Raw genomic sequence first — 63,428 nt, forward strand, 5'->3', positions numbered from 1 at the left:
AGCCGGACTCGTAAGTAACCCTGGAGGTAACGTTAGAGGTGAAATAAAAAACACGACAATGATTCGATGATGTGCAGACGATGAGGTTGATATTGAAGTACTGGGGTTTACACCAGCAGGGCATGATGTTTGTAAACCATTTACTATACATTTAATAATTATCTTCATGAACTGAAAACTGATGGCCATGCACAGGTTTATGTCATTTGAACGTCTTTAAACAACGATGTGTAGACTCAAACATCAATTTTTTACCCACTGAAGAGCTATCAAAACTTTAAAACTCTTTTTTTTTTAAATTAGGCGTCTACTTCATAAATTTTTTTCTATACGCCATCTGAAAATTTTTGTATCGGGAAAACAAAATTTATTAGAATGCAGTTCTTTAAGTCTTCTACAAGTGCCATTTATACAAAAAATTTGTTGAAATTTTTCATATTTTGCTTAATATTTGGTAAATAAGCATTTAGAAAGTTTACAAGAGACTAGATGTTATACACATTTTAAAATCACGATTTGCTGTCAGTTGTGTGCAGGAACTGAGTCAAAGCACTTTTAGAACTATGTCCCATGGTCCAGTTTAATTGTTTAAGTTGAGAGAAGCAGAACAGAAAATCCTCTTTTTCAAGTAGCTCACTCCAAAGACGCCTTTCAGAATGTTGCAGTACTTCTACATCAATGAGTCAGGGGCAGTAATTCTACAAACATTGTCAACCTTAGAGACGATGGACCTGCTGGTCAAGGCTTCAGATGGTGGTTCGCCATCGTTGTCCGGCTTCTACACACTCAGGGTAAGTGAACTGTCCTACACAGCTCCTGTACAGCAACTGTTTGTACTCCTTTGTAAACTGTTGCCTCGGCAGCCTGGTCACTAAATTGATGATGGATGATTGATTGATTGATTGATGATGATGATGATTTATGACACATAACTAATAACTTCAGATAACTATCCCAGCAGTCAACAGAAACGTTGTCATTTTTGCACCAGTGACGAGCGACAAACTAGCCGGAGAGAGAAAGATAATTGAGAGGTATGGACGTCACAAATAATTATTTTTTTGATGTTTTTTTATTCCTTTATTTTACTACCTTTACTGGGTAAAAAGCTTGAGCAATATCATGTAAAGTTAGTCCAGCCTCGTAAAGCTGTGCAAGAGACATTTCACGTTCAAAATATTCACGATCATCGTCAAATTCTTTAGTGTATCCTTAGCATGTCCTTCCTCTGACCGACCAATCTAAAACGAGTTCATGCTCAAGTAGTCAGTGGAAGTAGCGCCTTGTGTGGCCAAGTTAATGAGATCCATCTAAACTATCAAAAGAAGAAAACCACCATACCCTGTTCTTGATAACAATATCAGGATTATAATACTTCATGAAGAGAGATTTCGAGAACTTTCGAGGTAAGACTTCTCTTGACTTGTATTTTATTTATATATGCTTATAATGCCTGCTAGAATCGTACCGACAATTTCTTTATAGAAATTTAAGTTTGAAATCTCATTTCATTTGCTATGCAATGTTTGATTAACTGCGTTGATACAGACACTTATTTTGTGTGTCCATATTTTTTCAGTGAACTTATGCGAATCCTAGGTGCAAATGTCACCGTTGAAACCGTTCGACAACATTCAGCTGACAGGTAAAGACATTTTTAGCTATAGTTACAATATCTATTCTACATGTACACTACAGAAGCGTTAAAAAATATTGTGAGTGGACATTTTAGAAAAGATACCGATTTTCTTATCATGAAGAAGGAGACGAAGTAGACGAAGACCTTAATCAGCTTATTTGTACGAATAAACGTTTCATAACCTGTTTTCTCCTTTCTGAATTTTTAAAAGAAATTTTAAATAATTTTTATCCCGATTTCAATATTCTTTTAGCTAATATTGCATTGTTCTTTCATTGGTTGGTTACACACTGCGTGGTAGTCAAATTATCTCTGGTTTTATGACTTTGGTTTATCCGAACCCAATATTTAATAAAACCTTTTGTACAAAATGTTCTCATTTCTAATGCTGTGCAGCTCAGCAATATACATCACTGCACGGGGCATGAGCACAGGTCAGCCACTAAAAGTTGAAGAACTTCAAAAGTAAGTCACCTGGACTGACGTCTGCTCACTGTTGTCAGATAATGAGCAGGACTGCTTAGCAATGCTTGCTCTTATTTAAAAAAATTAATGCATTTTAAAATTATAAAGAAAGTAAAGGAAAATACTAACACGATTAACAGTATTTTCAATGCCTTGATCGTGTCGGTTTTCTTTTTTAGAAGCCACGATACAGAAAAATTAAAAATCATCTTGTAAAGTCTTCTTAGTAACAATGGGTTAAGTGGGATAAACGGAAAATGACTGTATTACAAATCTCACTGAAAATATTTACTTACAGATAATTAAGTTCGAAACTTCAGATTTTAATATTATCAGCTGATTGCCTTTTTTATTTCACATATATATATATATGTAATATTAATATAGATATACGTAACATAAATGCACGCAGATAGAAAGTAGAAAGATATTGTAGATTTTTATCAGGCATCATGTATCCATAGCTAAGCGTTCAATCTATTTTTAATTTATAATTTATTTTAAATTTTTTAATTTATTATAATTCTGCTTTGACTGTTTGCCGTATTTTTTGTGTCCGTTCCCAGGCTTGTAGACTCAAAGCCTGTAGAAATCGCTGACCTGTTTCGTCAGAACTTCCCTGATGACACCAGTAAGACAACTGCTGCAGACGACTTCACCACTCCAGTCACCATCGTCCTCATCTTGATTTCCGCCGTCCTCCTCGTTGTTCTTATCATTGCTGCGGTTGTCATGTCAAGGTCTCACAAGGCGTGCTGTTGAGACAGGCTCTGTTCCACTTTTAATGAAAACTACTGTTTTTAAAACTTACAATTACATTTTTGTGAATGAATCTTAAGCAGTTACGGCCGCTTCTATTTGTTGAAATTGTGAGATATGTTCATTTTTGATATTGCTTAGTACTTTTTAAAAACATAGCTATTCCGTTTTATACACCAAATTTGTCCTCATCATTCGTCTTCCAGTCATTATATGTGTCCTGCACAGCTGTGTGTATGTGTTTGTGTGTGAGTTTGTGTTCGTGCTCTATGTAAAACTGGATGTGTGTTTTTACTCTCTAATTTAAGAGCAAAGAAAAGAGCTGTGTTCATGGAGGTGACACCTGTGTTTCTGAGCTCTGTGAATGTTCTTGTATTTTATATAATTACTGTACTCGTGTTGCATAATTGTGAATCTACATTTCCTTGATGGGATTTGATATTCTGATTTACTGGATGTAATTTTTATGTCTTTTTGTGTGAAAATAGTCTTGGATTATCTAGTTTTTTTGCTGAACCCTCGACCTCGATCTCAGTGCACTGCAAGACTGCGCTGACCGCCTCCTCCCCTTCTACCCCTCCCCCGCTGTGTCAGAGGTGTGCTTTAGCACCTGCTATAATCTTCTATTTGTTTTGACTTTTTTCCATCCTTACCATGACCCATTTAGTAATCTTGTGTTCTTTCTAAGATTTTTCTGAATGATACAGCTCTCGTTATTCCTTACAAATAAAAATAAATTTGACCTTCGTCTACTTGCTTGCATTTTTCTTATAATGATGATGCATAAGTTTTTTAAGGTCTGTTGTTAAATGAAACTCTTTACATTTCTTGTAACTTTATTAATTACAGGGGACATTAAATAGATCATTAAGTTGAACAAGTCAGAGGACACTTTATTTATGACCAGCAGATGAAGACGCTCTGACAGTGCTCGTGACGGTGCCAGATGAGAGGTCAAGGCCGGCTGTCAAAACCATTAACCTATCAGTCGCTGCTAATTAATTAACACTAGAGGTTAGCAATGAATGGCTCTGCACAAGATGTAGTTTATAGCTGTTAACGACTTTCAGTCTAAAGCCATCAACGCTGGTGATTATTATCCGACTCTCCAATTTTATCTTCATTCTTACCCTGCCTTTAAGCTCCCAAAAGAACATTCAGTAATATAAACACATTAACGGTGTTCGACCATTCAAACTCAGTTTTTAATCAAATTCACAGATGGTTCTTCTTGCAGAGAACGTGGACACCTGTCAACGCTTTTGGATTATTATTTCAAGATATAACACTCTAATCTGTGCAACAAAGGTACATTAATACCATTAAAAAGAGTCGTTAATGATATTAGTCCATTTCTTCTACCCTTACCATCAACGCGGTATAAACTGGAGTTTCTAGGGCAGTATTACCGACACATTGCACAGGAAGGGACATGCTGATGACTTCCGATCTACAAGACATCAAACCACCACACCACTCTTTTCATAAAAATATTATCAAAAAGTTAAAAGTCGTTCCCCTGCTTTTCGCGTCCCATGTTGTTTGACCAGTCTGTCCCCAGTAAGACAAAGTTTTTGCTCTCATGTGGAGAACGTGTGCCGGAACTTACAAATTAAATTTACCTGATTATTTGCATGGGAGGGTAGAGAGGGGAGATGTTCAACTGTGATTCTTGGAGTACTGGGACATTGTTCACCAGATCGTTCATTCCCAACAAGGAAGCTAAGACGACAGTAAAGAGACAGTAAAGAAGATAATCAACAATAGCAGTGAGCTATTTCGGGTGTGGGTCGCCGTGACGTACCAGGAACAAGTAGATAATCGTGATCGACACCAGAGACAGACAATACACTCGTTGTGCTATGCTGTAGGCTGGCGACGACAGGATGAGCCACTCATCCAGCTTTTCTGGACGGTTACAAGTAGAGAAGAAGAAACTATCTTAGCGTGATTTCAGGTGTGACGTTCGGTTTGTCTTAACGGACGTGTTTCGGGTGTGAAAACAGGTAAAACCTTTCATACTTTCCTCGCAGATGTCGGGGGTAGATAGAGGTCGGCTATACTTGAGAGGTAAGTATAGTTTTATAGCTAAGCACACACAATTAACAGTTGAAGATTGGGCAATGGCCGATGATCCAGAGTTTGTGCAAGGCGATGTTCAAATGCTCGCTGTTTCTACATAAGCAAAATGTAAATTAATTTTAAAACGCTTGTTAGTGCATTCAGTTTTACTATTTATGTCAAGTGTATGTAATTTTTTTCAATAAAAACGTTTGGGTCAATAATATCAAATCAGTTCTGTGGACATTAAAGTCGCATTTTTTGTTTCTGTTCACTGCTGCTAAGTAAGTATATGCTGTCTGTTTTGAGATTTCCAATCGTCTGTCCATTATCTAATAAAGTCTTCATTTTTGAGTTAAGGTTTCTAAGAAAAGAACAAACACAAAACATCACAAGATAAAGGTGAAAGGTTACTTCTTGCTAAAGTTGTATGCTATTTATTAATGCCACAATTTGTTAGCGAGAACCTTTATGGCCATTTATGGTCAATGAGAACATTTTGCTTATGTAATGGAGGAAAATTATATGTGTGTATGTTGTGTGTATGTATTTGTGTGTGTGTGGGGGGGGGGATGTACAGTAGTAAAAGAGTTTTGGTTTACTAGTTCGCTTTATTCATAGAATAGCTGATACCTATGGTACACAAAGACAATGGCTACTACCTGCCTAAACGCAAACTTACAGTGAGCTATTATGGGTTTAGTAAAGTGCTGCAAAAGAGTGCCCTGTATAAGTGATTTATTTCTGATCTGAAGTACTAGTCGCACTGTTGAAACAGACCTTAAAACCTTATCAGTAGACATGCAGAAATACAGCAGTCAGGCTGCTTTATTGATGGTGCACAAAAGTGAAGAGCTAAGCCACTGTCACATTTGATATTATCTTAGGAACACATCAAGTACACATTATTTTACCTGTTTGATTATTTGTAATGATTGCGTCTCATCGCTGCTTTAACTTTATTACTTTCCTCTGTCTTGAACTTTGACTTTCCAGCCACTCTCCATAAAAGTAAAGGCCGAAATATGTTAACCCACATACGTCACTGTGTCACAAGATATTACATTATCAAGAAACAGGGATGGTTGGCTGGTTCGACCAGCGCATCCTAGCGGATAATTAATTAACGGATGGCTTTGGAGGCTGAAATTTACAGGTTTATGTCGCCTATAAAAAACAAAAATAATTCACGAAGTCTTTAAGATACATAAACAGCGTCTTATATTTACTTCTGTACGCACACCGCAAAGAATATAAACTGAACTAGAACTTGTACACGTCAGATAACTAGCTTTTCAAAAACTTTTCATGGCAAGGCCAAAAGCAGCAAAACGGAGATCGTTTAATTTAAGTGCTAGACTTTATTTGGCATTGGCACAATGCAAGATGTTTTCCAAAGTAAGGGAACAGAACTTTTTAAAAAGAGACATAACAAATAGTTCGTCTATTTACTCTCATTAGAAACCTCCACCCTTCTGTCTTCCCACAGAACATTATCGAAGTCTGAGATAAACATAGAATAGAAACATTTTCCGCCCAGCTTTGATTCTGTTTTATTTATTCATGTTCTCCTTTGCTTTTGCTTTTATTGTTTCAGGGGGACTAAGTATTAAAATGGTGTGCATATGACAAAGGAAAAAATGAAGATTCTCGTTTTCATTTTAGGTAAAACGCGTTCCCACTATTTATTTTTTACTTTCAACATCATCGTTATTATTTTAAGAAAAAAATTTTACTTCACCCCCACCACCACCACAATCGTCATTGTCATTATAATCAAGTCCAAACTTCTTTCATGCACTCACAAACATTCACTTTATTGTACTAATGCGTACACATAAACCAGTATATATGTACATCATATTGTATAAAGGTACTTTTGGGATTAGTTCAATTTTTTAAACTTTCAGTATAAAATATTCATGAAAAAATTCAAGAAAAATAGAAAACGTGTGTATTGTAAAAACAGCTGTCATGCATTTTATTTCAGCTGCATTGTGTAGGCAGGTCAGCTCCCAACATGGCTGCTTTCACGACTACAATAAACCAAATGAAGAGCATTACATACCCGAAAGGATTCAAGCTGGTGAGTGGGCAGCTAAATCTTGTTAATAATATATTTCTTAAACTCTCTACTCTTATAAGAATAGAAGTTGTCACACAACCACTTTAAATGTTTTGATGATTAATAACTGCGTTTTTCTTCACAAAAATTCATCATAATGTAACGTGGTAATGTAAGCATCAGGATTTGAAAACACGATTCTACATGTCACAAAGAGTTCATGGAGAATAAAGAAGAGAAACACAAAACAAGGATAAGACACACAATATTCGAGAGTGGGCTAATCAGTCATTCAGTTGGTTTCAGAATGGTAAGAGATGTAGGTAACATCATCAAATGCCCCTACTACCGAAGTTCAGAGTATAACGATTGAGGCATTGATTCTGTTCTATTACGTTCTCTTGTTCCTTTATTTTAAGACAAGCCTTTATTTTCCAAACATGATTGTCCATATCATCATCATCATTTAGCAGTATGTCTATGTTTTTATTCTGTATCGCTTGGAAGGATTGTTACATTTACTATAAAAAGTACATTTAGTGCGCACCAGTGTTCATCATACCATGTGCAGCCGCCCTGAAGTAGATAAATTTCCATAAATGGCCAATAATCACTCATAGATTTTTGTAGACATTTATCATTTGTAACATAATGTTAAAAATAACCTATCTTAAATAAACTAAGTATTAAACTCGTTTACAAATATGACACACCTCCATGGCTTTTCAGAATTGTTCATACGTGGATCTGTGGTTATTTTGCTTTTTTTATTTTACAGGAAGCACTTTGCTAACAGTTTTCTCTCGCGAAAACATAACTTTAAAAGAATCCCGTTACTTCACAATACCATTTTTCATTGAGCTCCATGCTGTGGCCCTGGTGGAACAGTTACATACTTTTTCCTTGGAAGCAGTGACTGATGTGACACTTGATGGCAATGAGGTGAGTTTTGACTATAGTTGCTACAAACACAACTGAATTTGCGGAGTGCCATGTTTAAAGTTGTAAATTTAGAAGTCAGTTATTGAAACTTTTATTTTCTATTGTTCATCATAAGACCGGATTGACAGAATATTAAATATAAAATAAGACATATACATTAGTTAACAAGTTTACAAACTAATTTAAAGATTAAATTCAGTAACATTACGTTTTTCTTTGTAAATTCCAACCAAGCATAGAAATAAAATACTGAGCGCTATAAATGCAAGGGGTAATAGCTATAAATTTAATAAATTTTCAAAGCTTTTATAAAGATTCATTTGGAAAATTTAGGGTTGTGATTTATTTAACAGAAAGTTACTTTAAGACCAAACTGGCATAAACTTATAGTACTATCTTCTGGGGGATATAGAGTGATCTAGATGAATTCTCACTTTGACTTGATCCCAGCTTAAGCATAAACATAATTTGTTCTCCTCTGTTCCTAGAGTTATTACTTTTTATATGCGTATTTATAGCTGTAAGTTAATTTTTTAATTAAAAACCAAGAACAATATTTCAGACCATGTGCAACGCTTCTAGATTTTGGGGCTTCATACTGGTCTGCCAGTCACAATCTGAGGTACGTGTTTCAAAATACTAAAGCTGTACACTCAGCTACTTTTTAGATGCAAAGTGAAAATAAAATTGATGATGAGGCTGCTATGTCTTAGTGTCATAAAATTTTATTTACAACTTAAAACTACAATTAACATTTTATTTTAGTATCACTTCACTGAAGAGTATACGGACGAGAAGAATTTATGCTCTCTAAAACACTCTCCATTAAATTATATTTAATATGAGCATCGTATTTCTACGAGATACAAATATCTAGGCAATATATACAGAAATGCATAGGAGGAGATGGACTGGTAGATCATTATCTGGAAGTTGAGTGAGTGCTGCAAAAGGAAAGTACGAAGCTAAACTTATTATAACGTGTTGCCAAAGGCTTAATAACTTTATAAGAACAAATACCACTAGATAATTTACAATTTCACCAGCATTTACCCCGTGTCATTGTTTTCTCGTACCAGCTTGAAATCCAGTTAAAGATAAACTACACTGATGACTACGATCCCGTCCTGCGTACTAACCTCTCTTTTCAGACACTAGAGGTAAGTAGAGTGATCTGGTGTAAAAAGATAAGTTTATGTTTCTGTGTGTGTGTGTGTGTGTGTTACACATAATTCTCTCGATATGTTGAACTGTAATGATGTAACCCTGATGTTTCAGAAAGATAATATATTTTGAACAAAATAAGACTTCTGCCTATGTATTATTACTATTAGGGAAATCGTTTGCGTTTCTGATGTAATCCTTGAAATTCTCGAAAATAAAGCATTTAAAACGAGTGTTTGAGTGCATAGAAAATCTCTAAATTCTGAATATTTTCCATTTTGGTTTTTTCCCATCATCGATAAATAATAAAGACCCCATAGAGAACGTTTTTCATGTAAAGTAAAATAGATAAAAAAAAAAAAACAATACAAGCAAATGAAAAGTCTATACAAAGAAAAAAATACAGTATCATGTAATTTTTGTCTGCATGTATTAGAAAAATGGATGTGAAAATATTTCCTTCACGTAAAATAAAAAAAATCAAGTTCTGCCCTCCTACTCCTGTTTTCAGCTGGCACCAGTGAAGAATTTTGTCGCAGACCTGACAAACGTTTCAGGTGGATTTTACACAGACAGAGATTGTGCACCGACTGGAACACAAGCTTTCTATTTTATTCAGGTTTCTGGTCTCCATTTCCTTTGCGTTTAGATTATTTCTCATCTTTTCATGTAGAATTAAATTTACATTTAATCACTTGTTAATTTACAGATTTACCATGCCATAACAATTTAAACTGCATTCAGATGTTCCGATATTATTTCATATTATTAACACAGTATTGTTTAATTTCAAATAACAGGGTTAGTGAAATGCATGACTTGAAACATCGAAATCCCTCTTATGTTTCCTCCATTCTGTTTACATAAAGATGTGAACATTTCCTTTTGTTTATTACATGGATACTTCTAATTAAGAGCCACATGTAGTGCATTTCAATGTTTAAAAGCGCGTATCAATTAATATTATGTGTGCATTTTCTGATTTTTCAAAAATATCTTTTAATTAATAAAACCCAGTCATTTAAAATACATTATAAACGGATTAACCTCTCAATGTGTTGAAATTGAGCAGTTGTGTGTAGTTTCCTTTGCTGGGTAATTTGCTTTTACTTTAATTTGTTTACTGATGAAACCATCTGGCATCAAAACTGAGAACCGATATATGGGACACTTTATGAAGAAATTCACAAAACTGTTTGCATTTGTGTATTAATACTGATGCATAATCTTTTCTAACACGAAGTAAGGTAATGCCCGCTTTCCCTAGCATATTTTAAGATTGTATTTCTGAATTGTCATAATTTTTGAGAACATGTAAAATGCATTTCTTACATATGTGATTGTTACTTATTGGAATACATGATTTTAGAAAGAACTGGTACATTAAATACAAATATGTTTAGGGAGGAAATACAGATTCAGCATTTCAGATATCATTGGGCATCATCTCGGTGGGCAGATTCATTTCCTACCGACAGGAAACCAAATTTGAACTGAATGTGTCTGTTACAACGGTAAGATTGCGTCCACTACAACTCCTCATAAACACAGCTGTTTTCATGATGCTGGTCTCTCCATAATTCATCTGATATACATACTTTTTCGTGTTTAATTTCATATTTCCCTCATTTCTGTAGAAATGAGAAAAGTCATAAATCGTGTAAGGTAATTAAAAAATTAAGAATGCACGGACAAGTTAGAAAGAAGTTATCCAATTGTAGATATAGGTCTTATTTTAATCTTACCGTTTTGTAGACAGACAAAAAAGTCCTATACTCTGGAAATTTTTCAGAGCGAAATTTTTGACAAAAGAATGACCAGTATACATCCTCAGTAATTTCAACCAACAGTATTCCTTTCAACTGATCAAAACTTTGATAAGATCTCACTAGTAAATATATTAAACTAATTTATTACTAATTGAATTATTATTTATTTAATACTATCGTGACTGTGCTAAACTTTTTAAATGATCTTGTTCTTGCATAAAATTTGTATATAATGGCTTTAGAAGCAATAGTTATTTAGTAAAATGGCTTTTTTAAAGAGACTTTACTTTATAAACATGTATCTATGAAAAATAAGGTGTTATTTAAAATATCAATGTGTTGGAATAATATGACTTCGTTGATGTGAAATAGTTTGGTGTGGAATAATATTTTTATGTTTTGACAGTATAGTGTAAACAGTGTAGACTCCCCTGGAAGACAGGGATCTACAATAGTTGTAGTCAACATCCTCGATATCGACGACAGTGACCCAGTTTTTGACAACCTAGAGTACACATTACACGTGCAAGAGGAGGTAAGCAGGCTGAAACAGAAAGTAGAGATGAACGTTTATGTCCTAATTATTTCGCATTTGTTTAGTATCTTGACTGGCTAGTTCGTGGAGGAGGGGAAAAGGAACTAACAAAGCAACCGTAAGGACTATTCATCGCGAAGTGTCCTTCCACAGACTCAGATACATTGTTATATTTTATTTTCTTTATTTATTAATGTGTGCTGTGTACCACCTTTAAGAGTTTTTCATCAAGTCCACAATCATTTTCTTGCATTTTATTATATTACTCTCGTTGGTGTTAAGTACTATAAAAAGTCATCAAGGCTACAATGACTTAGAAATCATGTGCTTCATGGCTGTTTGGTTTTAAAAAGTACACTTCCTACAGAACTCTACTGCAATCAATGTGACACACCTCACCATTCCTCCAGTGTTCGCCTTCGACCAAGACACTGGGATCAACGATAACATCACATACTCCATCAACGGTAAGGCTTCCTGTTACTGTTTTCATTGATGGGCTAGAATCATTCAAGAGGTATTTACTGATGTTTGTTTATGATGTTTCTTGTGGGAGGGATGGGGTTGTACGTGACCTTGTGCACTATTTCGTGTTTTCGTGATAATATGTAGAAAAATGGATTCACGCAAGTAGATATTTCTACAGTGAAGCCTCATTTATTTACGACGTGCCACATTATAATTATAAATTATAAACCACTTAATTGTTATCGCTAGGTTCAAACTAGCCAGTTTCATGGTTACTCTTACTTTTTTTATTGCGTCAGGCCCTAGCGACGTTGTAGATATTCACAACGAAACCGGGCAGGTGTGGGTAACATGTGTACTGGACAGAGAAGTGAATCCCTATGTAAAAGTGGGTATTAAGGTAAGACTTCCAGAATACAGAAGCTTTTACTACAGTTGTTTTCTTTATCCGTTTACTGAAATTTTGCTTCAGTGGACAGCAAATCGAATATCGTATTATAAGGGAAGACAACCATGGGCATCAATTTTATGAGAGTTGGTTTGTTTTATTTGGTCTTACTATCCCGTACGGGTATGGTAGGTTCAAATAGTCCCAGTATTACATTTATGTAACAAATATGAACTGTTAATGATGAAGACAAAGTCTGTCCACATAAAAAATCGCCTTTTAAAACAGGACAATGCTTGTATGTGTTAGGGGAAATTAAAGAGAACTTTTTAGTCAAGTGAAGATGGCAAGCAGAGTAAATTTATAACATAAAATTATAATTTCATTATCACAAACCTACAGTCATTTTTGTGCTCCAGATCACTTTTATCATCCTCAGGCTAACCAGGTGCACAACTCTTGGAGGTCGGCGGTGGCCACTCTCCTAGTGGTGGTAGACGACATCAACGACAACCGCCCAAAGTTTCAGCCAGACAATCCCACTCTCGTCAGAATTCCAGAACATTCTGCTTTCGGCTCGTCCGTTGTTCGAGTTTTAGCCCTTGATGAAGACGTGGTGAGATTACACATCGTTTATCACCTTTCTGTCTAAGGGTTGTCTTTTCTTTGAAGCTGCTGACATTAAAAATAAATCACTACACCTAATCTCTCACAATATTCGAAGCTGTAGAATAGTGAAAAAGATGAAAACATTTTCAGGGAGTTAAAAATGTTTGCTTTGAATTCTAATCCTGCTCTCTTCCTCGATGTTCGCTTTTATTGACCAAACCATTCATCCACTTGTCAATTTAGATAATAACTAAGCTATTGACTCAATTAGAGATATTAGCTTTAGTAATCTTTTATCCACATTTCGCATCATCATCATCATCATCATCATCATCATCATCATCATCATCATCATCATCATCATCATCATCATCATCATCATCATCATCATCATCATCATCAGTTCCTTTGGTTCTCAGAAATAATCGTTGACACCTTTATCTATGAGAATAAAACAAAAATAACAAATATAAATAGATTTTTTTACAATTTTCTCTTTAACTCTTTTCTTTCTTTAATATTCTAAATGTCAAATGATTTTAGCCCAGAGTGACTCGTCATTTTCAGGGAGAAAATGCTCTTTTTAATTACACCGTGGATGCTCCAGAAGGTACCTTCTACATCGAAACAGATAATCTGGACAAACCGCGGTATGGCACCGTGATCGTAACCAATTCTTCTGCTCTGGACAGAGAAACGATTTCTTCTCTGACTATTACGGTTAGTATTGTCATCTCTGGAAATTTGCTGTTGAGAGTGGATGCTGATAGGCAAAGGATTTGTTTCAGTCGCATAGCAAAAATACATATCATGATGGTCAATACAATGACTTTATTAATGTTATTTTAGGTGGGCACAGTCGAGTACACACCCGCACAAGGAGGCGACTGCAGCACTGGGATGTGTAACATCACCATCACCATACAACTGACTGACATCAACGACAACAGTCCTGTCTTCCAAAACGTCACCTACAGTCTGACGGTGACTAACAACAACAGGAACGCATTTGTAGGGATGGTGAGCTTTGGTTTGCTTCTAAAGGTGTTGTTAGTCCTTGAGTGCTTTATATTAACTCTACCGTATAATCTTTCTGTTGTTTTACAAATTACGTGTGATTTGCTACATCATTAAAAACTTTTGGCCATTTTCTTTTGATTTTTTGAAACTGTAGACCTTTTCTTTGTCGCAAAATTGTCATCTTTCTCATTTTCTTTCATTTTCTGCTATTATAGTATCATCTTGACATTGACGTTTCCGAGAAAGCAAAAATAAAATGTTCACCCAAAATACTATGCCATAGTCTAAAGATAAAATTCTTGGTCTACTGCTTAAAAAACATAAAAATACACTGCATGATCTTTTTAAGATGCAATATTCTCGTATTTAACAAACTATCTTGTTTCCAATATGTATGACAATAAAATTCCACCATAAAATTGACGAACATAATATTCGGTCTCTTCTATGATTCAGATTAACGCCAGTGATGCTGACGAAGGTGAGAATGCAGACCTCAGGTACAGGTGTGTATCTTCAAGTTTACTTGGTGCTGATGCCTGCGCTGTAATGTCAGTCGACGACAAAACGGGGGAGATAACCCTGAACGAACCTCTTGAAAAATTACAAAAGTATTATGCTTTGTTGGAAGCCTGTGACAGCCCTGAGGATTTTTCACAAAGGTGAGTGAAGGACTGAAGGTGCATGAAGTCTGTAAATTCTTAATGATCTCTGTGATAATGGGTGTTGTAGAAAGTTGGATTCTTTCGTTACAGGCGTTGCACCACAGTTCCCGTTACAGTTGCTCTCGACTTAGAGGTCCACGTGACGTCATACAACTTCACGGTTCACGAGAATTTGCCGGCGGGGACGTACGTTGGCGACATCTTGGTTCGTGTCTACGATATGTCAATATTCTTACTTTATATTCAATCCTTCACAGCAGTCTGTAAAAAACTTTATTGATTCTCCATTAAAACCTGAAATGAATGTGTTATAATAATAATAATAAGAGACTTTCCAAAACTGAATTGACGGTGGCAATAGTTTACTCTTCTTACTTATCTCCACATACTGATGCTTGACATAGAAGACATTTTCTGCTTTGTGCCGAGAGTTTCCGAGAACAACATTGGCTAAAACTTCAGTAACATGTTTCTCATTGTTGTCAATGTAGCTTCTCTCTTATGCTGGTAATAGTTAGATGATCCTGTCATAGTCCACACATCGCATTATTTCTTACTTTCTTTCATACTTCCCTTCATGTATACATTTTCTTATGATATACTTTGGTTTATTGCAAAGCTTTGTTAATTGTTTTTATTTCAGATATACAACAGTCTCTTTACGCTTCAACACGACGAATTTGAGCTTGATGAAAAGTAATGAGTTTTCTTGCATTTATTTTAATTTACTAGAAATTTGGATGATTAAGATAATGGACAGTAGTGGCAATCTTTCAGTGTAAAATAAGCAAGTAAATAATGAAGTTTTTGCAATTACTTTCGGTATAAAAATGAGCTGGTTGCTAAAAACAGGGGAAAAGTTTGATTTTGTTCTAGTATTTAAAGTTTTGAAATACCGCTCCATTTAATAATATTTTTAATATTGATTCACAAAAACACTTTGTTTAGAACTCTCCTCACGACAAAGCCTTTGGATCGAGAAACAGATAACCAGTTCATGCTCATCATCAACACCAACAATCAGGTATCAAATCTCTCTCTTTCTCCCTGTGCCTTTTCTCGAGCTATGCCCTTAATTAACACGTTAAAGATTCAATCAATCAATTAATCAATCAATCAATCTCTTTGTCTCTCTCTTTAGAACAACACAAACATCTCCGTGCTGGTCACTGTCCTGGACGTCAATGACAACAGTCCTGTCTTCATCAACTCCAGCTACGTGCTGGTTGTGATGGACAACAGTATGGACGCCTTCCTAGAGACGGTGAGTTCTTCTCACTGCTCTTAGTGTGAGCGATGTTCTTCATAGCAGGTCTGTCTTACTTTATTGTGAACGTAGGCGTCCTTTTTACATTCGTTTGTATCTGTAGTGTTTGCTTTAGTTTTCTTGAGAAAATAATGTCTACCTACATACTGCAATGTTACTGACCAGATGGTTTTATTTTAAAAACATTCGGTTTCATGTGTTTCAGGTCAATGCTAGCGATGCGGATGAAGGTGAGAATGCAGACCTCCACTACAAATGCGTGTCCTACCTCGCACCTGTCAGTGATGGTTGTAGTGTTGTTACTGTCAGCAACACAACTGGTGACGTCAGGTTACAACGGTCTCTGGTCAGTTCACAAATGTATTTTGCGCTGGTGGAGGCGCGTGACAGTCCTGCTGATATTTCACAAAGGTGATTTGAAAGGTCTTATGTCTGTTTGCCATGGTTAGTTACTAGATATCTCTGTAATAATTTTCAGTTGTCTGTAAGCAAGATGTCTGTCGGCTGTATGGTAAAGGGACGGCGATCTGTTCAAAGTTGAAATTCATAATTGCTTTTACTATTATCAAATTATATTAACGTAATTTTAGTCAACATCTCGTTTATATTCTTAAACAATATTATATTATTTAGGGACTTACTGTATTGTTTTACTTTTGAAGTCGCTGCACTACAGTTCCTGTTGTAATCAGTCTTCATCCCGACCTTCAACTCAACGTGACGTCATACAATTTCTCTGTTTACGAGAATCTGCCGGCGGGGACACACGTTGGCGACATCTTGGTTCGTGTGAACAGTATACAAATACAAAGTAGTGTTCATAAATAAAATACGTTCATTCTGCAAACCTTTTATCATAATGTTACTTCTTTTTCACTGTTAAAAATAAAAGTAAGCGTGTGTTCATTAAATAAAGCAGGTTTGTTACATGTTATTCATTCAGTTGATTTATTTTTTTCTGGTAAGTACAGTTTATTTAACTTCATTCTTGAATCTCAATAAGAGACCAGTGCAGGATAGCAAAGAGAAAAAAGAATGTCCACAAAAAACTTTACCTCATTACCTAGGAATTTGTTAATGCAAAGTAATTATTATAATATCTGCCTATTAGTCTGCCTGATACAGACTTATGGTACACTAGCACACAACTGATCTTGGTTACATCATTCAAACACATGTTAAAAACAATTAAACCTTATTAGCCTTTCCATCAGTTCAATGAAATAACATTTAGGAGAAGCCGCGAAGTATATACCACGTGGGGAAAAAAAAGAATTTATTCAGTTGATATTTTTGCACTGATATTTATTTATTTTCCCAGTACCTTCCAAACCGTGACAATGTCGCTTAATTCATTCACTCAAAAAGATGTAAATTTTTGATGTGACATTTGTTCGTTTCATGAATAAGACTTTAAATTCAGTGATTAACTGTCAGCATGGTCTTGTTTCGTTCAGAGTTACAATGATCCCTACACGTTTCAAGATGACAACTTTGAACTCAATCAAAGGTATTGAAACTATAATTATTTCATTTCTTTGATGAAATATAAATGTCGTGAATTCAGTGGCCAAACTTTCTCGTGCAGAAAACAAAAGCATGCGCGTTTTGCCAGTGTGTGAAAAATGAAGAGTGTCTACCTCACACTGTCTGCATGCATTTCTGCTAGAGTCAAGGAGTTAGATGTCGGTATTATATTAACTTTGATTTATTGTGTTTAATTTTAAGGCGCCTACTTTTACCATTGCTTTATAAATACGCTCTGTTTAGAACTCTCCGAACAACGATACCACTAGACCGAGAGGACCGAGACAAATACACTCTTGCAATCAACACCAACAACAAGGTAGGAAAACCTCTAAAACACTCTTTTTCTCGACTAATGTTTTATAACAGGTATAAAACTCAATTGCACTTGAATAAATAAATCCCCCCCCCCATAAAGTATCAATTTGCTTTCTCTTTTTGCAGAATAACACAAACATCTCAGTGTTGGTCACTGTTCTAGATGTCAACGACAACAGCCCCGTCTTCAACAACACCAGCTACAGATTGACTGTGATAGACAACTGGAGGGATGCTTTCGTAGAGACAGTAAGTTCTTGTCTAATATTAATTTATAGTTTTTCGATTATGCAGGATATTTTTCTTGTAAATGTGAGTAAATCATTGATCCTATATTCACAAAAGAAATGTAGTCGCACTGCTGTATATCTATTACCATTCCAGACCTTATGATTTTCCAGATCCCTACAATCTCTAAATGTGAAGTGAATTGTGAACGCTGCTCCTCAGTGCATGGTCTCAACAAGTTTCTTGAAAAACACCTTAAGACCGTTTAGTCTTTAGTTGAATATAGTCTTAGTTTGCTGCTTTGATGTGTCGTTAAACTTCCATTTCCAGCAGTTACAAAACATCCACCTAGTTTTTATTAATGAACTGTGATAATTAATAACCATAATTTTAGTCTCATCTATATTTCAGATTAATGCTAGTGATGCTGACGAAGGTGAGAATGCAGTGCTCAGGTACAGGTGTGTGGTGTCCTCAGTAACAAGCAATGATGCCTGCGGTGTCATGACAGTCAATGACACAACTGGGGAAACAAGGCTTCTGCAGTCTCTGGTCAGTTCACAAACCTATTTCGCGCTGGTTGAAGCGTGTGACAGTCCCACTGACAACTCACAGAGGTGAGCGGAAGTGCGTCACGTTTGTGTTTCGTTCCTAGTTGCTGTTGGTTGCTTGAATTTTTACGATTCTATGAAAAGATGAATATTATTGTAAGCCAGTTACACAGAGATTAACACCACCACCAACAACAACACCAACAACACCACAACCACCACCAACGCCACCAACACCAACACCACCAACATCACCAACACCAACACCAACCCCACCAACAACAACACCAACACCACCAACACCAACATCACCAACACCAACCCCACCAACAACAACACCACCAACACCAACACCACCACCAATGCCAAAGAGAAGATATGAAGCTCGCGTATTCACACATATATATATATACTGTATTGCGTATTGTATTACATTATTTTTATAGGCGCTGTACAACAGTTCCTGTTGGAATCCATCTTCCTTCCTCCTTCAACGCCACGTCATACAACTTTACGGTTCACGAGAATTTGCCCCCAGGGACCTACGTTGGCGACATCTTGGTTTGTGTCAACAGCATGCTGCGACGTTTAGTCTGAAGACGATGATCTATATGTTTGTTTACATTCGGAATAATTACTTTTGACGAGGAGTTTCAAATCTGACATTAATTTGACTCCAAAAATTGACAAAATACACTTAGCGTATGACTTCCTACTAGAAAGTAGATGTTTTCTGGAAGTTTTTACCTCTTCAATACTGTTATTTGCATCATCAAAAATTTTGGTTTCAATGTATCAATAACCAGTCACTATCTTACTGTGATTTTTCCTGCGCTTGTTCAATGTGCCTTTGTTAATCAGAATGTTGTTCGGTAATTGTGTTTACTTTAAACTTAAAAGGAGACTTGCCATTAACGTTGCTGATTCTTTTGATTCTGTTGCAAAAGCCAATAATAAATAACAAGATGTGTTTTTTTCAAAAAAAAACTTTCACTTTAGTGGTTGTTACCTACATCAGGTTCTTTTGTTTCAGAATCGTGAAGATCACTTTGTGCTTCAACATGACAAGTTTGAACTTAATGAAGGGTATTATTTCGATGTATATTTACTCTGATTATAAATTTAGTTCATAGTAGTAGTAATGGCAATATTCCAATGCATGGAGAGGAAATGATCATGGACATTTTCAGCTATCACCGTGCTAGTAATCAAGGACATAACCAAGACAGTGTGCCCTAGTTTGAGGTGCTCGTAGGAAAATATCTTTTCTCTTAATTTGCTTACTTTCTATGTCTGTTGAGACATTAATGGACACTGCCAGGCAATCGGACAATAAGGTAGTATTACAGTTTGATAAAGGTTAAAATACACACACACACTTAAATTACTTCTTAAAAACATATAATGATATAATATTGGATGTCTACTAAATGGTTTATCATTACTTTATGTGTTTGTAAGAACTCTTCGCACAAAGGAGCCGCTGGACAGAGAGAAAGAGGATCGTCACACGCTTGTCATCACCACCAACAACCAGGTACCAATCATAACTCTTCTGCACTTTCTTATAGTTTTGTAGAAAATGGTACGGCATGATACATAATTAAGTATTCTATCCTAATTTAGATATTCTACTGATGAACAACTGCCGTTGATCCACAGTAACATAGAGGCGTGAAAGTGGCATACAATTATTTAAGAAATAAATGCTCACGGTAATCAAGTGTAAAATGAAAGTAAATCTCCTCTCGTTGCAGAACAACACGAATATCTCCGTCCTCGTTATTGTCCTGGACGTCAATGACAACAACCCCATCTTCAACCCGCACAACGGATCGGTGATGTTGAGCGGGAAAGAGACGACTGGTCACGTGATCACAGTTGTCAACGTGGGTTACGTCCAGCAGATTTGTTTGTTGTTATGTGTATGAATGCAAAAGTCTTCACTAGAAATTTTTAGTCATCTTACACTGTATGACTAATGTGTCCTGTGACAACTTTTCTCGGGATTGACAACACAAAATGCCGTCCTGTATCATCTAGTCACCACATCACTCCTTCTCCTGAATGGCAGGAGAAACTGCTCGCGCTCCAATATCAGCTGATTATTTGTTGCAGGCCTCGGACGACGACGAAGGAGTCAATGCTGAAATGACCTACAGCTTACAGCCGGACTCGTAAGTAGCCCTGGAGGTAATGTGAGGGATGAAATGAAAAACACGACAATGACTCGATGAGGTGCAGATATGAGGTTGAAATTGAAGTTTTACACCTGCATGGCATGATGTTCGTAAAACACACATATCTGTCACAGACTGCTGGGCGTGCACATTCATGTCATGTCAATGTCTTTGAACAACGATAATTAAACAAAAATATTGATCATTGCTTTTATCATTCCATGAAGAGTTATCACATCTTCAAAACTTTTTTTTAATTAATGGTCTTTATTTCTTTCCTCCACGCTATCGATAACAGTGTGTACAGGGGAAACAACTCTAAATGCAAAATTTATTTGATGCTTTTTTTCCCTCTATTCTTCATGTTGTTGTACTAAGCTTTATGTCTGGATAGCTTTCATTTATAAACAACACAACTTCTAATATTTTGCTTAATATTTGGTTAAAAAAAAAAAGCATTTAGAGAGATTAAAAGAGACTGTCATGCACATTTTCTGTTAGTTCTGTGCGATAACTGTAGCCAGTCAACCAGCGATGACACTTTCAGGATTGTGGTCTTGTCCTATGGTTCAGCTTAATTGTTAAAGATGAGAGAAGGTGAGTTTTGCTCATCTGTGTACCAGGAACAGTAAATCCTCTTTTTCAAGCAGCTCACTCCAAAGACGCCTTTCAGAATGTTGCAGTACTTCTACATCAATGATTCAGGGGCGGTAATTCTACAAACATTGTCAACCTTGGAGACGATGGACCTGCTGGTCAAGGCTTCAGATGGGGGTTCGCCATCGTTGTCCGGCTTCTACACACTCAGGGTAAGTGAGCTGATCTATACAGCTCCTGTACAGCAAATGTTTTGTACTCTTTTGTTGTTTACAGCCTCGTCAGCCTGATTACTTAATTCCTACCCTGCTCACAGTCGAAGTCGACACTTTGTTAAAGACATAAAGACTGACAAGCTAGAAGTAACACAATGGATTTTCTCTTCACTTACAATCTGCCTAAAATAAATAATTTGTTGTCCTGTTTTCCCTATTAAATAAAACATCCCGTTGCTTAATTAAGAGTTTATTAAATAGTCTGACTGGTTATGGACAATGTCATGACATGGTGACGACGACGACGACGACGACGACGACGATGATGATGATGATTTGAAACACGTTTCTAATAAGTTTTATGTCTTTTTCAGATAACTATCCCAGCAGTCAACGGAAGTGTTGTCATTTTTGCACCAGTGACTAGCGACATAATAGCCGGGAAAAAGAAGAGCGTTGAGGGGTATGGGCGTGAGAAATAATTATATAAAATTATATGAAATTATATAAAATAATTATATTATTTACTCCTTGCACAAATTATTTGATTTCAAACTTGATTTCATTTGGGCAACATTTTATTTACTTTGCTGTCATACAATCTTCTATTTCGTGTGTCCATATTTTTTCAGAGAACTCATGTTAATCCTAGGCGTCAATGTTACCATTGAAACCATTCGACAACATTCAGTTGACAGGTAAAGCATTTTAGTCATTTGTACAATACTTGCATTACAAGTACACTACAAAAGCGTTTAAAACGAAATTACTGCTATGTGACATTTCAACTAAGTTTGTCTGTTTTCTCCTTATTCAGATATTTTGCATAAATTGACGTTTGATAACCTTTTTGTATCTTTTCTGAACTTTTAAAAGAAATCATTTTATTCCTAGTTAAATACTTCTTTTTAGCAACTATGATATTGTTATTTTATTGGTTGGTTACATATTGAGTGGGAACGTTACTCACAGCATGACCAATATTGTGACTTTGGTTTATCCCAGCCCACAAGCGGAACAATATCTAATAAAACCCTCTGTACAAAGTGTTCTCATTTTGAATGTTTTACAGCTCAGCAATATACATCACTGCACGGGGTATGAGCACAGGTCAGCCACTGAAAGTTGAAGAACTTCAAAAGTAAGTCACCTGGACTGACGTCTGCTCACTGCTGTCAGATAATGAGCAGGACTTCTTAACACTCCTTGCTTATTTTACAAATAAATGCATTTAAAAATAATGAAGAAGGTAAAATGAGAGCAATAACACAATTCTCCAATGTTCAGTTCCTATATTTTGCGGATCTTCTTTCCTCGAAGCCATGATACCAGAATCGTCTTGAACAGTCTTCTTAGTAATGATTGGCTGTGTGACAAACGTAAAACAAATAAACTGTCTTACAAACCTCATGGAAAATATTTTTATATAGATGAGAAAGTTTTAAAGATGATATTTTGTTTATTATATTATCAGCTGATTGTTTTTTTTTTCATTTCGTGTATATATCATATTAGTATTAGTATTAGTATTAGTATTAGTATTAGTATTAGTATTAGTATACTTAGCATAGACGCACGCAGGCAGGAAGTAGAAAGATGCTTTAGATTTATATCATGCATCAAATACGCCTTCTAATCATCCAACCTATTTTTATACTTTAACTTTCATAAAGTGTTTATTGTAACTTTTCGTTGTTTTGACTGTTTGCCGTATGGTTATGTCCCTTACCCAGGCTTGTGGACTCAAAACCTGCAGAAATTGCTGACTTGTTTCGTCAGACCGTCCCTGATGGCACCTATGAGAAGGCAACTGCTGCAGACGACTTTAACACCCCAGTTATCGTCCTCATCGTCATTGCCGCAGTTCTTCTTATTGCTCTTATCATCGCTACAGTTCTCATTGCAAGGGTTTACAAGAGGTACTCTCAAGACAGTCTGTTCCGCAATTTATCAAAACTTCTATTCCCAAAGCTAATTACGGCTGCTTCTATTTGTTGAAATTGGAACACGAGGCTTAGTTTTGTTTGAAAAATATATCTTTTTGTTTTCGTACACTAATAACGTTTTTGAAAATCACCTTCCACTAGTTAAAGGATAAATGCTGTGTATACCTGTGTGTGGGTGTCAACAAATTAATATTTGCAACGCATGTGTATTTGTGCGTGCGCGATAGCGTTTGTGTGAAACTGAATGTATGTTTTTAATCTCTGACCTAAGACCAAGAAAAAGAGCATATTTTATTTCAAGTTTAAGTTCTTATTTTCATCCGACATTTGCAACAGAAAACGTAACAAGCGCTTGTTTAAGAGGCTGTCCACCACATCCACCGTTTTCAACTCTGCCATCGAAGACGGCAACAAACAAGACGAGGTCAACGAAGCCATCAACCCTGATTTCGCTCAGGAGGAGAAGGAGGAAGAAGATTCCCAGAACGTCACGCTAATCAACGAAGCTGAAGTGACGTCAGCTGCCGACATGCAGACATGTCACAATGCCGACAATGACGACGATGTCTCCGAGAACGAAGCGACGGAGCGGCCGCCAGACGCAGACAGCGGGGTTCCCAGCGACCGAGAAAATGGACAAGGAGATGATGACGACATTGACAACAGTTCCGATGATGGCAGTTCATCTCCGCAGACTCCGCGCAGCTCCGGTAACCTCGCGGCTTTGCTGGACGAACCCTTGCTGAACTCCGCTGACCCCGGACATGACGTGACGTCACCCGGAATGTATTCTGACGCGCTAGAAGCTTTGCTGCTTCCGGTTGATTCCCTCGAGAGCGGTCCTCCTGCCGAGCCCCCGGTGGACTTCGATGATCAGGATAATTATCCGACATTCGCTGAAGAAGAGTTTCCGAAGGAGATCACGGAAGAAGAGCCTCCTGTCCTCCAGGCCGAGTTTGAAAGCGACCTTGACCCAGTGACCCCTGACGACGAGGTTGAGGACACCGGCTCGCTGAATGGCTTCCTTGGCTTTCGGCTCCCGACTAGGTCCTTCACGCCCCCCATGGTCCGCAAGTCGCAGGAGCAGAGGGAAAAGGAGTTAGAGCCCATGCCGGAAGAACCCATGCCAGACTACGGCAAGAGAGTTCGCTTCAACTTCCAGGTCACGGAGCACGAGATAACGGACTACAATGACAACGACGGAGATCTCGAAAACGATGGCAATGACGCCGATGATCCAGCAGACGATGAGGAAGAATTTCCTACGCCGACACCACTACTGCCACCTCCATCAACTTCATCTACGGACGATAACGAGCCCGGCGATGACTTGAGAAGAAGCGATGAGCATGATCCTAACACAAATGAAGAAGAGGAGATAACGTCTTTCTAACGCAAGATCTGGTTCTTTCTTCAAGAAAGGACAACTTTAGGAAAAGACATGCTGGTGATAAAGACTTTGCCACCTTCTGTAAGGAAACAGTTGTAGAAACTCGAACAGATATTGTCCATGAATATTGAGTCACGAAAGCTTTAACTGCTGTTTGCAATTCCAAAGTCCTCACTCTGCATTGACACTGTATTCGATGAAAACGTGTCCTATATGAAGTTGATGGATCACAACAACTTTATCTAAACAAATTCTTGGCATTACTTTAACTTAGCATAACAAATGTCTCATTAAATTTGTGAAGACTTCCATCAGTTCAATTCAAAACATCATTCGCTACCATACCAATGCCTTCAGGAGCAGGTAATGAAATACCTTCGTTATTAACATCCCCGAAAGTCACTAGTTTGGGCGAACTTGTACCTCGCTTAGCCTCATTAACCAGATTTTAAATAATTGTTCATCACGAGGACAAAACAGATTTGATATTTTTGCTCTTTTTAAATCTCCACTCCAGTTCTTTCTTTGTACAGATGTATAAAAGTGCTGATAACTGCACAAGATGCAATTTGTTTAAAATGCATATATTTTAAATTATAAAGAATGTGCCCTAAAATTTAACAAATGAATATATTTTAATTATTAAAGACTATGTCAAAAATTATTAATAAATCTGATGCATCAGACACCGTCGCATGAAAACGGAAAAATATGTATACGGGTTTTTTGTCTTCACTCTTTCCTTTTACACATACATCATGCAAACATGTTCATTGGTGTGCATCTTGAGGCAGTCTTGAAGTGCAAATATCCTTCGTTCTATCTTCAAGCTCAATTAAAGTCCCAATCTGATCCTTTTTCTGTATCTTGAAGCAAAAGTGCAAACATACTTTTTATGTATTGTGAAGCAGAACTGAAGTACAAACATAGTTTCTTTCAGTTGCTGACAACGTAAATTTTGTATGCATGATGAAGGAAATATTTTACGGGCGTGGGCACTAAGCCTATATTGTAAATAAAGAGTAGTTAACAGAAGGAAATATTCACAATCTTAGTCTTTTTCATATTTTTCTGTTGTTTCTATTCAATTGCTTCAGTGTTTGCACGTGGCAGTATTGTAGATTAGCATATTAGTATATATTAATATTGCGGCAGTATTGTAGATTAACATATATCCAAGAGCCTCTGTAAACTACTTTCTGATTTTTTTTTTTTTTGGTACCATATTCTAAAACTGTCTCAAAAATTGTACATTGATCGCACTTGTAAATTACAATGCAAAATAACTAATTTAAGAAAATATTTTATTTATATAATGTAATTACAATAGTGAATGATATATGTCAAATAAAAGTTACCAAACGCATTTTGTAAAGCGTGGGTTTCTGAAAAGTTCTGATCGCGAGTTTTAATTGAGTTCTGTACTCTAACATCTGACTTCATATGTCATCAACCAATGGATCGTCGAGGCCGTTCTGGTCGCATTGTAAAGACGCAGGGGGAGGGCCGGAGGGACGCAAAAGAAGAGGATGAAGAAAACGAAAAACGAAAGAAGAGTGAACAAAGATACAAGAAAAAATGAGAACAAGGCGGAATAACATTTGTTTTATACAACACTAAGCAAACATAAATAATATTGCAGGTTGAACTACATTGGGCACTTCCGTCAAATCTCACTTCACTGTCAGCAGAACTGAATTCATACCGCATGTTGTTTAAAACAGAACTGTGAAATCCAAATAAACAAATTCTCATGACACAAGGTACGAAAGACTATAAAGCTATTTATGTTTGCCATTAAACTGACATTTCAGACTTGTTATACGTTATATTTAAACATATTTTCTTAGGCTTCTCTGACATTTTCTACATCAGCAGGACACGATAGTTTGTACCGCTCAGCCACTATCTTTTAAGAGAACACCGCCATCTATATCGCTTGTATCAACACATAACACGTGCTAAGCTTCAAAAGTAGTCTCAAGGGAGATCATACAGCTAAACTGAAAGACTCAACACAGCAAAAGGTCACGCCTATGACTTGTCATTCCGATGTCAAGGTCGCGTGTGTAGCCTTGACCTCATTCTTCGTACATCCCTTCCACCAGGTACTCTACTCTGGAGTAGTGCCGCTTCTTCCAGCCGTCATGGCATCGTTTGACGATCAGCACAATAGCCGCCACGAAAAAGAGGCAGCCGACGACGAGGGAGGTGATGAGCACGGAGAAGGATGTGAAGCGTGTGCCCTGGTCAGCAACCTCTTGCCAGTTGGTCCCCTCGGCCACGTCATCTGCAGGTGACGTCTGCGCAGTCTGTGGTTGGTTGGTAGTGACGTCTGGATTTGGTCCTGGAATCAGATTCAAGTTGGCAGGTGAATTGTGTGGCTCACTGCTGTCCACGTTTATGTCCTACACGTTAGAGATCACGATCCACTCATCTTTCACAGGACATCAACATTCTACCATCCCTTGAAATAGTGGAGTGGGATCTGTGGCTAATGAAAACATATTGGTTCAGAATTGTTTTTGGTATGTGTACTTTGCAATTCAGAAAATCCAGCGAGGGTCATAGAGACAAGCGCAGGGAGAGACAGAGGGTGAAAGTGGGAATGGTGTAATTCCTTGCCGAGACACGGTATGTTACAAAATAACTCTACAAACAACTTGAGGAATTTATATTTTCAACTGGTGATTCATGTCGACATAAACTTATTGTCAGAAAAGTAGCTCGTTTTCAGCCCTTTCTCGGCGTGTGGTTCAGACTTGACCCACCCCGCTAAACATAATACATTACGAGAAGCCCAATGACAGGTCGTTGTTATTTGTTGAGCGAAAGAACAAGCCCGGACGCAGTATTTGCACTTAGTGTCCTTGACATTATTTACTCAAACAAATTGTAAACAGGACGTGTCTACTACACGAGCATTGTTATAGTTTTCTTACTTTTTGGATCATTTAATTTTTTTAAATGCTTCAAGGTGTATGAGCCCACTTACCTGTGGTTGTGAGCTGTTCCCGGGTACTCCCAGTTCTTTCTTCGGTACTGGACGTTGAAATAGCTCCACCGTCTGTCCAGTGTGGGTCTGTATGAGGCGAGGTCAGATCTTGTGATGACGCGGTGGTGTCCGTCCGGTTCACGCCTGGCTGCCAACGGCGGTCGACGCTGTCAGGTTCTGAGTTGAAGTCACATTACCTTCTGAGACCAAACTGACTTCAGTCTTATTGAAAGTATCTGACGGCTGCGTCACATTAGCGACTGATGGTGTCTGGCTGACAGACTTTACTGTTGTGCCAGTTACATTCTGTGTGGTGGCGCCCTCTGTGTCTGTGGAATTATCGCCAGGTTTCGCAGCTCCAGCATTTGGAGAGACTGTCGTGTTGTACACCTCACGGTCCTCAGGCTCTGTGACTTCATGTGCACCCTGGGAAGTTGTATTCTCTGCGGGTGCATGCGTACTCTTTGCACCATCGACCTCGCCTTCCCGTGCGGATTCAACATCCGCGAAGACCTCTAATCCGTCAAATGTATAAAAACTACAAGCAGCAACTGGTTGGCACCGATACAGACGACAGTTGGGGGTAGTTTGTACTTCTTCGATGTTTACTTTATACAGAACCACGTTGCACAAACCTGAAGTAAAGACAAAGTTCATACCATCATCAGCGATTTTCAAAAGAGACAATTTTCATCCAGCAACCTTTCCGTCCATTAGGAGTGAGGTATTAGAAAATGAACCTTTTTCGGGGTCAGCTTTTGTAAGGACACTGCTCGTCTACTCTCTCTCTCTATCCCCAACTCCTTTGGGAGTCAGAAAGCTATTCTCGACTGTCGGAAATTCCATGCAGGTATATATATCTATGTTTAGCTGTTATCTTTATACAATAGTGACGTCACGAGATAGACCTCACGTAGCGGGTTACTGCGTATCTGTTATAGGATGCAATTAGACTATAATCTTATAAAAGTCTATGATGGAAATCAGTCTAAAACATCACCTTCTGTGTTATTACAGCACTGAACGATGCAGTTTTCATAGCCGTCTGCAGTGATCTCCCCTAGCAACTGCTGACTACCTGGGGCGCCCACAAACAACTGGTCTGGCTGAGTGACAGGTAACAAGCAGACACCTGGCTGTAACCCTTTTGTCCGTGCAAAGCGTTCAGTGACCAGACGACGAAAAGAGGCAACGCATAGGAAATCATTCTGAAAAAGGAAAAAAAATGTGATCAAATTAGTTTTTCCTGACTTGTGAGCAACACTTCGATCGGTCGTGGAGCACCAGGTGCATAGATGCTATGGTCGATACTAATTAATGTGTGTGAGCTATCGGCGTCTTTATCACGTAAGCCTCACGTGTGATTCCCCTTGATTAGTTTTTGGAAGAGAAATTGATCATAAGTGCAAAGGCTTAATAGACGGTGTGGCTTACACATTTGGCCTTGGCCCTCCATGTACATTATATACACGTGGGAAGATCCATAAGTTTGAAGACCTTCTACATCAGAATTTTTGTGTGGACTTATTTTGTACGTGTAAGTACGCTGTTTAATTGAGAAATTCCTTGCACTTCATTCTAAATAGAATGGTTATGCCTATAGACGGGAAATAAAAATGTGAGGGACGGGGATTTTTCCCCATGTTTCCAAAAAATGACGGTCAGGTTTCTGGAGACTTCTGGCATCAACATAACCGAGGCTTTAACGTATTTCACCCAACCTGGCACCTTGCATTATCCGGCTCGATATCTTTCGAAAACCAACCAGTCAAGGATTGAAGTCCTATCGAGCTCAAAAGGTTAGGCAAAGAGCAAAGAGATGTACATCCCCTATTTTCTCTTCTATTTCCAGATAAATATGAATAAGTATATGTAAGCAGGCACACAGTTCACTTGTGCATAAGCATAATCATATTGCTAAGTATATTTTGGAACAAAGTTTGAAAAAACATACACATTCTTTGCAGGCTCTCTCTCACACTAATACACAAAGATTCACACTCTACCAGTCTACCTGGTCATGCCCTACCTTTGCAGCTCAGTTCGCCGTTCTAGCCTACAGTCATCTCTATAAAAGTCACAGCCACGGTTCACACAATTTCCCATCGAATGCTGTCGGGCTGCAGAGAAAAAAATATTCCCTTCATCGCTATCGCCATCTCGACTACAGGTGATCGTCATCCTGCCCTCGCCGACATCACGTTCTGTTCTCTGATCGACATCGACATCGACTGGTGCACACCAGGTGTTCTGCACACTGGGCCTCACGTGGCCGCCTTGTTGCTGTGTGCAGCCGCCGATACACCGCCTCACGCACTAATCAAAAGGTGATCTTTCCTTCCCTCCCTCTCTCATCCCCCTACCTGCCAGGTAAAGCAAGTCCGACAACCGCGCAATATGTGTGCTGCATCTTTAATACGATGCATGTTCCTAGAACTGAAATTATCTTTGATTTTCTTCCTGCTATTTCGTCAACTGTTGCAGAAAATCGTGATTCATCTTAAAGTCGCACTATTCAAGCTGGTTGTAAACATTTCTGTTCTGAATATTCTAATGTAGAATTTTCTTTTATGATTTACTATTGTGTAATTTATGTGACTGTTAATGACTTTTTTGCAAACTATAATTTAAAATATGATATAAAAAATCTTTCTTTTATTTATACTGAAAATAATGATCTGAACGTGAGTATTATCAGTTGCGATTTAATAGTTTTGGAATCTCGCGCACGCATACACACTGAGCGTTGCACTTGAAGATCTCAAGCGGACTTAAAAAAGTATGTTCAGATTAGTATGATCTCAAGTTATCAAATAACATTTTAGAATAACACAACAATAGCTTAGCCACAATATATATTCCATGAACTTTAAAATATTCACCTCTGTATAAAGCAGTCTAGTCGAAGGTGTAACTCCCCGCCGACCCCGAGACAGTAAAACTTCAATCGCCGCCAAGCAATAAACAGGATGTGAGAGAATTCCTTTTCGTATGACGACCGACCCCTCCCCTCCCCAAACCCTACCGGACAGGTAAAGATTGGGTCACGTGAGGTGAAAATCGACAACAGGTAACACGTCAGGTAACACGTGTTGGCACTTGGAGAACTCTAGATCAATATTCTTCCCCTCGTCTTGGCGAGTAAACTTTCTAAGGTCGAAACTTGGACACACCGGCAATGTGTGTTTGTGTGCGTGCCGAGAGATTAAGTCAGCTTTCAGACCCCGTCTTATCGCTGAAGAACAAATACACCAGCTACCACTCATTGCCTCCGGCTGACGGACTGTCGATTGAAACAGGCGTTTTTATTTTCACCTCAGCTCTTTCATTCCGATTGGTGTCTTTCAAGAAACGGATCATGTTTGATGAAAAAAAAAAAGAAACAAACAAAACGACAGTTTTGCTAGCCTAAAACAAAGCAGGGAACGGATAGGTCTCATCTACCTTACCCGAGCTGAGTGCAGCTCATTTTAAAGGATTTTCAAGCAGAGCGCATGAGCTTTCTGACAGAGGCATGTTGGTTATAAAACGTATGCAACATTAATAATACCCCATTTATGTTCAGCAAACCTATTTATTTGTGCACAGATCATCAAGACTTGAACGCCTTCATATTTCATGAGCGAATAGCACCAGGTGTCGAAAACGATATTTAATTACTTTTTATCCATCATCTCTAAGGAACAGAATGACAAGAAATAAGTGAGAGGGAAGGACAATAAACAGATGAAGATGATGATAAGGGGGAAGAGATTTTAAATTTTTTACCTACCCAAAGGATTTCAAGCCAAGCACAATTACATTCCAGACAGCACTTAAACATTTTGTAAACATTTACAAATGGTCGAGAACCCTTTGCAAACGTTTATAAAATCAGGGATTTAGTCAATCATAAATCTGCATATAGATGCTACTAGAGCAGTCATTACCACCATCATTATTAGCACGCTATATAGGCTAATATAGCAAATCATGTTGATAATTATCTGTCAATGGCAAAGAATTAAAGCAAGAAAGAACTGCTACGTGACAGAAGCATCACGAAGCAAGAATCTTAATTGGCAGAGATGGCATCTGCACTGTCAAGCAGAAACTGTTATCTACGGGTCAGCAGCTTACATCAGGGAAAACAAGGCAATTCTTCATACTTAGCCCGTCTTTCTTCTCTCTCTGTTCTGTGTAATTGAGGTCAGTGTGAGTGGACTGGGCAATGTCGTTCTGCTGGCTTGAAATAGTGGGATGTTGTTTTCCTGCAGTGATCCAAATCTTTTAATGAGTGGAGGGGACACATATCACCACCATTCTTCATTTATTAATATTTTTGTGAGAAGTTTGTACTGTACCTGTATATGACTGCAACACACCCAACTACCTACAATATGTACGCATGCACAGGCATACACACACACATGAACTTCATAATTGGTAAAGTCAAACTTAAAAATCATTACAGTTAATCATGCAAGACTTCAAGAGATTTTTTTTTAATTAAAAAAGCTGAATCATGTTGATAATAGACATCCTAGTATCTAACACACCTGACATCACCTATTAGTCTGAAACAACAATTAAAAACAGGCTTATAATTGTAAAACTGCTGACATCATACTCCCTTTTGTTCATCATGAACAAAAACACTCTTAGAGCAAAAAAGCATCAACTGTAATAAAAGAAACTGCTTGTCTTTTAAAACCTGAAGTGAAATTGCAGCTTAACCAGCATTTCAGCAATTTCCAGAGATATCACAAAAATTTATATATTACATATTTTAATGTATAAAAACATTGAATTAAAGAAACTAACATTTATGTACAAACACACAAGTAATACTAATTAATGCATATTTGCATATTAATTATATATATATTATTATACATATTAATTACATTTAACTGAATAATATACAACCTCAATATTTTTATATAATTTTGCATAATTTTTTAATATTCTCTCTCTATTCACCTACTCCTCCACCCAACTCTATGTATGTATAAGCATTTTAGTAAGATAAAAGGTAAAGAATTCCATAAGCCTGTTGCAAGGGCACATAGTGATGCTCAACTCTTTCCTCCAGCTACCTCTAATTCCCTGATGAATCTAAGATCCGTTTCCGCCAGACCACTGCTAGTTTGGCAGGGAGAGTTTTTCAATCTCAGGCTTGAGCAAGCCCTGGCCCTGACATCTACAGAGCAAAATAACTGCCAGGCTTCATAGCCCTCTACTATGCCTACATCTGTTTCATTGACTGATTATGATGCTGTTCTAATGACAGTGTGGCTACAATTTCTCCATCAATAACAAGTTGTAAAATATGATTTACTGAGACATGCATATGTCAGCGTGCAGAATCTGTTAATATGTAACCCACAAAATTTTAGATTTAGTATCAGTCAAGGTACGGCAACATTTGATCTACTGTAGTCTATCCGTAGATAAAATACATTGACATCTATACACATAAGGCAGACATCGTTTTTGTTTTTTTTTTAAATTATGAGATCCAGCTTATGCTTTTACTTCTAAAATAAATAAATATGACAAAATGTACATCAAAAACACAGCCTCTTCATACTTCTCCTTTCGTCTTAACTCATTCAGAAGGCTGTTTCATTCCAAGTTTACACATTAGGAGAGTGATAGTGGAACTATATAGCCTGACAATCTCTTATGCATTTCAGTCACGAGATCCTGGTCTGTGAGAGAAATCCACTGGAAATTCGAGTCATTGACCTTAGGGAGCTCAGTATCAGCTGGTACAGAATAACTGATAAGTGATGTGAGACAAAGGCCATCATGTTTGCTGTCCACGATTCCACAGTGCTCCACACTAAGTAGTCCACAGACTGTCCATGATGGAGTGTTTGACAAGTCTTTCTATATGCACAAATACAGAAAAGAGAAAGAGTTTATATTCTAACAAAAAAAAAACCATCAATCTCTGGGATTGTATTCATGAAGCATATTCACCAAATCTGCTACACAACACTGCTGGGTAAATTGGCTACCCACAGGTACTATATTTATGGACTCGGGGTAGATCTACCCAAACTGTTTTAGCAGCTGCTTATTTAGGAGAAGAAATGCCCCCTTCTAATCACTTTTTCCCATGAAGATTAAATAAGGTGGAGATCGTGATTTAGTTCAGCAGAACTGGACACTGATTTTTTTTTTCCTAGACCTATCAAATGAAATGAACAGACATAATAATTGTTATAACAGTTTAGAACATATCATATTTTTTTAAATGCACAATGTAAGTTTAGCAGATGTCATAAAAGACTGAAACTTAACATCACAATAATGCATTCATCATATCACCCTTTTCTGGAGTTTCTGTTCTGCTAAGCTAGTCATTTAGATAACTTTAAGTACTCAATGAGTCATGAATTAGGAGTTACTATGCCTGTTAGGTTCATTTAATTAGGTTAATGTGCTAACACATATAAATATGGTTTTCAAAACAAGGTTTTGAAGTTTTCCTTGAAAACACAAAATGTTTAAAATGCTGAAAAACAGCAAAGAAAAATTGAACTTATACCTTCAGAATATGGAAGATACTGACAAGAAGAGAAACTTCTTCTAATGAAACAGCAATCACAGGTATATGTACAGCTCCTGTAAAACTTGCCAAAATGTATAATCTGAAACAAAGAAACGGCATTAGTGATATTTCAATAAAAGTGTTTACAACAGACAGCAATATTTTTCTTGTGTTTTGAGAGTGCTTCCATAGCAGGACTCAAGTAAATTGTAAGAAAGCAGAAAGAAAAAATGAAATGAAAGATTAACAAACTCATTATGAAATGTCACAATTGTGCTTCTGAGACAAAAAAATGGGGATCAAATGTGAAAAAGAAAGAAATACATTGACATGAGACCATGTGTGCATCACCAAGCATTATATGATGCATTTTTGTCTAGACATGTTATGATAAATGATGATAAAATGATGAGAGAAGGGAGGCAAATCAAATTAAGCCAGCCTTTCACAAATGAAAACAAAAACCCATGATAGCTTGTTACCTTTTATCACCAGCTCTCTCTGCAACAATGACTGGGCGTTGCAGCACATGTGAATGTGGAGCAATGGTTGGCAGCAGAGATGGATGAAGTGGCACAGAGCTTGCAGCCCCTCTGTATTTTTCAGCCTGATGGAGCAATGGGATGATATCTGTAGCCCTATCAATGCATGATGATTACGAGAGTTGTTAGTTCCAAAACATGAATTAATTACATTGTGTAACTGTACAGTAGCTGAAGACTTTGACTTTCTTAAAAGAGGAACAAAAATTGTAAACATGAATTTCTTCAAATCTAGCAATATATACTTATGATACGAATAATTCTGGCAAACTTTAAATTGACAGTTATCATTCCAAAGCCATTAGTGATACACGTACTTAGAATAAAAATTGGAAAGTGTCTCAAAAAATATTTCCTGCATTTTCAACTGAGCAACCATTACCTTAACACTGTCACATAATATATGTATGTATTTATGGTCTATTAATTACAGAATTAATACAGAATCCCTCCCATCTCCTTTGATAAGAAGAGACCATAATATTGCTGAAGGTACGTGTGTCAAAGTCTACTTGCACATAGTAAACTCAAAAATACCTCAGTTTAACATTCCTGCTGTAAATGTCTTGCAGATCATAAAACTGAGCTTGAAGAGACTCTTTGTCTGCTTGTGCTGTTGTCTTTAAATTTCCACCTAGAAAAAAAAAAACATGTCTCTCAAGTAATTCGGACATAAGTTAATAACCCAAAATGCACTCATCAAAGTGTAAGCCACTGTCTCCTTTTCTATCTCTCTGTGCAAAAATTATACATCAATCACTACTATGTTTACTTGTTTGATTAATCTGTATTTGCCTAACACAGGGGTGGCCAACCTACGGCCCACTCATTTTAACCACACACAACATAATTTCATTTTTAACGTCATGATTCTGGCAAAACTGTTGTGTCCTGGCCCACGAGATTTTATATCACATCCAGTGCGGCCTTCAGACTAGAAAAGGTTGGGCAATACTGGTTGTAGTTACATTCTCTATTAAAGGTGCAGAAAGATTGTGCAAACTGTGTTATCTTATTCCCTAATCTGCTCATTTTATCTGGATTTTCTTTTCTCATATAACTGTGACGTAAGTTGAAGAAATATATTAAGAAATAATATTTTTAACAAATCTCTCCCTCTTCTTCGACACACACACATAGGCACACACACATACTTATTATCTTGCCTCACACCAACATCACCTTTTACCTCTAGCCACACTTTGTGCAGCACAGATTTCCCTTTTACCCTTTCTGATAGATCATATATACCTATCTTAGGTTGCCACCCCTACCTCTTATCCACCATCTGTGCTGGACACATGGTGGTAAGATAATAATCACATTTGGACTGTGAATATGAAGATATTCATATTAAAGAACTTAGGGAAAACAGTCTGAGAAAGGTCACCTGTGATTTCACCAGTGAAAGTGAATCTCATCCAGGTAGCTTTTATGCAAAGGACTGAGATTAGTGAAGTCACCTCACACTCAAGACCAGCTTCTTCTTTTACTTCTCGTTTTGCTCCATCCTGTTGTCATGAAAAGTGGAGGAGAAAAAGCATAGGATGTTATTAATCTTAATGATAAGCTAATGCTTCTAAAGAATAATTTTTAAATCGAAGCCTTGTAATTTATTAAAAAGTATATTAGCTTCGCATTCAAATATCCTTTTATCCATATTCATGTACCTAATATTTCTTCTTTTTTCATTGCTTCAAAATCGTCAGAGACTATCTGGTATCTCAATAGAACACTACCCATAGGCTGCAAGTTAAAATCACAACCTAGCAGAATCATCTAATCTAAACACACAAAAAAAAACCAATTTTGGAGATTCCTGTTTCTTCAACTGTCGGGATTAAACAGACCAGCCACACACTTACCACAAAGTTTTCATTGCGCTCCAGTCTACCAGCTGGTAAATACCACATGCCATAGCACTGACGCTTGGCCTCTTGAACCAAGAGCACTTGTCCAGCGTCATTGAACAATATGACGGCGACGATATAACATATAGATTCTTTGGTCACAGGAATGATGCTCACTGAAGACATGTATAATGTGGTCTACATCAACATGCCTCAGTGCAGTCATTCTTGGGTTTCAACAATAATTCTGATGGATTATACATCAGTATTTAATGTTGCTGTCATATTACTATGTAAAAAAAAATCTAATGTGTTCTGATTGGCTTATTAAATAAGCAAATATACATTTTGAGAATCAACTACTTCCATGCCAAAGCAAACATCTATCATAGGATAGGAACAGGATAGATGAATATGCACTGAATAAAGCAACAAAGAAATAAAATAAAAGATCCAGCTTTGCTTTGAGTTTGTTAACTGGCTAAGTTTCCTCCACCATAATAAATTAACATTTATTCTGCATGTAAAAAAATATAAATTGCACAAAATACACTGACCAGTTTGCTGCACATTCAGCCTAAGGCTGATTCAATGCAAATTATGGCCTTCTTCCATCAAGATTTAGATGTAATCTATATTTTCATCATGTTTTTGCATCTTAAATTATCCAAGTTTGTCATTTTATGTAATATACTGAGTTAATGATGGTTATACTCCTATTTTGTTCTTAGTTTTAGTTTCAGTAATTAATTTTTTGTATACTTACACAGCACATAAACTTACTTTCTTCATTTCTTTGACAGTCTATAACATCAATAGGGACTGGTTGAGAGGCTAAGATCTTTCTCAGGTCTGCCTCCAATGCCTCTGTCATTGTGTCATATGCCTGGAACCTTCAATGAAAAACCAAAATTTCTTTTACAATAGATTAAAAAATGTACAAGTAAAAATTTACTTTTGGAAGGCCCGCGTCGCCATATAGCACTTTATACAAACCAAATGGGATAAAATATATTAGGGTTATTGATCGATGAATTAATAGTTGGGTTTGGGTTAGAATATTTGATTAAGAGTTAGGGTAATCAGATGCCGATACTTAGTGGACCCTGCTAGAATTGTTTTAAAGAAAATAACAAAAGGTCATTTTAGTAATAATTAGAAGGAAATTGCTATGACATATATATATATGATTTGGCCCCTGACGAAAGGAATGCAGAAACAGTCATAGAAATGATTACCTTGTACTGTCGCAAGTTTACAGAGGAATTTTCTTTTATTTGTTCATGTCCTGCTGTATATTAACTGTTCTACAGCAATTATATAATCCTCAGAAATTTGATATCTGCTACACTAGTCGTCTGCAACTTCACGTTTCTGGCTTTGTATGTGTAGCTATGGGTCTCAGCTGTGGTGGTGCGTGACCTTTTAACTTGTGAAAATGCCGAGCAACAGCACGGTCACTTTTGTTTTAGCGAGTCGTTAAACTGTTAGCCGCTATCGCCTGCACTGCCACCGCACACTGCTACTATTATTGCTACACCCTGTCCCTGGCAACTAAACATACACAACGCTTTAGTCTGTTTTAAGAAAAAGCCGGAAGTCTTTTCCATATTTTTAAGTCGACATGTTTACAATGTCCACTCTGAAAGTTCACAGGGAGGGTCTTCACGGCATGTCAATTTGTTACGCTAATACATGCTCCACAAAGCCCAGAAACAATCACTAAGACATAATTTGTGCTGCGTCTCATTCTATACTTCATACCTGTAGGCCTGTAGTCGGAGAACTGTCGAGGAATCGGGAAATAATGTGGTGCAAGAACTCCCCCCTGTAACCTTGACCTACTCATCAACCAAGCACGAACAGGCGTCGAACGCAAATGTAGCGCGACGATCTCGAGTTTGTAAGTAGATGTCAAATACTGTTGTGAATAGGGGATTCCAGTGTAATTGGCTATTTGCACATTTTTCTCTAAGTGTTGGTGCTTTTCTTTCACGAGCGTAGACCTGTATGTTTCAATGATGAAAGCAGGTAGACCAACTCTAATGTCGAGCAGCCCAGCCTAGTTCAGCCCGAAAGGGTTTGGAGATGTTTCTAGAGGCTGGACTAGTGTTGACAAATACAGCAGCAGACGTGTTATACCAACATTATATTTATTAAAGTGATGATGCCATTATTTTTCTGCTGTTATTTTATTCTTATTATGCTTAGGGTTATTTAATTAATTGTTCATACCTAGTGAGAGATAACCAGCTTGTAGTGATCAGAAAGGTTGAGAAGGCTGAGACCTCAAACACCATTGGCTAAGAGCCAAATAAAGAATGTTTAAAAACAAACAAAACAAAAAGAAATTTAAAAATTAGTACAAATATAGGGTTAAATTATTGATATCTTAGGAGGTGCAAAATGCCCAAATATAAAGGCTGCTCCTTTACCACTTCCTCTGGGGCCATAGTTATGAATAGGAAGTCATTTCCCCAGGAGAAAATAAGAAACGAGGAGAAGTGTCTTGTTTCCAAAGTTGTAGAGGGGTGTGCAGATGCCTGCAGACACTGCTTCATGTTTCTTTACCCTAGAACATCTTTGCCATCACTTTATAACTGCAGTTACAGAGGGAAACATATTCAGGGTCTGGACACTTCTTTGTTACTTCAGAAACAAGACTCTTTCCCGTGTTTTCCTGAGGCAGTGACACCCTAACTTCATAACTACAGCCTCTGTTGGGTAGACTTTTAACAAAAAATAGTCCCTTTAAAAAGGATAATTTGTATTCACAAGAAAATGCTACAGTTTGCGATACTTTTAAACAGATGTAATGCACTTGCCTACGAATGTGTTTCATTGTTGTGATATAAATCAGTGAGAATAGCACCACATTGGTTGGGTCCAAAAAATGTTAAAAACTGCTAGTGGAATTCAGGAACAACAACTCTCCTCCTTCTCCCACCTTAACGCCTGTCATCCCCCAAACCCCATTCCTCCAGAGGGAAATTTTTAAGTGGAAACAATGACAGCAACAGTCAAAATGGGCTGACACTTTGAAAACAACCATTAAAAGTTAGCACAAGCAGCCTAATGTCATAAAGGACATTTCTACGAAAACTTTCTATAAAGAGTTGAGTATTTTATCATACTTTAAACAAATTTTAACATGAATTTCTACTTGTAACAGCATGGGAAGAGCAGTAAAAATGGATGTGCAAGCTGTCTGGAAGTCGCAGCTACGGCAAATGGTAAACAGTGATGATCTGCCAAGCCTTAAAGAAGCCTTTAGGAATGGTCAAAACCTTGGCATGGTAATAGATGATTCTGGAAGCACAGCCCTGACCCTGGCCATCAGCCTTGCCCATGAGGATGTGGTGGACTTCTTGTTGCAGGCTCTGAAGCCCGTGTTGGAGCAGGAGGATGTGCTGTCTGCCTGCCTGACAGCCTTACACAGTTTAGCACGCACGCGCAACACACACTACCTGCAGCTGCTGAACACTCTTATGACGTGCCATCCCCACTTGCACATCCCATATGTTGTCGTGCTGCAGGCTGCATTTAAAATCCTTCAGGCACCACCTAAAGATATGCTTGTTCTCTTCTGTGAAATGGCTTTGAAGCTGTCACCTGATTTGTGCAGAGACATCTCACTCAATTTGGTTTTATATGAGGAGACAGAATGCTATTGGCAGCTGCTGAGTCGTGGGGTCTCCCTAAATGACCTGTGGCCTGTCAACTGCAGTGAACTTGGATCCAAGGATTACATGGCACACAACCTGTTTGACATTTACTTCACATATGGCTGTCTTTTCACTGTTCACACAAGCAGCCGAAACAAAATCACCAAGATGACCATACAGGCTGCAAATGGGGAAGCTTCACGAGCTGTGTTGCATGTCATCCAGAACTTTCCAACAGACCTCTATGATGATGTCTTCAAATTTCTAACACTGGCTGGGTTCACAATGAGCCAGGCTGCAGTGCAGCGCATGGCTAATGTGGAGATTGACAAAGCTGCTGAGCTTATCCGTTGGTACAAAGACTTTCACTGCCGGCCGCACAGCTTGAAGCACCTCTGTCGTCTTTGTGTCCGACAGCACCTGCGATTTAATGTTGTGCATGCTGTGCAACAGATCCTTCTGCCAGAGGACCTCAAACGCTATCTGCTCATTACTGATCCTAACAGCTTTTGAAACGTGTTAATCTCTGCAACAACCAGATGATGGTGAGTTTGTGCTATTCAAGTACTTCAGGTCTGCCAAACCTTTTACACACCTGTTTGGTTGCTCTCACACATTCTTATTCAGAATCGAAATGGTGTAATAATGCAGTTTGATTGGAATACTTATTGACAAATGTCACTCTACTTTTATTGTGTACCTAAGTGATGTTAATATTAAATGAACTCATTATTTGCATGAGGAAAATTTTTATTTTGCAACTCATTAATACTTTTTATTGATGTGTGATGGTTTTTGATGCTGTAATCATGACTAAATATAAACCAGCATGAGCACAGTTTGGTGGTGGAGGGTGATGCTGTTTTCTAAAGTTGTTGATAGTGGTGATGTCTAACATTCTTAGCATGTGAAGGTATTGGAAATCACAATATCTCTGCCCCTACTGCAGTTTATTGCTAAAATAATTAATGATTATTCCAAGGTTTTCCTTGTGTGCTGAGTGCACGTAAACACAAAGTATTAGATGCTTAAAAAGGTTATTCAGTCCACACAGCTTGATGCAAAAGGAAATAGTCTAATGTCTTGCATTGATTTGTCGTGCTGACTTTTGATGTGGTCAGATTTGTTCTGGTGTGTATATATGTATATGTATATAAATGCATATTGATCTGTCAGTAATCTCTGCTGGCAATGAATATTTTATTTAAGTTAGACTGACAAAACTGAAATTAAATGTTGAAATATCCTTTGAAAATGTTTTGGTTTGCTTAAAATGCCTAATTGACAGCCAGTGTATATTAAAATAAAAAAAATATTGCATTAGCTACAGAACTAACAAGAACAATTTGTTTTATCATTAATGGTTATCATGACTTTGTCCTCATCTGTGATGGATTATGGCTGGCATTCTCCAGGTTTGAGAATTACGGTAAAAACGTTGTTTAGAAAACATGTTTTCTTTGTTTAAGGTGATGCTTATTTTAAGGTTTGTGTTGAAGGTATTCTCTGGCTGTACTGAATGTACACATATGCTGTGGAACAGTTTGGATTAGAAAATAGAACAAGGACAGAAGGGCTTATAAAGCAAAGACAAAAATAGCAGTTTGCTATTTCCTCATCTGCATGGTTTTGTGGACATGACAGATTTTGAGGAAGGTGAGTGAAATAATCAAGTGAAGCAGCATGAGGAAGTTGAATAAAAATACAGTCTTTAAAATAAGTATAATATTGAAAGGGACACAACACATTTTCTCAGATTTCAAGTATGAATGCACCAAAGTGTGTTGCTGTGGAGCAGCTTAGGTGAGAAATGGAACAGACACAAGTGTGCTAGTCAAAAGCTGGACAAAGCATATGCTATTTTCTTGTCAAAATTGTTGTTCTGGACAAACAGCTGAATGATTCACTTCTAAGAAAAGTTGATGATATAATCATAGAGGCAAAGACTAAAGATGTGTCATGCACAGGAAGAGCTGAAAAATGCTGCAGCGTGTGAATTATAGAATGTTGTTATACTGTACTTTTTAAGCCAAGATAACAAGTGATCCGAGCATTTGAATCTCGTTATGAGCACAGTGAACTTGCTGAAAGTGCAGTGGATTAACCTACAGGTCATGTTAAATATGCTTGTACGAAACTGTATTAGCTTAACAGTGAATATATATGCTGGTTTTGCTGCCTGTACTGATATTGTCTGTGATTGTTTTTTTCCATAAGAGCAGAAATAGTTGTATCATGCCTGTGTATGTGTGTGTATATGCCTATGACTGAGTACACATGTATATATGCAACTCTGTATATATGAATAAATGGGAACACATGTATATATGTGTGTGTGTACGCACATGAGAAAGAGTGTGTACACATGCATACATGAAGAAATAGTGAAAGTTGGAACAAATCTTTATGTATAAACATCTGTCTGTATCATTTATGCTTGAAAACATTGAAATTCTCTGATTTGGACTTGGCAATGTTTGGAAATTACTGAAAGCATTGCATTTACTTTTGAACTTGAAAAGACAATCAACTGTCACTCACTATCAATGAAAATGATGTTCAGAACAGTAAAATTGTGGACTAATATCTGTGGAAATTTAGATGTGGAAGTCTATTCCGAGTGGAAAATTCCTTATTTTTTACACCCCATGAACCACTTATGTTTTGCCAGCTCATTTTTGTTTATTAATCCAGATTTCAAAAACTGTGCTCCCTTGTGTGTTTAAGAAGAAACATGCATTAATTTTTTTAAATATAGAAATACACTGTAATTGTGAGGAAGATTAAGCTATGTAACTGTGTATTTTAGCCCTGTAATTTATGGCAGTAAAGTCATGCATTTTTTAGTCTTATGTCGAAGTATTTTGAATCATATTATTAATAATTTTAAACGTGGACAACTCAAGGGTTTTCTGTGCAAAAGTTTGCCAGAACAGTTCTTTTGGAAAAATTTTCTGTTTTCTTAAGTGGATATGAATGTTTCATTGATGTTATTCTTGATGAAGAAATATCTGCATGTTGCACCCTTCCATCACTTTCCGTCCCCATGCCAATGCATGTTTTGTGGAGCAGGGCAAATCATTTGTCTAAAGACCATATTTGTAATAACAAAACTGGCATTCAATGAATCCATTTTGATTGTGATCATTTTTTTCTGGTCAGCCTGATAAGAACATTTCAGATTAAATGGAAATGAGTAAGATTGTGATTGTTAGTGCTGCAGTCAGTATGTTCCCTGTGTTTACTAGACTTGGTAGCAGTGCAGTTCATCATTTTAGGTATGAGATAATTATAAAGGATAAGAACAAACAGTATCGACTATAGATTAGTTTGTCGAAGTGATGTATATTGAAGAACTTGAAGTGAATCATTCATATTGAAATTGTGCTACAAACTGTGGTTTTTACCAGCTGTAGCAGTCACTAGTGCTTGATATTAGCATTTTGGCTGCCTTACCATTGGGCACATATTTGTATGATGTGTACAGAACAGCTTGCGCATGTAGGTCTCTCCATCAATCATTTTTTAACTATTTGCATACATAGCAACATAACATGATTTTTACCAACTTTTTCCCCCCAGTGTGGTTTATAATACAGCAAAAGCGGCTAAATGACTGTAAACAATAGTAACATTAACAGTGTAAAGGATGCTCTTTGTCTTTGATTCACAGCTGTTTAACAACAATGGTGCCATAGATGGTTGAAACTTTTACTTTCGCTGTCACAGGATAAATAATAAAAAAACAAGAAAAAGCTTCAATGTGATCGCCTGCATTTGTATTTGAGCGTGTCATCGTTTTTGGTAGTCTACTTTAAAATTATCTGACCTAGAACAGAATTCATGGGAGACCTCAGTTTTCAAGAGGCAACAAGATCACTTTCCAATTTAAGGTTGAGCTCCCTTGCCCGTCACCCATGAATACGCAATCCATGGACAGGTTCTTATGACAGGTATGATGGAAACCTTATTCCTGTAACTGCGAAACATTCTAATGCAAAATTCCTTAATACCCTTGGCTGGCAGAGGTCCAGAACTCGGCAGCAATCCCGTCTCATGTCCATGACCTGTGTTCAGAGGTTGCTGTATGATTGATTAGTAAGGGTGTAAACAAGACTCCTACTTGACTGTTGGGGTTTCAACTCCCAATTCGATTTTAAAGGAAACAAAACTAGAACTACTTGTGTCCTTGGAAAAGACCTGGTTCTGTCCTCCCTCAGCCTGCTTCATTAATTGTTTAGAACGTTCAGGCTAAAAGATTTGTGCTGCTGGCCACCGGCAGAGCTAGGGTGAGCAAAACTATCATAGAGAACCGGCATATTTGTCTCCACAGCACCACCCGATACACTTATTATTGGTAGAATTGTGTGCATTGACAGTCGATTCTTCCTAGAAGATAGAACTGTAAATATGTACCGGAGAGTCCGGTCGAGGATTATGCTGAGCGTAGTGGTGAAAACTTGAAGTGGCCGCTCTCTCACGCTTTCGCTGACGCTGGGCCCTAAAACAAACGCCACATTTTCACAGGGTAGACAGGACGATAAACAGTTCAGAGAATAGTAGTTTCTGATATCGTTCTAAAGGAGACACTCAAGATCGTGAATAGAACGTGAGCTTGTTATGCAACTATCTCTGAACCACAACAGAGGTTTCTAAATACCAATACACGAGATCGAGTGCTCAAATCACGTTTAAACGATTTATGTTTTGTTGTGGGGTGTTATTTTTTTTTTTTAAAGAACGAAAGGACTGCAAGGTTGAGACAGTACCTTTTGTGATTTTTTGCAATAGCCACCATTGCGACAACCAGCACAAGAAGAAGGATACCGGCAACGACGATGAGGACGATGACAGGCAGACTGAATTCGTCTACGGCAGTCTTCTTTTCATCATCGTCACTCTGGCGGAACAGGGATGCGATCTCGGCAGAGCTTGCGTCAACCAGCCTAGGGATTGGATGCAATAACACCGCAAGTCAAAACCATGAAAAATACAATAGGTAGGAGAGGCTAGTGTATTGCTGTTTTTACAATGTGTTCTCACATAATCAGAAACAGTGATGACAACCACAAATGTATGTTTATAGCAGAAGAATTTTAGCAATAGCAAGAATCGCTGAGTCTGTTTCGATGGGCGTGCAATAAAAAGATGTGACCAACGTCTTACTTTTGAAGTTCTTCACTTGTTAATAGATGATCTGTACCCGTGTGCTGGGCCCTGATGTATATAACTGAGCTGAAAAATAGTTTAAATGAGGCTGACATCCCAGAGAAAAAACTCTATTAATCACAAACATACATTTTTGGATCGAGTTGATTACTTCATCAAAAACGTGAATATAATACCAAGTAATTTCGAAAATAATAACAAAGAACACGATGAAATAAAGTTCATGCTCTGTACTTTGATGAAAGGGCATCTACAATGCGCCATAAGTAGTTTCAATTGTGAAGAAATAACTTTACCTATCGGGTGACAGATGTCGAACGCTTGAAATGGTAACCGTGACACCCATGATTTTTCTAAGAACACTGAAGAAAAATAATTAGATCAAGGAATTTGTACCAACAAACGGACTACAAGCTTCTAAAAATTAAAAAAAAAACTGAAATTAAACTGAGATTTTATTATTTTCATGCTGTAGGTCGTTCAGACAAAAGTTCAAATCTATTGAGAGCCAAGACTTGTCTGAAGCGGAAGTGTGACTGTCGATTGCTCGCCGAGACTGGCAGCAAGAGGCCGAGCGTTGGTCTCGGCATACAATTAGCCATCTACCTATACACGTTCGTGATGTCTTGACTGACATAATTACATATTAACACCGTACCTTTCAATGTTATCGATGTCTTCTACTATAGCGTCTGTCTTCGCTGGTGCATATACAGTAGCCATTCCAATCCCTTCTTCAAAAATAATCTGGTCAACAGAAAACAGAGTAGCATGCGCTCTCAGCCACCATCGTCTTCTTGGTCATCATCGTTATGCCCCCAAAGGTTTACAACAACAGAAATGTAAACAGCTGGCATATCGTAAGTACATAAAACAGCTGAGATACCCGTGTGACAACTTACCCGAAGTGTATAAAATGCAGACAATGAGGGAGAGCCTCCGTCTGTTGCTTTGACCAGCAGTTCCATTGCATCCACTCCGAAGGGCTGAACCTCACGTATGCTTATCGCTCCTGAAGTGGAATTTATGCTGAAGTACTGTAAAACTCTGAAACAAGCGGTGTTCTGCAGTGTCTCAAAAAGTCAAGTCATAATTTCTAATAATCCACAACCAGACTGCTTTAACCATATCTCTAAATGCGGTAGTACTCTTCATGGATCCAACCAACTAACCAACTGTTAGGCTACTTTAAAAACAAAAAAGACAAACACTTTGAAATCTTGGATGGTGTCGAAGAAGCAACGAGACAGGTCTGGAGGAAAAGGTAATAAACGAATCTTACAACCTCGCCTTCTGTACATCAGATCTTAAGTCATTATTTTATCTCACAGCGTGCAGTTTACTTACGAATCCGGCTGTAAGCTGTAGGTAATTTCAGCATTGACTCCTTCATCATCATCTGAGGCCTGGAACAGATGATCAGATCGTTTTGAAGAGTGTCAGCAGTCTATGTCCATCTCTAGCAAAATGCGGAGACTGCGACTATATTGTCAATATAACTTGTGTCATCACGAGAAATGTTGATGCTCGAAAATGGCGTGGGATGTGTGGTGGTGATCTATAGGTAAAAGTTAAAGAAAAGGTAGAAACTAATAGGCATGAGTGGTAGAGACAAGTGATTCACTGGGTCCCTCAATCTTACAGCTTTTCACTTCTCTGATAAATGAAGTGCTCATTTCCTACAACAAATAAACTACTTTCGGTTAGAAGGGTAGGAAGGTTTTCCAGTCACAGGCTGGAGAAAGAGGCAGCAATTTAAGTCTTCTAGCATTTAGTAATAAAACACGCATGTGCCCATACTTATTTACCCGCAATAAAACATTGAAAAAACAAGCGGAAGACAGAAAGGTCTGCTGGAGGCAACTCACGCGGACAACTGCGATCACGTGACCGGCCGTCTCATTGGCATGTAAGACCACTGATCCATTTTTCGGAGTGAAAACTGGGGCATTGTCGTTGATGTCGGTTAGCTGTATACTGATGGTGATGTTACACATCCCAGTGCTGCAGTCTCCTCCTTGTGGAGGCCTGAATTCTTCAGTGTACACCTTCAATATGCAAGGATGGTGCCAAAACAACTGATACTCTCAACTGTACAAAAGTGCTATACGATGTTGTGACAGCGAAGAAAAAAAAAAGTAATGTCTTATGACCGAAAGGAGCAATGGCAGTAAATGACTTAATGTGTCTAGAAAACTGCCAAACCCTCTCCATCAACTTCCGTTAACTTCCCTGATAAATCTGAAAATCATTTCTTCAATAAACCTGTTGTAATGGGGACTACAAAGGTGTCTTCTAGCCACAGGCCCGAGCAAGTTTTGAACTAGCTCCCTCTGTTCCACATTCCACTAACCACCCGCATACAGACAACCACTTCCCATCCCCGTTTGACAGCTGCGCGATCGACACGTTTGAAAATTGTATTCAGTACTTTCATCTTTTGAATATTTATCGATGTGAATGCTTGAAAAATATTTTTCCCAGCTACAATCTTACACAATATTCTACGTTATGCTAACACCGTAATTATTAGCATTCTCATTAATTATAGCAAAACTTCAAGTAAAAAGTAAAACTTCAAAAATATTTTCGTAGAAAGCAAAGAGCACTGCTAACCGTGATATTCAGAGAAGACAATGCTTCTCTGTCAAGGGCAGAGGAATTGCCCACTGTGATTGTGCCATACCACAAATTTCCCAAAATATCAGACTGGATTTTGAAGACACTTTGACCTGAATCCAGTGTATAATTGAAAAGTGCATTTTCTCCCTAGAAATAAGAAACTCACAATCAAAAACAGTGCAAAAATTACAAAAGAAAACACTAAAGCAAAAAAAAAAAAAAAAGAAATAAAAGGAATGACAAAGGAATTTGAATTTTAAATTAGTATGCTTGTTTAGTTACAATTTATCCCATTCATGTATTCAATCAAAATGTGTGTAGCTCTAGATTATATTTCATCTCATTCATACTCTCAAACTTTGTCATCACAGCTGAATTATTTTTAAAATGGAAGATTCGAGTTTTTTCTAAAGTGTTGAAAGTTTCCCCCAGATAAAAGGCCGTCTGAATAAAAAACAGATACAAAGGTTTCTAATCTACCCACCATATCAGCATCAAGCGCAAGAACCCTGGTCACGAAGGAGCCTACTGCGGAATGTTCTGGAATTGTAATAAGAGTCGTGTTGTTTGGCTGAAACTTTGGGTGATTGTCGTTGATGTCGTCTACCACCACCAGGAGAGTGGCAACCGCCGACCTCCAAGAGTTGTGCACCTGGTTGGCCTGAGAATGACGTCATATCAGTTACCTTTCATCGATACCTGGGGAAATTTTCTTATGAAAGTTTTCCCATGTCTCACATCAATAAGGATTCTTCAACCACATTAAGTAAACTAGCATTTTTAATTTACTTCTCATGGTATATGCGTTAAAGTTTTCATTCTAAAGGGTAAAACTGTTTGATTATTTGAAATTAGTTGATTAAAATATTTTTATTCGTGTTAAGAGTTATGTAGCGGGTCAATGCAAATAGTCTTACCTTGATCATAACGCTCACAGAGGGCTCAGCCTCCCGGTCCAGCACACGTGTTACCCACACAAGTCCAGTTCCATCTTGAATGCCGATGGTGTCACTAGTTCCTGAAAAAATGACAAGCTAGTAAAAATTGAGTTTCAGACCGCATTAATGTGGTTCTTTGAAGATAGTGATGAGTCAAAGGTCACACCAGGGAATGGCAAGGTAACTTTAAGATTACATCTTGAGGCGGTTAGAAGAACATGAGTTTTATCTTAATTCATCTGTAATTTGTTCCTTACTATTCTCGTCTTCACTGAGTTCACTGTATTCTCTGTAGTGATAAAAAGCTGCTGTAGCTCAGAAACAAGGCCAGACACAAGTAAATGTGTATCTTCAGAAAACATTTGGTACCAGGTTCCAAACTGGTGAATAACGGGCTAGCATCCGCGTTCAAATCCCAACATAATAAATATAAACAATAGTGATAACACATCTGACAACTGACCGTTGATGGAGTATGTGACGGTGTCATTGATTCCAGTGTCTTGGTCAAAGGCAAACACTGGGGGAGAGGTCACAAGTGGCACATTGATCATATTGGAGTTCTAAAAGAAGTGAAATCGAACTTGAATAATCTATAAACCTCTTATGTCAGTCTGTATAGGCATAAAACATTAGTTAAAAGAATTTCTTCAACAGGAATGACTACAAAGAGATTTGAAGTAGTAAAGTAACGAAGAGGAAAAAAGTAATCACAGGAATCAACATTATCTAAAACCTATCATACAACGAAGACATCAACTTGAAGCATGCTGAGAGGATTCCGATTTTCATGATATTCTATACCTTCCTTTACTCCGCTTTTCTCTAAAATTTAAGCACTGCAAGAATACAAGGCACGGTCTCCTGGTCGACTTTTGTCAAGAAAAGCGGCTCCCCACAAAGATAAGATTTTTACTGCACAATTTCTACAGCAGCATTTGCGACTGTTTCTAAAAATGTGATTTTTGAATATCCAGACCACGAATGTTGGTCATAAGATATGATAATCAAAGTTTCATCTTATTGTTCTTATATAAGCTCATCTTCAGTCACGTATGAGATTCATTGGAATAAAATTTTTATTCTATTTTTTTATTACATCAGATTTGAAAGTAAGCTCCCACAATTATATAAGCAGTGAATCTTATTACCAACATATCAACTGAATCAGTCCTATGATGATATAAGCTTGTCTGGTGGTAGTAAAAGGAGGCATAATTTTCCAGGCGTTTAAAGCAGAAAAAAGTTGTGTTCAGATAAGAGAGGACATGCAGAGTACGCAGTTGTAAGGGAAGAGTCAAGAAAAGCGCTCATGTACATGGTAAAACAATACATAAAAATTTTAAAGGCTTTCATATTTCTGCTTCGTTACCTCCTCCGGCACGTGTATCATATAGACAGCATTGTCAAAACGTGGGTCATTGTCGTCGATATCAACAATGTTAATGACGACTGTAGCAGAGCCATTTCTCCCGGTAAGGTCATAATAATGACCCTGTTAAAACATAAACATATGTGAATCAAGAAAGGTGCAGGAGAAAAAAAAAATAGATTAGCCAAACACAGATTTAACTGGAAATACTTCTTTCACTACCTCTGATGATAGATTCCATGAATGTTTTAATATGCACAAGCAAGTATCGAATTTTAAACTGACACAACAATAAACATTTGAGAGAAGGCTTGCGCTTAATCAAGATTAAACGATCTTTTCTAGTAAATATCTTCATCCAAAAATGGCTTCTTCTTATCTTCTTGCTATATTACAAATAAGATAAGATGTGAGTAACTTTTTTTAAAGGGGCACGATTCAAATTTCCATCTGTGAGGTAGCTATATAAAATAACAACTATTTGATTTTGACGGTTTTAAGAATTATATAATACTAAGCGATGTATATTGATCTTGAGAACTATAAAACTTATTAGAATATGAAAAAGGTTATAATGAGATCTAGTTCTATGACTATCGACAGAAGTTTTGTAATAAAAATACATATTTTACCGTTGTGACGGATACTGTCAGCTCGAATTTAGTTTCTCCTTTTTGATACCAGATTAACCTGTTGACAACTATTTTGCCAGAAAACATCCCAAAGGCTGCATCTGTGTCTCCTCCCTAAAAATGCATCATGTCTTATGCACGCAAAATGCATAAATGTTGATCTCAGTCCCTGGAATCTTAATTAAATAATTAAGTTTCTGTCTTAACAGTAATCAGACAATAAAGTAAGCATGTAACAGATACTAAATGTTTTACAGATGCAAATCAAGTAAGTGAGCATATGATGACATTGTCTTTGGCCTGACCCTTCTCTAGATATTTCTAGCTCTCAGAATCCGTTCTGCAGCCAAAGGAGTTTAATATCTACATTTTATATCTAGACATCAGCATAACATCTCACAACACTTTCTCTATTTCCGTAGCTGATGTCGTTTCGAGGCTGACTGAGCTGCTGCTGGACGCTTCAATATAACTAAAATCAAGCTGATGACTAAAATAATGTTAATTTAAAAGACATACATAATTACACCAAAAATTGATTCTTCAGATAGGACCAAAAAGTAAAATAAAGGAAAACAAATGTGAGTTGTAGTCATAGCAACTGCACAAATATGCCACCAGACCAAGAAAATGACGGAAAGATAGGAAAATGACCATGTTAAAAATATTTAAATCAGAGAGCTTTTTAAAGGCTGAAAGAGTATTTGGATTTTCTTGATAGACAAACAGATAAACCTGAATAGAATATATTGCGAGTGTCCCTAGCGAGCAGTCCTGGTCCGTGTAAAAATCTCCGATCTTTTCCAGGTTTACGACTAGAGAGTTGACTGGCATTAGCTGCACACAGACGAACAGCATACACAGACAGATATTAAAATAAGCATTGCATATCAAAATCTACATAATCTACTAACATTTCCAAATTTTTCATGTCAGCATTTATTTGAGCAGAAAAGATTTTCAAGTCTGTATTTTCGCTTCTTCCGCCTTTCTCTCTATTACACACTTGCTTCAGGTACCTCAAAGATTTCAAACGAGAGCCCATTTTTCACCACGGGATCGTAATCGTCAGTGTAGTTCACCACCAGATTGATATACAGCTGAAATAAGAAAACTTTTCATCTTGAGTTTGTTAGACAAACGCATGTGAAGTTATTAATATTGATAGTTATCATTTTGCTTAAATAAACTTAACATACACGTCTATGTGTTATTTTAATACCAATAAAACTTGTATAATGCCTCCTATTTCTGATAATAATGTATTATGCTTGTACATGTCTATACATTTTCTGACATTAATTTTAGTATTGATCCAGATTTGTTATTTTAGTTATAGTGTTACAAAATTATTTCCTATTTATAACTACAATGGGATAGAAAATGCAGCTTGTGTATGAAAAATAAAGACAAAAACTTATTGTATTTTCTTTTTCTATTTTTCTACTATTTACAATTCACTTTAACCTGTGTTTCAGATTGCCTCCTAGGTTTATACAGGATATCGAGACCGACGCACAGCGGGCATATCCAATTTATATGTGGACATTAGAGGTTTGCACCTTTATACACCTAGAGGTCCCACATTACCTCGTGAGCTACCTCCATGGTGTGTAATTTTTATTGCTACAGTAAGTGTTTCTTCTCAATGAGGACAATCTAGAGGACTGTTGCTGAATACGTTCCATTCTTTTTAAACCAGTCTATTCCTGACTCCTTCTGTATATCGCAAAAGAAATCCAAACAGCATCAATGTTACTAAAAACCGATTTTTAATATAACTGACAATACTTGCAGATACAGTTCTCGTCTGTCATGCTTCATGTTTCTCACCATATTGATGGTATCAATGTCACAGAAAGTAATTATGTACAGATGTGACAATAATTTATCGTTTAGTGATTCCTGTACTACTACTACTGCTTCTGCCCTGATTTTCTTACTAGTCAGTAACTGGTACTTCACTAACAGCTAGATGTATGGACGAGCAACGGTCTGGTAGACTGCAAATAAATTGATAATAATTTAACTGATTGCTTGGCTTTAGCCACCCATCTAGTGGTAAATCCCACGAAAATCCTCACCTCATGGTTTGGAACTGATTGGCAAACTAGCTTTAAGCCCCACATTCGGGAGACTTCACACAAGGTCTGCAATCAATTAAAAGATTTTTAAATTAAGAAAAAAAATCAGCAAGTGTTATATCATACCATAGTTAAATGATAAATTCAAATTTGTTGCAATACATGTTATGATCAGATTACTTTTCTACAAGTTATGTTACTAGTAGATTAGGTTAAGAAATAATATATTTAGATTATTTAGTAAACAACAGAGGGCTTAGGGCCTTGCAGAGACATTATTTGCATGGGAAAGTGTTTTTTAATATAAGAATTTTAGCAAGTATTCACCTTGTTTATGACGATTGTACTGCTCGGTTGGAAGGAGAATAGAGGAGGGAGATAACCGCATTACCCGGAGAACCTTGGCTTCAGCCTCAACCCTTAACCATTAGCTTACGAAATTACTGTCCACTACCAGAATTAGTTATTTAAGATTAAAGATACAACCCACCTTGTTTTCGTCAAGCTCAGTCACGTCAGTATTTGACACCAAGGAAAACGTGAAGACCCCATCGTCTAGGGACACAACATTCAGCTCAATGAAGAATGGCATTAACAGCAGAGAATCCTCTTTTAGAGTTATGTTATCATTAGTCACAATCGTTAGGAAAGTGTCACCTGGAAAATATAAGGAAAATAAAATGAAAGACCTTTTTTATCTAAGAAACAAAAACTAAACCTTTCAGAGGCAAGCAGGACACATTGCCAGAGCAGGATAAAACAGAGCAAGGAAGTCAAGTGAACCCAAACCACATGTTTATGCAATCTCAAATTTATTATTAAAACGCATTTATATACTACATACATTAATGCACTTTAAGATTTAAAAACTGTGAAAAACAGAAAACCGAAAATAATGTAAGTAATCTTGAAAACTGATTACCTCAGATTGGGCTGCTAAGGGTCTCACAGAGAGGGAAATCATCGTTATGTTCGCGATGCTTTCAGTTGTTTAGTAAGCACAAAAGACCTGAGCTAATATTTTACAATATAACGGCAACCAACTCACCAGATTGAATCTTTTCAGGTACGACAAGAGACTGAAAATTGTCACTATAGTTTAGAAAACAGCCGTACTGTGAGCTGACCTGAGTACACAGTCCAGCTGAAATAAATTTGTATTCTACGTAATTAATCATGAAAATAATGGCAGCATTTTTTCATTTACCAGTCATGATGATCTTACCTAAAATTACCAGTGATATATGTTAAAGGATAATGAAAAGGATTTCAGCTTGTGCACTTGACTTGAGGTGTGTTGGTCGATTTAGAAGAAATAGAATACTCTATTTCAGGAATAAGTAAAAACACAGAAAGGACGATGAAATATGAAGAAGATATAAGGAGAAGATAAAATGTAAAAAAAATTGAGAAAAAAAGAATACAGGATAATAAGGAAAAGAAGAGGTTACTTAGAGAGGAAGATAGAGAAGAAGACTTTGTAGAATGAATTAAAGCTGAGAAAGTCATCTGTTTTACCTATGATGAAACAAATCACAGAATTCATCCTTTTTCGTCCAAACTGTACTGCTCAAAATATGTGGCTCATCTTAAAAAAACAAAACAAAACACTTAGTTCTACGACAAACCACGATATTCAATAGTACAACACGACAAAGAGTTGAATCGCGTATCACAAGAAGTAGAACTCTAACCTGTCAAGGTAAACAGTTTTTTAAAAGCTGAATGAGAGCGACTCGACCTAGAGGTGAGGATCTCTTAGCAGCTACGAGGATATTCTGACACATTTTTTGCTGTCTTCCTTTACACAGCTTAAACTATGGTTAAACAGAGTGACAATCATCACAGAAATTGATATGATGCTTGCGTGTTTGTAAATTGCTTCTTCGGGACCCAGAACCTAGTTGATTGTGCCAGTATATCGTCTGAGAACTTGTCATTCAAACCAAGAACCCGTGGCATGATGGGACCTCTTCTTTCAGTTAGTCAACACACATCCAAACACACGATTTCCAATTCTAATTCACCATCGGATCCGGTTGTGGGGCCAAAAGAACTTTATTACAGTCAAAGCTAACTGACTCTTGTGAACTATCGGGTTATCGCCAAGAAAGACTTCACTCGACTTGGTCAAAGTTTGTGAGGACCAAATGACGTGTACAAGGAAGAATAATACAGTTGATAATACGTCTGATTTAACCATTCATCAAAACATAGTTGCTTAAATATCAATCTTAATCTCAATGTCTTTATCATAATTATTTACTAGAGGTGTGTGTGTGTGCAAGTTCAACAACATGCAGGCAAAAATCAACAACAAAACCAGAAACTAAAAATGATAAGTATTCACCTGTAATCTGAATGTTCAGCAAGGTAGCAGCAACTAAACCACATCGGTTGATTAGATCAAACACTGTTCTTGTGTTTGAATGCCTGTCCCCATAAAAATCCCAGGTAAACTGCTTCCGTGTACCGATTCAGAGTAGGTCAAAGTGAGATAAGCAATAATTTAGTTGGAGGACTTTATGATACACTAAACCTGTCTGTCGTCGGAGTTTGAAGAGAAAATAAAAAATATAATAATAAATATTTGGATGTCCCACTAGAGAATAAATACAATTTTAAGCATTCATTAATTATCAACTAATTATATTGGTGATGGATATACTGGAGTGATCTGTGTGATATTAAGCATAAGGTTAGTGTCTCGTCTTTCTAGATCGCCATGCTCAATATATTTGGTGAAAAAAAACCGGGAGAGTGAGACAACGCACTCGAGAAGACAGCACTTAACTCCATTGCTTCTTCGTGGACACACCGTCATCAAGTAGACACATAAAGCCTGCACAGAAAGCTCACTAAACCACTTATATGAACAGGTAAGTTAATACAGCAAACCACCAATCTTTTATTGTGCACAAGAAATTCCACTATCTTGTCATAGGTCCAATGACAGGAGAACAGAGAAATAATTGGTGGGGCAAAGAATAATAATCATTTACAGAAAACGGTGCCATCCTTGACTATGTCAGATTGTTGATTTGCCCTGCAGTGCCCGCACGCAAACATGCACACACACACACACACACAAACACAAACACACACACACACAGCCACCTGCCCAGACGCCACACACTCTAAATATAAAGCAAGAATGATGCGTTACTGGAATTAAAATATGTCAAAATGTCAAACACGTGTATGAAATATAAAATTTCATTGCATGACCCCTTTACAAATTGTTTGCATAAAATATCGTGTATGACACTACTGTACTCATGAGTTCGTTGTACATGTAAAAATATCTGATCATAATAAACGACAAAAGGAAAAGAGAATCCCCAAAAAGTAAGTTGCACTCAACATCACAAAACTGTTCAAATTTCTACAAACTAAAAGTGAAGGTAGTCCTATAACCTTAAAGTAGTAGAGGGTCAAGTATTAGAGAACTCTGGCCTCCACCTGTTTTCCCTTGCATCTTTTCCCCCCACTCTCTAAGTCCTCTAGTATACATGAAATACCAAGAAAAGCATGCTGCGCCATACGGGTATCGATCCCGTTGGTGTTCCTTGGTTATCTTTCCACTTTCCCCGTCTTGTATAAGACAGTTGTATGTACATCTTAGCCTTCAGTAACCGCGGAAACATGTAGTGCAGGAGAAGGGAGAAGCAGGGATTTTTGCAATCCTCATCTGGTGTTCGCATAGCAAATCTATAAAAACCAGTATTGTAGACGTTATTGTCGCCCAAAATTTCCGACTTTTCCAATGCGCCTGGAGAGGTCAGTCATTTTGCATCCAAATCTGACGGAGAGACACCTGGCACAGGTATTTTCTCGTAAGGAGGTGACTCGCATTCTAGGCGATCGTAAACATGCTTCGAGTCCTCAAACTGCGGGTTCACCTGAGAGAAATAGTTGATCTGTACAGAGGAGCTCTCCTCGCCTCTGTCCGGTTGTCTCTTCATCCTGCAATGTAAATAATAGGGCAATGAGTACACATGCACTGTGCAATAGTTACTCTCACTTTGCAATGCAACACACAGTAGGCAGTAAAATACACTTTGTACTGAAATGAAAAATGTCCTAAAATTTGCATTTTGTCATGAACTAGCAATGCAAATACTTTGTCCTAAAATACCATGTGTCATGAATTAATCACAGCTTTTGTCTATACCTTGACACACCTTTTGTGTTGGCAATTGACGTTGACATTTTAAATGGAAATGTTTCATATTTTCTGTACAACACAATAAAACTTTTAAAACTAACTTTAAACACCGTTGCCTAGGTTACATCCTTGTTCCTCTTACAGGTGGAAAGCCCCCCTCAGGAGAGATAACTCCAACAAGAGATGGTTTAAGCCAAGAGACAGTTTGCTTGTAGTCAAAAGAAAAGAATTAGTTCATGCCTGGCAGAATTTATCGGGAAGGAAAAAAAATGCTAGCCACGCTCCTACATGCTGCAGACGCGTCAACACCTACCTGCTTCGCCACACAAGGAAGAGAAGGAAGAACAAGATGATGCAGACGATGGCTAGAGCGACGGCACTCCAACAATCGCACCTGTGCTTAACTGCTGACCATCGGACTGATGTGATGAGTCATCTGTTCACACAATGTGAACGTTTGAAAGGATTCTGTGTAATTGTATCTTTGCTTGTCCATCCATCACCCATGCATTCACAATTATATACTCTCATTTTCTAGACATCATGTGCTGTAATTGAAGGCGTTGTTTTTATTATCGGGTGGTCAGCTGTTGGTCAGAGTTTAAGCAAGCCTAGAGCAAAGTGTCTGTTTGGATGGCATTTTCTGTGCATTGTCTAGCACGCTATATATATAGTAAAAGTATACACACACATATGTATTATATATATGCGTCTTACCGTCTCTAGTGTGGATTTGTGTCGTGTCTTCTGTCGTCGTCCATTCATTGATGGCCGATGTCGAAGTGGATTCAGCTCTCGATGTAGTTGAGAGCGTTGACGTAATTGTGGTTGCTGATGTAGTTGTGACTGTTGATGTAGCTGTGGTTGATGTAGTTGTGGTAGTCCTGTCCTCCACACACTTCTGGTCTTTGGCAGGTCCTGATTCGCAGTCCGCCCACAACGGACTTCAACATCAGCGCCTCCTGAAGCTGAGAATATCAAGCGTACGTGGACTTTTGCTCAAGTTATGCTCATGTCCAGTATTTACTCAGTTTAAGCTACATTTCACTAGATTCTGCTTTGTTTTGCCAAGTGCAATTAATACACAGTACAAATAACAATCATGGACCTGCTAACAGACAAACAGCAGGCAGATGGACGGGTAGTGGGAGCTTCTGGGTAAGACAGATATAAAGGGAATATTGGCAGTGAAGGAGAGCTAATCTTATATATATATATGTTTTTTAAAGACAGGAAAGAGGCTGCAATGAATTCAATAAGCCGTGCACAGGAAATGACAAAATCCACGGACAGCATTTTTTCCTGCCAATAAACCGTCGCTGAGTTTAAATAATTATTGATGGCCCTGCTTCATTTTGTCTTTTGTTGTCATTTTATGTGCACACAAAAACTTTATCTCTATCTAGTTGTATCTTCAAGCAAACGCTTAGTTCCCACCTGTAATTCTGACCAGCAAGATGCCGCTGTTGGAGTCCAGCAGCTCGAGACTGACGCTGGCCACATTAGAACTGGACTCGAAGATCCGGGTTTCTCCAACGTCGTCGACGCTGCCGCTGGTGTTGGTGCCCAGGTCACAGCCGATGGTCGTCTGCCAGGTGGTGTTGCGGCGGTCCTCTAGCACCAGCTTCTCCAGGCACTGGCGGGTGGTTTTGTTGACGGGTAGACTCAGGGCTAGCGCCGTGAAGAGGAGGGTCTGGCCGCAGGTCGTGCTGACCGTGCAGGAGCAGGTGGTGTTGGAGACTGTCGGATTTTTGTGGAAGACGTTGGTGTCGAGGTACCGCACACTTGGCCTCTGTGATGTTTCCAGATACAAAACATCAAGTCATCAGCGCTGAAACCAGAACAATTTTGAGCTATTTATTTCAGTATTATCTAATACGGGGAGATATATCAGGGACAACAATCCAATATGTGTACTGGACAATTTGACAAGGCTTCATTCCCTTTTGTCAGTTTCATCCTTATCAGTGTGACGGTCACAGACTTCATAGATCATAGGTTTAATTTTTATTACTCCCCTTTGAAGAGTAATATCCTACAGAAGTCAACGGGGAATATATTGACCTAGTCCTCAGATGACTAAGGATAAAAGTAAAATTAGAAACAAGAAACTAAAACGACATTATTTTAATCACAGTATTAAGCTAATCGGATGTGAGAAAATTGTCCAGAAGGCTTCTGAGCTCTTAAATTCAAATGAATATCTGGACACCATAATAAATCATAAAAAAAGCTCATCCTATATTGACACCGACAAAATCCCAAGTGTCACACAGCTATACTTAAACATAGAATTTTCAGTCGGCGCAGCTGTACGCTACTAACCCACACCTCTTCTCGCACCAATTCATACATTACACAGTTGTACTCCACTAAGCCGTAGTAAGAATAACGTGCGTAGGTCAAGTTGCCTCCTTCTTTGGGCGGACACGCGCTGCCCACCGTCGAACGGGTCAAGGTCGTGTCGCAACCCGTGTAACCGTTACACTTCCTCCGCAACATCTCCACCTCTTCGCTGGTGACGTACATGCAATCACGTGACGCGTTGTAGGGCGGGCAACAGTTGGCCGCAGGAGCGGAACGGGTGCAACCCATGACAGTCGGGGTTAGGCCATGGAAGACACGACGGACGAAAACGTGACCTTGAACCGGCTGTCGGGTGCAGTCCAGGGTCAGTGAGTTGGAAGCTAGTGGCTCCCATCAGACAGGTCTCCGTGGTGTTGTATATCTGGGCTGAAAGAACCTCATACATATTTATGTCATGAACTGCATAAATGTTTCAATGTTGCTCATATAGTATGCCTCAAAATTATGTCAGTTACTTGCGCTAATTGTTGTATATGAAATTCAGAATTATTTCCTGCTTTATTTTCGGAATTTAATTGGGGTGGACCATGACGTTATTTCAGAATGAGTTTCATTTCAAATAAATCAGTTATCTGTTAATGGATTTAGTTCACTAAGTTCGATCCGCATTCGAACTCTTCGTCTAAGCATCACCGGTAGGCATCTTGTATCTGTCAAAGTATAAAGATGATGATGGCCAATTATGTAAACCTCAATTATTCAGTTATCTTCGTTTGACTGTCCTTCACAAAAGGAGGCTGCCACACATGGCTGAGCTGATTTGTTTACATACAATAGTGATTGGCCACTGTGAATAAAGAGGACAACACTGCCGCCGATGAATGCAGAGCTTGTAACTCAGAAAGGTCGTCTGCAAACGCGTGGAAATGCAAACGTACACGGACGTGTGCGTGAACACACACACACACATACACGCGCGCGAGATTAGATGCTCAGTAAACAAAACTCTTGAGTTTCTTCGAAAAATAAGCCTATTCCAATTAACATTAAGAACAACTTCAAATTACCACACACACACAAACTACACATAAATACACAAACACACGCGCGCACACGCACACACACACACACACATACCAGAGACTTTGCTTTAGTCAAAAAAAAAAAACAAAACAAAAAAAACTCCGAGTTTATTCCAAGAAATAAGTCTATTCTAAATAATATTAACAACAACATCCCTCACTCCCTCTATGCTCCCAAACTCAACGCAGGCACACGGTTTACTCTGCATCTACGATATTTGAATTTTATGTGTACATGTATGCGTTCGTGCGTGCACTGTATGCGCCAAGAATAGAAAGACTTACAAGTTTCGTCTCAAGCTGGTCGGACGAGGTTTGTCCCTATTTTCACAACCGACTTTTGACAGTGGCAATCAACAACCAGGGTCTGTGTTAGATGTTACATTCTAAGTGAAGGACTAGACCTGCTCCCTCAAACCCCAAAAAACACAAAAGAAATCCTTCAAAAATATTAACTTACAGGTTCTAACCTCGCTTCTCTTGCCTTTCAGCTGTGTACAGAGAACTATTATTTCCGACCTCGTTAAACTGGCAAAACATGCTCAATGGACATGGTGGCCAGCCCAACCAATCGTTCTTCCAACAGACTTCAGATAATATTTATTTATTTCAACTTATTCAGGCTCGACACTTGAAATGATATATATATATAACTCATCTTGCCGCCCCGCTCATGTTTTTCTGTGGAATTGAGAGACTCACGTGACACAGTGAACACAAGCAATGAAGAGCTTTCCTGAGAATGTAGAACCAAGACTGTTATTTATTTCCTGATCATCGTCGCTTCAGATAAACCCAAACTCCCTGCGCCTTCTCCCTCAATGCCTCTCTTCTATTCGATTTCCTATCTCACCTAATAGTAGGACTGGGCCTGCAATTATCTTCTTTCAGATTTTTTTAAAAACTTTAACAGCCACAATTACCTGAAGTTTGTTTTGTAGTATGTGAAATATTTTATTAATCCATGTAGAGAGATCTGACAGACCTCGCTCGAGGCTGGCACAACACCTCAACACAAAGGGGGAGAGGGGAGGGGCACACCTGAATTGACCTCTGTCGGTGTAGACAGAAATGTTTTCTTGTCATGTCCCCTTTCTGCACCCACATGAAAGTCAGTCATCCATTTACCCTGTCAAAGCTTTTGTCGTCTGTACACCGGAGCAGTTCCGACTTCAAAATACTTGCGAGCGCACAGACACACGCGTATCGCATTAGATATTAGTTTTATCTATTCAGCCTTGACGGGTGTAGAGTTATTATCATCGTATCGACATGCACTGGCGCTTCTTGTGAGGAAAATAGATTTCCACTGCGCAATTTTCAAAACCGTAAACAAGGATGTTGACTCTTCTCCTCACCTGTTGACAACTCGACCCTCGTCAAGTATAATAACATCAGCACTTCAGAACAAGATCATAATTGATAACATTCGGTGTGAAATTCATCAAAAAATAATTTAACCCGGTTACCTTTTTCACCTGCACAGCATTCTTCCGTAATGCCTCTCAGAATAATACCTACTTTATTTTTTTTATCTACCAAGGGCTCCTAATTTATGCGACGAGGGCTGTGGAAGTGTTTGCATTTCAACAGTCCGGGTGGGCGATGGGCTGACATCGTGGTTTAAATGAGCATCTTCACATACAGCTGGTTAGCATCACATGGGACAAGCAGGTCGTCATGGTAACGTGCTGACTATCGATGTAGATGGACAGACCTCTACAGTCACCAACACGACTATGTGTGAGCACGTGCATGCGGACCGTTTAACGACTAATAAAACTGACGGCAAAGACTCGGGTATTTCTGGGTATTTCAATACATTTATCAATCATTTTCAATAGATCCATCAGTATATGTCATTATACATCTGCCACCGTTTAATCTGTTTTAATTTATAATATTAATACACTATATAACTTGTTTAGACACAGAAACTTGTAGTTATCTAAACGGGGTATGGGGGGTGATAGGGCAAATGGTCGAATGATGAAGAACACTACAGTCGTCAACAACATTGGTGATAATGTTATCACCTTTTATCACACTATTATCCCAATCTCTGACGGGAATGGAAGTTGTCGAGGCAGGCAAACGATCACTGAGATAATAAAGTGAGTCTACCAGATGGTTATGGTATAGCAAGTCGCTGTACCCACCAGAAGATTATTTTTATAGAGGATTTGTTAGATTAAGAGCCTTTTTTGCATTATTCGTTTTACTCTCACATCCAAACGCACGCATACACACATGTGCACTCGCATAAAAGAGAAGGACAGAGATACAGAGAAAAAAAAACAGGTGGAGAGAGGAATATTTTAAAAGTCGTTTATACACAAATAACCACTTGCACAGGAGTGATGGCAACATTACGCAGTCAACAAAAATATCAACATTATCTTTCGCTTGATCTCTCTATTTCGCTCTACCTCTACTATTCTTTCTTTCAATGCGTGTGCATGTGTGCGTACGTCTGCCTGCTCAAATGTATGTGTGTCTCTCTCTTACCTCGAAGGACACCCAGTACAGCGCAGAGAAGCAGACTCTGTACAACCGCACGAGACGCCATGTCGGGTGCTTGGTATAGTCTGGGTGGCCAGTCAGTGTATACTACAGCTCTGTATATATATATACCCACACTACAACTTCCAGTCAGTAGTTCCGTCTCCTCCTGCGCCACTAACGTACTCCTG

The 63,428-nt window shown here is 37.8% G+C and overlaps 5 protein-coding genes and 2 long non-coding RNA genes across 9 annotated transcripts in view; 5 read left to right on the top strand and 2 right to left on the bottom strand.

Annotated features, from left to right (window-relative positions):
• Nucleotides 1-3,610, top strand: part of LOC112566269 (protocadherin Fat 4-like) — a 23,716-nt gene extending 20,106 nt beyond the window's left edge. Inside the window, exons 35-40 of the mRNA XM_025242324.1 lie at nt 1-10; nt 656-791; nt 946-1,034; nt 1,580-1,645; nt 2,036-2,104; nt 2,671-3,610. The exon at nt 1-10 is cut by the window's left edge and continues 49 nt beyond it. Of these exons, the coding sequence (XP_025098109.1) occupies nt 1-10; nt 656-791; nt 946-1,034; nt 1,580-1,645; nt 2,036-2,104; nt 2,671-2,866 (566 nt within the window). The 3' untranslated portion in view covers nt 2,867-3,610. The remainder of the gene's footprint in view (nt 11-655; nt 792-945; nt 1,035-1,579; nt 1,646-2,035; nt 2,105-2,670) is intronic.
• Nucleotides 3,611-7,818: 4,208 nt separating this feature from the next.
• Nucleotides 7,819-9,083, top strand: LOC112566280. Its single transcript, XR_003099549.1, has 3 exons — nt 7,819-7,931; nt 8,494-8,553; nt 9,011-9,083. It is a non-coding gene; the product is annotated as an uncharacterized LOC112566280 (long non-coding RNA).
• Nucleotides 9,084-9,173: 90 nt separating this feature from the next.
• On the top strand, nt 9,174-15,249 carry LOC112566039 (protocadherin-3-like). Its single transcript, XM_025241965.1, has 12 exons — nt 9,174-9,191; nt 9,607-9,714; nt 10,499-10,609; nt 11,271-11,399; nt 11,767-11,866; nt 12,167-12,267; nt 12,695-12,871; nt 13,432-13,584; nt 13,714-13,884; nt 14,341-14,546; nt 14,640-14,754; nt 15,193-15,249. Exons 1-12 carry the CDS (start codon nt 9,174-9,176, stop codon nt 15,247-15,249), a joined length of 1,446 nt encoding a protein of 481 aa, XP_025097750.1.
• A 5,044-nt stretch (nt 15,250-20,293) lies between these two features.
• LOC112566278 lies at nt 20,294-21,429 on the top strand. The gene is made up of 3 exons (XR_003099547.1): nt 20,294-20,329; nt 20,559-20,617; nt 21,294-21,429. It is a non-coding gene; the product is annotated as an uncharacterized LOC112566278 (long non-coding RNA).
• A 10,765-nt stretch (nt 21,430-32,194) lies between these two features.
• On the bottom strand, nt 32,195-38,595 carry LOC112566284 (8-oxo-dGDP phosphatase NUDT18-like). 2 transcript variants are annotated; one of them, XM_025242344.1, is made up of 8 exons: nt 38,461-38,595; nt 37,480-37,589; nt 36,712-36,872; nt 36,237-36,357; nt 35,384-35,480; nt 34,787-34,942; nt 34,302-34,404; nt 32,195-33,637 (listed from the first exon to the last, which is right to left on the bottom strand). In XM_025242344.1, the coding sequence occupies exons 2-8, from the start codon at nt 37,568-37,570 to the stop codon at nt 33,389-33,391; spliced, it is 978 nt and encodes a 325-aa protein (XP_025098129.1). In that variant the 5' UTR covers nt 37,571-37,589; nt 38,461-38,595; the 3' UTR covers nt 32,195-33,388. The 2 variants fall into 2 exon arrangements, with proteins under 2 accessions (XP_025098129.1, XP_025098128.1); XM_025242343.1 differs by lacking the exon at nt 38,461-38,595 and adding an exon at nt 37,935-38,359.
• LOC112566283 lies at nt 38,466-44,117 on the top strand. The gene is made up of 2 exons (XM_025242342.1): nt 38,466-38,599; nt 39,869-44,117. Exon 2 carries the CDS (start codon nt 39,870-39,872, stop codon nt 40,872-40,874), a length of 1,005 nt encoding a protein of 334 aa, XP_025098127.1. The 5' UTR covers nt 38,466-38,599; nt 39,869; the 3' UTR covers nt 40,875-44,117.
• On the bottom strand, nt 42,873-59,160 carry LOC112566281 (cadherin-23-like). Of its 2 annotated transcripts, XM_025242341.1 has the most exons (24): nt 58,784-59,160; nt 58,064-58,314; nt 57,660-57,782; nt 55,529-57,144; nt 54,697-54,766; nt 54,227-54,322; nt 53,669-53,835; nt 53,179-53,244; nt 52,114-52,194; nt 51,830-51,931; nt 51,095-51,208; nt 50,463-50,585; nt 49,554-49,653; nt 49,070-49,170; nt 48,637-48,813; nt 48,147-48,299; nt 47,399-47,578; nt 46,878-46,936; nt 46,433-46,577; nt 46,189-46,277; nt 45,827-45,892; nt 45,528-45,596; nt 45,131-45,307; nt 42,873-44,862 (listed from the first exon to the last, which is right to left on the bottom strand). In XM_025242341.1, exons 5-24 carry the CDS (start codon nt 54,722-54,724, stop codon nt 44,751-44,753), a joined length of 2,205 nt encoding a protein of 734 aa, XP_025098126.1. In that variant the 5' UTR covers nt 54,725-54,766; nt 55,529-57,144; nt 57,660-57,782; nt 58,064-58,314; nt 58,784-59,160; the 3' UTR covers nt 42,873-44,750. The 2 variants fall into 2 exon arrangements, with proteins under 2 accessions (XP_025098126.1, XP_025098125.1); XM_025242340.1 differs by lacking the exons at nt 54,697-54,766; nt 55,529-57,144; nt 57,660-57,782; nt 58,064-58,314; nt 58,784-59,160 and having other exon boundaries at nt 54,227-54,443.
• Nucleotides 59,161-63,428: the final 4,268 nt, after the last annotated feature.

This window comes from Pomacea canaliculata, linkage group LG6, assembly GCF_003073045.1.
Source record: "Pomacea canaliculata isolate SZHN2017 linkage group LG6, ASM307304v1, whole genome shotgun sequence".
In the NCBI taxonomy this organism is placed as follows: domain Eukaryota; kingdom Metazoa; phylum Mollusca; class Gastropoda; order Architaenioglossa; family Ampullariidae; genus Pomacea; species Pomacea canaliculata.

Coding starts and splice junctions, on each gene's coding strand:
- LOC112566283 (XM_025242342.1), top strand. CDS start 39,870: ATGGGAAGAGCAGTAAAAATGGATGTGCAAGCTGTCTGGAAGTCGCAG.
- LOC112566039 (XM_025241965.1), top strand. Junction 12,268..12,694: donor ATGTAAAAGTGGGTATTAAG/GTAAGACTTCCA, acceptor TATCATCCTCAG/GCTAACCAGGTGCACAACTC. Junction 12,872..13,431: donor TAGCCCTTGATGAAGACGTG/GTGAGATTACAC, acceptor CGTCATTTTCAG/GGAGAAAATGCTCTTTTTAA.
- LOC112566284 (XM_025242344.1), bottom strand. CDS start 37,570: ATGACAGAGGCATTGGAGGCAGACCTGAGAAAGATCTTAGCCTCTCAA. Junction 36,873..37,479: donor CTGTCAAAGAAATGAAGAAA/GTAAGTTTATGT, acceptor ACATGTCTTCAG/TGAGCATCATTCCTGTGACC. Junction 34,943..35,383: donor AGCAGGAATGTTAAACTGAG/GTATTTTTGAGT, acceptor ATGCATTGATAG/GGCTACAGATATCATCCCAT.
- LOC112566281 (XM_025242340.1), bottom strand. CDS start 54,356: ATGATTAATTACGTAGAATACAAATTTATTTCAGCTGGACTGTGTACT. Junction 53,245..53,668: donor CTGAGCTTGACGAAAACAAG/GTGGGTTGTATC, acceptor AATTGATTGCAG/ACCTTGTGTGAAGTCTCCCG. Junction 45,597..45,826: donor CGACATCTGTCACCCGATAG/GTAAAGTTATTT, acceptor ACTATTTTTCAG/CTCAGTTATATACATCAGGG.